This window comes from Desmodus rotundus, chromosome 3 (genome assembly GCF_022682495.2).
Source record: "Desmodus rotundus isolate HL8 chromosome 3, HLdesRot8A.1, whole genome shotgun sequence".
NCBI lineage: Eukaryota > Metazoa > Chordata > Mammalia > Chiroptera > Phyllostomidae > Desmodus > Desmodus rotundus.
In genome coordinates this window covers 189,683,848-189,740,294 of record NC_071389.1, presented here as the reverse complement: position 1 = coordinate 189,740,294, position 56,447 = coordinate 189,683,848, and the positions used below count along the sequence as shown (strand labels likewise).

Sequence of the window (56,447 nt, the reverse complement as noted above, 5' to 3'; positions counted from 1 at the left end):
GGATCGCCGTGGGTGCACTAGCGTGTGGACATTGCTGCAAGCTCCCCGGCCGCAGGTGGAACTTCTACAACCCGAGTAACCCGCCATCTAGACGGGGCGATCCGAATTGGGTGTTCACTGTCACACCGTCGACATTTACAGAAACAGCCCGAACGGCAGTGTGGCAAGTGCGTTTCCACGCACGTCAGCCAGCAACTGTGTCACCCACGTTTGTGTCTGCACCTCCACGTAAACACGGGTCCAGATTTGCATACGGCTGGACTAGACGATTAACTCCTGGGCGTCACACCCACTCAGGCTCTCTGAAGAGTAAACTTGTGTGTAAGCAAAAGATAAAGCATCTTACTTCCCCTAAGGGTTCTTGGCAGCAGCTAACTCTCTGTCCGGGAGAAGTTTCGACATTTGTTAAGGTAAATAGGCAGTGCCGGGATGGGCTCGGTGCTGTCAGGCCTAATGCTTCGCCCTTGTGGGCATGCGTCAGGGTGTACAGAAACACCCTTCCCCCAACCTGGCTCATGAAAACCACTCTATCTTCTGCCAGGTGTAAATTGGTGTTACTCAGGAGATAGTTCCATGCAGGAATGTAAGTAAATTTTATATAGGTTGAAGTGTTTTTATTTAGTGTTGAAATCAATCTGGCTTGGGGAGGCAAAATTGGCTCTAGGAAAAAACCAGATAGGCAACATTTTAAAGCAGGGGAGAAAGGCAGTTGTCATAAGTGGAATATTCAGTGTTACAATAGGGATTCATCTTGAGTTCAAACCCTGGCTCTGACATTTACTACCCGTGAGATCTTGGTCATTGGGGAGAGCAGTGATGACCGTCTCATTGGGTTATAGTGAGGATGAAATGAGATAGACTGAATGGTTAGAGCTGTACACACTAAGCAGTCAATTAGTGTTAGTTACTGAAACTCTTTGGCAAACCACTCTAAACAAACTTATCTGATGATCAGTATAAATTTGTGTTTGTGCCTCCTTATGCCATTCTCTCCTCCCTTCTCTAAAAATACACAACTTGATACAGACCAAGAGATTAATGACAAAATACTGTTGCCCCCCAAATTCATTTCCAGATTCTTTCATGCCCTTGTTTGTAGTTTGTTGGAATCAGCAGTAGAATAACAGATGCCTCCAATTTCAACTCTTGTGAAATAACTGCCACCACACAACTGCCATCAACACCTTAAAATCTCCACAATAGAAAGATTAACCAAAAATACCCCTCAAACTTCTGAACACTGTGACAATGACACATTGCAGCTTTGCTTCCTTTGTTAGTTTTGTAGGAGCTTAAGTATTGTTTTTGCTTTATTGAATAACTTGGAGCAGGTGAGCATGAGTCAAGAGAGCTGACCAGTCTACCTGGATGACCAGCTGCTTGACCCCAGGTATAAAGCTCAACTACGTGACTCTCAACACCATAAGGAAGCAATTTTTATCAAAGCAGGTGAATTAAGTTTCAGCGTGCTGAGTTGAGAACCTTTAGGTGGAAGAGGTGGGGTAACATCAGAGACCCAAGCCAGGGAGAAAAAATATCCTGGAAACACAATCTTCTGTTACTTTGACATTAAATAACTTGCTATCTGAAAACTTCTTGGTCCATTATCCGACCAACTGCCCTTAGCCTGACTTGGATATTAAAAGCACTTTGAAAAAAATATAGTGCTGTGAAATATTTCACAGTTCCTTTTAAAAATGAGCCTTGCGTCACGTTCTTGCTCAGATTGCTCAGGCAGTCTTAGAATAAAACCCTCCTGCTCAGATTATGTTCAAGACGTTCTGGGGGGAAAAAAAAACATCTGAAAAGGCAGTCTCTTTAGGGAGTAAAGTAACTAGGCTTTTCTTTGAAGAAGATGTTTTCACACCTAATTTTTCTAGCTTTTTGGGGAGCCCACCTGGGGAACTCATGGTAATGCAGTTTGTTTTTTCCCTACCAACTACACAACAGACTACATTGGCTAACTTGCTTTTGGTAAGTAAGGGCATGTCAAAAATTTTGCTCTGTAAAGAAATGTAAATACTAATTTTCTTTTTACACACCTGAATTTTCAATTACAATGAATCCTTGAGGGAAAAAAATCAGAAAATCCAAAACTTTCTTTTTAATATGTATTTGCAACTCTTCAACCATTTAACTTGTACAATGGAGCTGCATTTTGTGCTGATTTAGCATAATGCAAGTTCAACTATACTACTCAGATGAGACAGGGTGTGGGGAACACAAGAGAATGATTTAAACACCAACAGTGATTTTGCCCCTATTCTCTCTATGGGAGTTTTAAGGCTTCTCTTCCTGAGTTGATCTCAGTTTCCGAGCTTCTCATTTTGTTCCAAGCTTCTTACCCAGCCTGGCTTTATGGATGTGCAGCCCATCCTGTTGCATAAGACCCTCCACTTGGAAGAGCCCCGCAGGTGGTTTAATGCTCTGCTGCTGCCATCTTGACATTTGTCATAATTTTTTTTTAACAAGAAGCCCCACATTTTCATTTTGCACTGGACCTCCAAAATTACATAGCTGGTCCTGATCTCACCGCACAGATTATGAGTCTGATGTTTAAAGGTACTTATTTTCCCTTAACCTGTCCCCAAATATAAAGAAAAAAAAGTGGGCATGTCCCAGTTCTTGGGATCCATTGAAGGAACTTGCAGTGATAACTTTGGTACATAACTATGACCTTATGGTGTCCCTTTAGGACCTAACCTCTCACATAAGATAGGACTGCATTGTAGGTAGAAAAATGGATTAAATGGAACCTCATCTTTCTTTTTCTCCCCTGTTCATCTGACGTTGCTAGGAAAGGGTAAAATTCAGTAAGGTGGGAGAGGGCAATATAAAGTGAAAGGAATAGAAATAATTTGTCTAGTACACAAACTAGAAAATTGGTCCCTGAATGTTCAAAATTTAACCACACCTTCTTGGCAGATTTTGTAATTTTTTTTCTTTTTATCTTGAATAGAAAGCAGGTTTAGATCATTGACCACTTTTGACAGTTAATCAAACTGTTGATGCTTGATCAGGTTTCCCAAGGACCAAAACCAGTTTTTCCTCTGACTCCACTGAACTGAAATGAATTAAGCATAAAATTGGAGGTTATTTCTCATTCCAATTATTTGTGCCCTCACACCTTGGATATAGCCCCAGACCCTGAACCCCCGCATACTAAAAGAAATAACATTCTTAATATCCTCCCTTCACCCTTCCTGGGCCCCCTCCACTTACCTGGAAACTACTGCAGTCCCCTACAAAGCAAAAATGAATGAGCCAGCAGTGAAGGCAACTCTGGGCAGGAAGTGGGAGGGGCCCAGGAGACTGGTGCTCAAGGAAGCACCTAGAGGAAGCTGAAGAGGTGATGATTCAGAGCTGTGGTGGAGACAGCCCTGCTCCTGACCCCATCTCTGGCCACCAGGCAGCCCTTTCCTGAATGCCTTCATAGCTCAATTGTGCTTGAATAGTTCGATCTCCACTTTAAACCTACATTGGAACACCAGTGAGGGAAGAGCTTCTAAAATAAGAGACAAAACTTAGAAGACATAAAGGAAAAGATGTAAAAATGTGTCTTCAGACAGCATGTTCAACATAAAAAAACAAGAACAAAAAAACACGAGTTAAGACGATGATCATGTGGTGATACCATTTATCCCTGACAGAGACCTTGCACTTGAGACATGTATTCTTTATGTATGAAACGCATAGAAGTGGACGAAAAAGTTACTCTCAAAACTGTTTAGGAAGCAAGTTGGGAGGTGTTTCTGATTTAGTCTATAGACATGCAAGTGGCTTATTTCTTTTACAGTGAGAATGTATTCATTCAGGTGTCACCAATATAATTTCACAGTGCGGTACAAGGGTACCACTCTTACCATTGTACTCCCTCCTGATTATGCCTTAGTGGTGGTAGGCTATTGCATAATACATAACTTTTCCATCTCCCTTTTATTCATATTTTCAAGGTCATGAAAACAAATGGAGCTTTCCATATAAATTACAGAAAGGGATAGATTTGCAAAAGGTCCTTATTATTTTTAAAAGATAATTTAAAATTCTATGGCAGGTCAACTTTATTTATGCTGGGTGGGAAGATACTAATCTTTACTTTTTAAGTAGTTCCCTTCTAACCCAATTCTTAGGAAGTCAAAGTGTAGGGCATTTACTTGCATTTTTAAGACATGGTTTGCCCCTACCTGTGATTTCTAAGGCTTTCCTTCCTTTGATGACAAACTGAACAGGCATTCTTTCCCAAAGTGGTATGGGACTTTAGTAAGAACAACTTTTGAGGATAAAAAATTGAGCGCCTCGAACCTTCAGGGCTTTTAGCTGCGCAGTAGCTTTTAGCTGAGTTCCTGAGGGTTCTAGTAGGAGGTGTTGAAGGGAACCAAAGTGTTCCCACCCCGAAGCTACCTTTTTGGAGATATTGATTTTAAGCTCTTCCTTAAGAAATAAGACTCGGAAAGAAACTTCAAACCACCCGCAAGAGATTCAGACAGAAAAACCTGCTTTGGGAAGGAAATCTTAGAATGTTCACCTTAGCCTAATTTGAATTAAATGTGGTAAACAGGAGGGCTTTGGGCAGGAGCAGGCTAGCCAGCTATCCTGAGTGCCATTGTTTCTGAGCTGTCCAGCCAGGAGATCCCTGCCACATGTGTTCTATTCTCCCCCAACCACCTGTGAGCCTCCCTTTCTCACTTCTGAAATCTAATGCCCCTTCCCCGCCTTTTCTCCTTTGTCCAAAGAGTTATATACTCAATGTTGCCTCACTGTTTGGGGAATTTTCATGCTTATGTGAATTTTCCATGCTCATGTATTAAAACTTTGAATTTTTTTCTGTTAACCTGTCTCTGTTAATTTGGTCATTAGCCTGTCTAAAAGAATGTAGAAGGTGGGAGGAAAACCTTTCTCTATTTTAGCCCCCACACTTTACGAGGGCACTGAGGGTTTGGGTAACCGAAGGGTTATTCAGTGACTCACTGAATTGGTGGGTCAAGAATAGAAACCGGAGCTTATTTCATGGCTTCTGTACACGCGCACATGTAGAGTCACATGCGAAGTATTACCTATTGGCATAATTATCTAATTTCCATAACAACATGTCAACAAGCACGCTGTCAACTGAGTGCCCGAAGTATTTGTAGTCACGTTCCACATTCCATTACCCCAGGAGGGTGCTCAGCCCCGGTGCTGGCGTGGCTGTGCCTTTCAGAGAGCAAGAAGAACGAAATGCTGCCAGCTCTGTTAAACTATGAACGTCTGTGTGTCTCTCATGGACGTAGGAAGCAAAGAAAAAAAAGAAGTAAATCCGGCTACAGAAAGTTAGCAGTAAAGAGCAACGGTAAGGCACTTCTGGGAGAGTCCCTGAGAGAGATCTTGGCCGTGACATTGTTCTTGTCACAGGACCACTGCTCACACCTGATCAGCAAGTCCTGAGAAGCTGGGCACCATGTAATCGTGTGCAAGTGAATTTCAGCGCTTAAGCTGAATTCTTTATTTAAGGGCAGGCTACCTTGATTATACTTACAAATTTTAGAAGTTTTTTTTTGAATTTACAAGTATATGTAGATCAAAGTTTTCAAAGAGTGAATCCATTACAGAACAAACCAACTGCAAATGTAGTGCAGCGGGAAGAGGCTGTTCTCTCGATTCAGACAGACCAGAGGGCCCGTGGACAAGTTCCACCGCTCAATAAACATACACCTTTATTTTTACAGGAGTAAAATGGGGGTGTCGTGGGGGCCATTTGTCATTTTGGTGATCCAGCTTCCCAAATAGTAGTGCCATTATTACTACTTAATGTACAAACCACACCGCCTGACAGAAAGTTCAGCAATGATAGAAATGTCGCAGAGAGGGACTGGGCCCTGAGTGGGTCTGCCACCAGCCAGCTGGTCGTGTATGGGTTCTTGACATCATGCAGGAAAGATTTCACAAGTCCAGGTGACTTTAAGGGTGCACTTATTAAAGCTGGGGACAGTGAAACAAGAAGGGGCTTAGCATAGAAGAAGCAGCAGGAGAGATCTAGGTGGGGCTGCTTTGACTCTCCAGAAATGTTATGGGAAAGAAGTGAGCCAAGGTGGGACTGCTGTCAGCTCACTGGGAATTCAGAGGAAGTGGGCCTTGGGGACAGGGCCAGGAGTTGGCCCAGGACCAGCTGCCTCTGCCCATTGCTCCCCTGGTTGCAAGTCTTGTGGGGTCCCTTACAGTTTAGGAGATGCACGGCTGTAGGGGAAAGGAGAGGGGGAAGGGAAAGGCATGGGCGTGCTCCTGGCAGGGAGAGCAAGAGCTGGGTCCTTTGTCTTAAAGGTCTTTTCTCTCTCTTGCAGGCGGGAATCTTAGGGGAGGTCTCAGGGGAGGATTTCAGCAGACTATTCATTAGTTTTCCAGGTGTGCTCTTTCAGGGTCATGGTCTCCGCTGATTGGTCAGTGACAGGGCAGGGGATCATTAGTCTTTGCAGCTGGTCCTGGCGATGCCCACCTGGTTTTGCTGCTTTTCTGGGCCTAAAGCTGAAATATAGCTGAGGCCTAGATGTTGTTGCTGGGGAGGTGACCTGTATCTGGCTGTAAATTACTCAGCCAGCTTGTTTAGCTGTCTGTCTGTTTCCCCATTCCACTTGCTAAGGAATTTTCTTAGCTTCTTACTATCCTGCCTCAGAGGTATTCTATAATCTTAGTATACTCAAGTCACACATGGCTAATAAGAATGTAAAACGTGCCCTGAAATGGGTAGCTCCGTGGGTGGGTGTCATCCTACAAAGCAAAAGTTGGCTGGTTCAACTCCCAGTCAGAGCATGTGCCTGGGTTGTGAGTTCGGTCCGCTTTTGGGGCATGTACCAGTGGCAACCTTCGGTGTTTCTCTCCCTCTCTTTCTCCCTCCCTTCCCCTCTCTCTAAAAGTAAATTTATACAATCTTTTAAGAAATGAATTTAAAATGTAGTTACTGCAACCTAGGAATACAATGTTGAGTTTGATTTCATTTTAATTGATTTAAATTTAAAGAGCCATGGTCTAATGGGAAAGAACAACACACAGAGAGATCATTTCAAGAGAATATTAATTTAAAAACACCCAGGATGGGAAGGGAGCACAGAAGGGGTGCATTTAGGCTAATTTGAGAATTATGAGGGAGCTTCCTGGAAAATCTCCATGTTGCCAAATCCAACCGTGAATTCTGAGGCCTTGGCTACAAGATCTCTGTATGGTATACACCATAGTTTGAACACTCTGCCCATCTTCAAACACAGTTTTTGCTTTGTCCCTGCGTGTCACACTCTCTGACTTCCCTGGCCACTCCTTCTTGGTCTTTGCATGATCTCCTTCCCCTGATGAGCCCTTTGGGTGATGCTGTTCCCTATGGGTGTAATTCGTCACTCTTTTGTCCTCACCGCGCCCACATCTCCTCCGCAGATATCCTCACCCCCTTGAATAACTTCCACAATCCTTTATTTGCTGTGTCCCTCCCGGCTTCTCTAGGTCTAACACTTTCTACCTTTGAGCGGATGAGGAGCCAAGAGCCACACAGCTGGTTTTGACCATCACTTTTGCAAGTCCTACCTGAGGAGTCTGACATCCACTTTCTTGGGGCTGCAGATGAAAGCGGTACCATCGCCACATCGTTTATATGCAGGCATGCCTTGCTTTGTTGCATTTCACTTTATTGCTTCGTAGGCGGTGTGTTTTTACAAATTGAAGGCAAGACCCTCCACTAGAAAAAAAGATTACAACACACTTTATTGCGATACTTCATGGCGGTGGTCCAGAACCGAACCTGCAACATCTCTGAGGGATGCTTGTATCTTGTTACCTCTGTTCCTTCCACGGGACTCTCCACAGGTGCGGGCTGCGTCAGTCTTTTTCACCTTTCTCTTCAGTGCCTGGTGGTGTGTCTGGTGCATTATTTGGTTCCTCATAAGTATTGTGTGAGTGAATGAATGAATGAATGAGCTCTCCTAAAGCTGAGTCTTGAGGGATGAGTTAGCTAGAAGAAGAAAAGGAGTTCAGTGTTCTAGGTTAGGGCCCAGCCTGACGAAAGGCACAGAGGTGAGAAACAGCAGTGTGTACCTCGTGGGGAAAAGCCAGACTTAAAAAGCAAGAGCTAGTGGCTGCATTCCACATTTTATTTAGTTGATTTCCCTTTGTATAAGGCTCACCAACCTACGTTTTCTTAATCCTACGGAAAATGAGGAAAAGGGGAAGACTGGCCTTTGGTCTTACATTTGGGTCTTGAGACAATGGCTTTGTACGTAGTGGCAGATCTCAGCCAGTCCCGCCCCCCACGTTTGTTTTCCATGTTTTCTGGTATTTCCCTAGGAGGTAAGGGAGCTCCACAAAGGTGATGCCTCTGCCTCCCTCCACACCACCTTCCTCAAGGACTTCAGACCTTGTACTCTTCTTCCTCCTTTTTCCACGGACCACAAGCCTTCAAGGAAATGTGAAGTTATCTGCACTAAAATGTTGGGGAACCACGTCATAAGATGTCATTATGCCACATCCCTGCTCAACTACTATTAGTGGCTCCCCAGTACCCCCTCCCCAAGTAAAATCCAAACTTCCTAATTAACATGGATTTCAAGGATTCACTGATGGGGCAGCAACTGACTCTTTCTGCCTTTTCTCTCAGCACATTTTCTCCAGTTACCATGGCTGTGTGACAAATTAACTCCAAAATTTAGTGGCATAAAGCAGCCTTTCACTATACTTGCAGACTCTAGGGTGTCAGAATTTGAATAGGTCCCAGTAGGGAAGGCTTATCTGCCTCCACAACAAGTGGCACCTCAGCTAGAAGACTTGAAGGCAGAGGGTAAGCCTCACTTGCCGGTTTGCACACGTGCACACTCATGTGTCTGGTGGTCGATGCTGGGAAGACTCAAGCAGCTGGGGCTTCTGGGCCATCTCTCTGTCTCACCGTGTGCCCTCTCCATGTGGTCTGTCCAGACTGGTGGCTTTTGGGTAGCTGCACTTCTCACATGTGGGTTCCCAGAGCACATGGCCTGAGTAAGCCAGGTGGATACTGCACCACAGTATCACCTTTTCCAGCCCGGCTTCGGAAGCCACACAGCATCACTTCCACCACATTCTTTTAGTTAAATACCCGCTATATGCAAGGGGAGGGGAATTAGATCCTACCCTTTGTGGCAGGGGCTTCAGAGAGTTTTTGGACATGTTTTAAAACTACCATAAACCACACTCGGGCTTTAGGGACAGTAAAACGCCCACTGGCCCTTGAATCTGTGGCCACACTTTTACTTACACCCTACCCTTTTCTTGCATTGCCGTTGTTCCTACAGACTTGCCTCCCAAATTTCTGCTCATCATTTAAGATTCAGCTTGGATGCCATCTGCAATATAACCTGCGGCAGCCCCACATTTGGAAGTAATTAACCTTCTCTGTTCTGCTCATGGCCCTCTTTCAATTTCCCTTAGGTGACCTGAATGCATATTTGTTGAATGGATAAATAGAATAATAAAATCTCAGGTGTGAAAGTGACCTCAGGTGCTACTGAGAACACCCGTTTGGAATTAGTTGCTATTGATGTTCATTTTCCCCTCTGGATGTTTAGTGTCTTGAAGGTTGGGGCCAAGTTTGACTTACCTTTGTAACTGCCCCCCTTTTATTTCTAGCTCTTCCAGGAAAGCTTCGGCTGTAGTAGGCTTTCAAAAAAGTGTTAAATGATCGAGCCTGCCTCCCCCAACAAACACACACACGCACACACGTGTGCATAGTTTGCTAAGTTGCTATTTTTCCATTAAGTTGTTTTGGGGCAGTTTGGAGCAGTTGGAAGAGAGAATCAAATGTTGAAAGGGAAGGAAATGCTTTTAACCCACCGGGCACCACGGGTCAGAATTAATAGTCTTTATCGTGGCTCCCCTGCAACAGCCACTTGCCTGGAGAAGATGGATGCTGCTGTCCCAAGTGGACCGGGGTCACCCTTCAGCCTGTCCTTTCAAGCCCCTCCCTTCCCCAACTTTCTCCAAAAGGCAGAATTTTTCTGGGTCACAGCAAACAGATGAACCTAGATCATTCCACTCATCGTAAACACTAGTGCTAAAGCAAATTAAAAAAAAAGCAACTCACTGTTGAAAAGTTTCTGATTTATAAACAAGTGATGTTCCAACAATGTCCAGGGGATACTTTGCAAGAACACCTGATTGCTCACAAAGAACTTAAAGTTCCTTAGGTGACTCACTGAACACGACTCCAGCAATAATATCTTCAAAATGCCAATTATTTGCAATGAAAACAATGACACAATTCTAGTAATTAAACACAACTGAAAAAAGTGAATATAGTTTTTGGAACAACTCCAACATGCTGATGTTTGAGGGAAGAGCTAACCTGTGGAAAGGAGAATGAGACAGAAGTTACAAAATTTGGGGTGCGTTTACTAAGGACATCCTGGCTTTCTCCATGACTTTGAAGATTGATTTACCTGGTTCATTTTTATGTTTAACTCTGATTCCCAACTCATGTTCCCCCTGCCCCAGGTATAACCCAATAGTCCCTGCGCTCACAAGCTGATGTGTACCAAAAGAGGTCACGTTTCCATTTCGCACTCAAATTACCATAGGGTGGCTGCCTACCAGCTGTGTTGCTGCAAATGAGTTTCCTTTAAAGCATCTCCCAGTTGCTTCTGAGCAGTCACGTGTGCCTCTGAGCTTGTAAACACTGCACGGCTCAGCCTTGCTTGTCCCTCCTCCTCAGATTCCCGTGTGCCCAGGTCTACTGCTCCCGGAGATGCTTGGACAACTCTGCCACTGTCAGCCACGGGACAGTCCAGGCCCATCCCAAACAGACAACCTCTGGATGCTTCCAAATCTTCCAAACTCCGTGCAGGGCTCCGTGCAGAGGTGGGAGCTGAGCCTCCTCCGTGGCCCTGCTCACACCCTTGGTTGCCCACGCTTGGAGCCTCAGGAGGTCTTTCCCCAGTTCCCACACAGCTTGGCTTCCTGCAGACACTTCCTTCAGTGCACAGCCCAAGAACTTCGGCACTAACCAGATTGCTAATCAGGCATGACTTAAAAAAAAACACAAACCAACTATATATTTTTTATTTAAGAGACTGTAAAGAGAAAATGGAAGCCAGGCTTTTCTAAAGATATAAGTGTCAGAAGAGGGGTGCAGAAGAAGCAGGTTTAAAAGAATGTCTTGGTGTGAATGTCCTATCTTGGCAGTAGAGTGAGGTAGAGTCAGGCAAGTTACCATTCTTACCAGTCAGCAAAGATTTGTTGAGCAGCTACTATGTGCCGGGGACTCTTTGTATCTGGAGGGCCAAGCAGTGAGCAAAGCAGGCAAAGTCCTTGCCCTCAAGGAGCTCACATTTTAGTTAGTGGAAGGCAGGCAGCACAGAAATAAATAAATGGATGCACATAATTTCATGTATGACAAGTGCTGTGCACAGGCTTGGGGTGGTATTTTAGGCAGTTTGGTCAGGCAAGAAATCCTTTAGATTCTTCCAAAAGTTATATTTGAGCAGGAATCTGAAGGAAATGAGGGTCTGGGCCTGCAGGCATGTGGGGAAAGATGTTCTAGGTAGTGGGAATAGCAGGTGCAAAGCCTGAGGTAGATGTGCACTGGCATACTTAAGGGATAGCCAGGGAGCAGGTGTGGCTGAAGTGTGGTGATGAAGGTGATGGGGGGGTGCTGGATGAGGGAGGCCCTGGGGGGTTGGGGACTTGGGGGGACATGTGAGGTTGGAGCTAACCTGGGGCCAGATGGCATGGGCTCTGAAAGGGATGAGAAGCAATTGGAGAGACGTGACAGGAAGTGGCAGATGTTCTAAAACAATCGCCCTGGCTGCTTGTGAGGATAACAGAGTAGGGCGAGAAGAAAACAGAGACCAGTTTGGAGGCTGTGGCGGGAATTCAGGCTAGAGATGGTGCTGGGTGTCCTGGGGTTGTGCCAGGGGCTGCTCCCTGTGGACAGAGCAGGCCTGGGCACAGCGGCTGGGCGTGTCCCCCATAAATCCTGGCCTGGGGCTATATGGCCAGGTGCAGCCTTCTGACTGCCCGTCTGACAGCTAGAAGGAGATGACCTGGCATGGCTGTAGTGGAATGGTACATGAGTAGGAACTCAGTGTCATAAAGCCCCTCAGGAAAACCCCCAAGTGGAACCCGAGACTCCGCTAGCTCCTCGTAATTAATTTTTCCTTGCCAGGGAACAGATGGGACTAGAGGATGAAAAACACTGCTCTTAGGGAAGGGCATGCCAGGAAGACTGCCTCAGTTCAGTCTGCGTGCTTGTAGCTTTGAGGGACAAAGACCATTCAGACTGGTTTGAACAGTGAGGAAGTCATCTCCCACAATAGGGAGTTCAGGGGTCTTCTCTTTGCTTCCACATCTGACACATGTATCTTTATAGGTGCATATGACCTGCTCGACTCTTTCTTTTTTCCCTTCTAGGATGCTACAAAATGTACTTACTGCCCTGACCAGTGTGGCTCAGTGGGCTGGGCACCGACCCGCAAAGTGAAAAGTTGCAGGTTCAATTCCCAGTCAGGGCACAGGCCTAGGTTGCAGGTTTGGTCTCCAGTCAGGGTACACACGAGAGGCAACCAGTCGACATTTCTCTCCTCTTTTCCCCTCCCTTTCTCTCTCTCTAAAAAGAAATAAATTAAAAAAAACCCCAAAACACAAAATGTACTTACTTATACTTATTAGTACTGTCTTTTTTCCTTCATTAGAATTAAGCTCTCTGAGGGCAGGAATCATTGTTTTATTCACTTATGGATCCTGAGTGCCTAACACGGCGTCTGAAATGGTATAAGCACCTAATACATAGTTGTTAAATGACTGAGTAAAAGGGTGAAATATTTTCCTTTGAATCCCAAATGAAGCAAAAGGAAGGTTATGATGGCCCCGTACTTTCTCTCCTGGGGAAGTAAGGAAAAGTTAGGAAACTCTCCATTTGTCAAAACAGTTTCCATGTGGCCCCAAAGGGCCCAGGCTGTAAACTACAAGCCAACCGCAAAAGTCATTCATCAAACAAATCTTTGTTTGCTTCCCAGCCACTGAATGAGGAATGCCGTGTTCAAGAGAGTTCAAACGATCTTCAGACTCGGCCGAGTGGTGGATACCACTTGACAATGTATGTGGTAAAGATTTCAAAATGCATGGTCCCTCCGACTGCTCTCAGCCTCTGGACTCCGTGTCTTGACCGACAGCACCCTAACTTTGGCAGGCCTCGCATGCATGAGAGAAATTAGAAGCAGCTGGCACCGTTTCCATCGAGGCTGCAGATGTGGCTGGCTGATTTTATTTCAGGTCTGCTTATGAAGCTTCAGTTTCCACGTTCTGGGCACTATGGAAGATGCTGGGGGTATAACAATGACCAAGGCTCTTGAGGCCAGTGAGGGGGTTTAGTGAGGCAGCCGGTGTAGTGCAAGAGACTAACATACAAACAGGTAATTATAATGAAGTGTTGTAGGTGTGGTATTGGATATTTATGCCAGGAATGGTAGAAAGAAATTGTTAACTCTGAGTGGGGGTAACAGATAAAACCGCGAAGGAGGCAATTCTTACATGGGGTTTTGAAGGCTGAATAGGAGTTTACCAGGCAAACATGGAATAGGAAAGGGCAGAGTGACACACCAAATGGAGGATACAAATTATGGATGTATGAAGCGGCACTGTCTTTTTAGAGAGCTACAACCCGTTATGTATTTCTGGAGTACGTGTACCTGTAGGGGAATTACTAAAATTGAGGCTGGAGAGCTGGGCAAAGGCCAGAGTATTAATACTTTGCATGCTTTGATAAGGGGACCAGGGCTTATTTTAGGTGATGGGCTTTCATAAGGAGAGTGAGAAGATCACGTTTGTATGTAGAAAGATCACTGGCATCCAGGGGCAAAATGGGTTTGAGAACGGCAAAGTGGAGTCCAGGAGGCACCCCACTCCTATAGGAAAAATAATAAAGCGTAGCAGTTTCCTATACCGCCCAGCAGGTGGAGCAAGTAGGCCAGAACAGCTTGGTTGCTGGTTGGGGCAGTGGGATGTGGAGTGGGGAGGCTATGGAGAAAGAATAAAATAGGAGAAAGCACCAGCAGGAGACTTTTCACGAGCAGGAAGCTTCTAGATCCAGCACTCATAACTCTGGAAATAACTGTATTGATATAAAAAAAATTCTCCACTAAGAACTAGAAGTCACCAAAATGTCCACAAACAGAGTATGCATTAAATACCACGAAACATTCACATACTGGATTACCAGGAAGACCATTAAGGGAATGAGGTAGTTTTGTGAGGACCCACAGAAAAAAACTGTCCAAGTGGAAAAAAGCACGTTGTAGAAGAGTGTGTAATTTGATCCCCCTTCTGCAAATGTCTAGAAAAATGATCACGACATTGATATGAGCGGTCAGAAAGGGTTTGGGGCTATTGCCTTTGTGTGTGTGTGTGTGACAGCTTTTCTGAGGCATAATCGGCCTACAATAAGCCGCATGTATTTAAACTGTACAATTCAATAAGGTTCCCAGTCACAAGAGTGAATGTATCCATCACCCTCACCAGGTTCCTCACATTCCTTTGTAATCCCTTCTACCCTCCTTCCCTGTCCCGGCTGTCCCCAGGCAACCGCTGATCTGCTTTCTGCCACTAAAAGTTTGCATTTTCCAGAATCTTACATAACTGGAACCACATGATATATCTTATTTTTGGCCTTGTTTCATTTAGCAAAATTAATTTGAGATTCATCCATGTTGTAAAGTGTATTAATTATTAATTCCTTTTAATTGCTTAATAGCATTACATTGCATGGGTGTATCATGATTTGCTTATCGCTCATCTGCAGATGGGCATTTGGATGTGTTCATCGTTTTTGGCTATGACAGATAAAGCTGCTAGGTGCCTTCATGTGCCAGTCTCTTCTGTAAATACCCAGGAGCGGAAGGTCTGTATCATCTCGTAGGTGTATGTTTAACTTCTAAGAAACTGCAAAATTGCTTTCCAAAGTGATTGTATCATTCACGTCCCACCAGCCCTATATGAGCGTTCCAGTGTCTCTCAATCCTTGCCAGTTTCTGGCATGATCCAACTTTTTAATTTTAGCTCTTCAAATGGTGGCTTAAATTTTCATTTCTTTAATGATTAATGATGTAGATTTTTCATATACTTATTTACCATCTGCAGATCTCCTTTGGTGAAGTGTCTATTCAAATTTTTGTAGGCTATTAACATTCCTTTTGCTGTATACTTCATAGAGTTTTAAATTTTATAATGACCTTGTATCTCTCTTATTATAATAAAAAAAAATTCAAAACATCTCAGCCCAGAACACAACAACAATTCCAGTTTGAACTTTAAACTTAACAGTAGTGTATTGTGCTAGGGTGAAGGCAGATCCCGATTATATCCTTGAAAGATAAAATGTTTGGTTTCCAGTCTCAAATTACTAGGACAAGACCTCAAACCATTATGATTTGTATTTCCCGAGATTATTGCTTTTGGGAGAGGCTGCGAGTTTAGACTCAAAGGAACCTGACGGCAACCTCCAGCTCTTCTGCTTATCAGCTGGAGGATCTGGGGCAACGTCTCAGAGCTTTAATTTTCTTTGGCTTTTTAAAAAATCTGACAGATCATTTACCTCATAGGTTCATCTTGAGGACAAACTTTGACATTATATTTAGCACAATACCCAGCAGGTAACATGTGTCCCGCAGACATTAGAACTTGTCTGAGTGTCTTGCCAACCAATTGTCCCGGGCTCACAATCCAGGCTGGGGCTCACTAAAGCCCGGTGGCAGTGTGTTGTAAAGGAACTGTTGAAACCCGGGTCAAGACAGGCAACATCCTTTGTGATAACAGAGATCAGCGGCCTTCCCTGCCCCCACTTTCAAAGAATCTAAATGAAGAGCTCTGGTTTGCGTTTGGTTTTGAAAGTGGGGGGGGGGGGGAGTTGGGGAAAGGGGTTGGGGGGAGGTGACCAAAACAGGAAACAGGAAACATTGAAAATGGACTTTATCAGCACAGTAGCACATGTGGACTTTCTTTGCAGAACATTCACTATCCTCTGTTGCTCAACCCCCCAAGTGGTCTTGCAGATGCTCGAGGCGCCCAGATGCAGGGCGGTGCAGAGCTCACCTTCTGGAAGGTTCATTCATATTGGCGTTGTTGTCCAGTTAGGGACCCTGGGGCTAGCGCCAGTCAAAAATGCCCTGCATAGTGCAAGGCAACGGGAAGATCTGTGGCGGCCACGGCCCAAGAGAAGCTTTTGGAGGGGAGGTGTAAGGAACAGCAGCTGAACCCACGGCGAGAGAAAGGAACTCAGAACTCAAGATCTCTGTGTGCCTGGACCTCAAATCTTAAAGGGGCCCAAATGTACGGGCTGCTTCATTCCCTCCAGCCCCATGGCCCTTGGCCCCCCACCTCTGTTACAGCTCCAATGACCGGGTATGGGGGTTAGTTGTTCCATAAGCTGTGAGTTCTTAGAGAACTTAATGATTAAATTCTTAAGGATTGTTGCTTATTTTTCAAATTGTGTATATCTTCATCATCTGGTACAAAGCAGGTTCTCAATTAAATTCATAGACTTTCGTGCAATAGAGGAGGATAAAGTATCTGCCATCCACCAGCACAAGAGTGGATTCCGTTTCAGTGGAAGTTCCTTTAGCTCAGCTGGGCACCTGCAAGGGCCAGTGAGTCTGCAGGTTGGAGCTTGAGTGAGCTGAATAGCTGTGCAGAACAGAGAGGAGTCTGGGTAGGAGTGGGGTGAGGGTAGGGTAGGAAGGCCAAGGGGAGGGAGGGAGAGAGGGAGAGGACCTAGTAAGCTACTCATAGAGCAAAGCAGCCAATAAATAATACATACCCAGGTCCTGGTAGCCAGAGGGCTTTGTTTTGTTTTCCCAGGGTTGTTTAACATTCATGTTGAAGTTGTTTTGAGTTTCAGGAGGGCAAACCTCTCGTTGCCCTCTGGTATCTTTGATAAAAGTCTGTGCCTTTGGACCGCCTTGTAGTGTGGGTCTTCTGTAGAAACCGAGGAAGAGGCTAAGCTTCCATCTGGGGCAGGGAAAGAAACATGAGACCATTTCCGGAACAAACTAGTTCGGTGGAGCAGGACTTGGAGGCAGAAGCAGCCACAGGAAAGCAAATTTAAGAAAGTAAGCAGAAGTCACGGGTAAGGTTTTTTAAACTTCCCTTTGGACACAACTTTGGGAGTCTCTAGCTCACTTTATCTTATGGTGCAGAGAGGTTGCCGCTGACTTTTAGGATGCAAAGGGAAGGAGGGGAAGAAAGGGAGGAAGGAACCAGAGTGAGGAGAAGATATCCTTCCTATCTCCAGGCTTCCTGGCCTATTTGAGAGTGTAAGTCCCGTATATACACAAAGGTAGCCACCAACGAAGGAGCAAACACCAGTGCAGAGTGTAGGGACAAAAAGCAGACGTTGGCTGTGAAAGAGGTAAGGCTGGAACTAGCCTTGAAGAGTGGATCTACTGCTTGTAAGTTTATTATATATATATACACACACATATTTTATACATATCATATATATATTTTATACATAATATTGGATACCCGGGACCTGAATATGTATTATTTATTGGCTGCTTTGCTCTATGAGTAGCTTACTAGGTCCTCTCCCTCTCTCCCTCCCTCCCCTTGGCCTTCCTACCCTACCCTCACCCCATACGACCCCAGACTCCTCCCTATTCTGCAAATATATGTATATATGTAATATATGTATATAACGTAGGCACATACGCTATATAGATAGCTGTATGTTAATTACTTGTCTATTTTCTTCTTTTATTGGGGAAGGTGAGTTGGCTAATGTGTTTTGGCTCTGAAATTGAACAGATCGGGCTGGAAACCCTGAGTTTGGGCAAGTTATGCAAGAACTCTGAGCCTCAGTTTCTTCATTTGTAAATTGGCGGTAATAAAAGGACCCACCCCACAGGATTGCTGGGAGATTTAAACAACATAATCTATGAAAACTGCTCAGCATAGGGCCTGGCACAAGATAAATACTGAGTGATAAAAAAACAGTGTCCATTTCTTATGTAAGTTTATTGAATGCAATTTGGAAAATACAGAGAAAAGTAAAACTAAACACCATCGGTAGTTTCATCCCTCCAAGAAGAAAACTACAGTTAACACTTTGGAGTACACCTTTCCAGTTCCCAGTCAAGGTGTCATTTAGTTTGCCTTTTTCTTTTTGTATTGCCAGTCATTCTGAATATAAAACTTAAATCCCAATTAATGCCTCGTCAACATAGGATTTTTTCCCCCCATCTCAGTCTAATCTCTTCAAAACATTTTTTAATGCCTGGGATACATTAAACTGAATTCATACATAGTGATTTACTTAATCATTCTCCTATTGTCAGACGTTTGTGTGGGTTCCAGAGTCTTCTTTTTCCTATTCTAAACAACGCAGCACTAAGCAAGTCTGTACATAAACCTCCTCCTTGCTTTTGCAGTGTGTCTTCAGAAACCATTCCCAGAAATGAAATCACTGATGTAGAAAGGACCAACAGTGTTAATGTTCCTATTCATCGTCCAAAGAATTCTGAAGACAGCTGGAGGGAAGGGCTGCTATCCCCATACCCTGTCATACCCTTCCCTTTCATCCCTCTTTTTTTGCTTCTTACCCAAGAGGAAGGGAAGTGGTGTGCTGGTAAATGCTTCACAATGGGAAGGGGGGGCGGGAAGCTCTGATTTGCACTGTTTCCCTGGGCTAGAAACTCCCCCGTGGCTGTAGAATCAATACTTCTACCTGGGCTGATATCAAGCTTCAGCTGCTTAACAACCAGTTCGCAAAGCTCTCGAAAGCGTAACAGTAGACTTGCCACCCAGAAGGAGCCCACTCTGGGGTATGCCCAGACATGGGGGTGAGTGACTCACGTCATCCACATGTGGCAAGAGCAGGGACACACAAAATGACCTCAGGAAGGATGGGAAGCAAAGGATCTGATGTCCACAGGATTCTCTCTGCAAACCAACCTATTTTTTCCCCACCACAGATACACTCTCTCCAGATTTCAAGAGATGACTGCTAGCAGTTTCCAGAGTCACATCCTTACCAACTCTTAACAAAGGGGAGGACTTCTCCAGCCAGTGCTGGTTTGGGAAATCCCAGGGAAGGGTGGACCAGCCTTTGCTCATGCACTTTCCTTGGATCAGGGGCAGGGGCACTCACTGCCTGCGGATTGTGGGGGCTGTCAGAAGTGGGGAGGGAGAGCTGCTGGTGAGACGAACCCAGCAGTTCCCATTGCAGTGACCAACCCAATACCATCAGAACCTGGTTCCCATTTCTACTTGTCCCCAAAGCAGCCGAATCGATGACAGCATGAAGGAGTGTTTCATTCTACCCACTTGCCATTGCATTTTACGGTTGTTTCTTTTAAATCTCAGCCAACTTCATAAACAAAAATAATAACTCACTGGTATTTTAATTGTTTCTACTTCTTGTATCACGTGTGAGGTTAGCAAAAAGCTTCTGTGTGTTGAATAACTGTATTTCCTCTTGTGTGAATTATTTTCATGCCTTTTGCTCCCTTATCTCCTGGGGTTTTAAGGTTTAAAAAAAATCTCTCTCCACTTGACAAAAAGCATTTACTGATGTGTTGTTACGGGCTGAGCGACTAACAGGAGGAATGACAGCAAATGAGAGACGGTTTCGACCTTCCAGCAATTCTCTGATTTGCATGGTCTTTCCAGGTGATAATGCACTAATACTTGCTTCTCATATTACAACACGTATTTTTCTATGTTCTTTCCTTCTTCCTCAAAGCAGTTGTTCTATGTTTTCATGTAGTTAAATCTGATAGACTTTCCGCTTTTAATAAAGCCTTTTTCTTCCATGCTTTCCTCCCTTTTGCTTAAAACCTTTATTCCCTGTTTGACAGGGCTTGGAACTCTTGTATTCAACGATTTAATTCATTTGTAACTTGTCATAATGGGTGAGTGAGCTGAGCATCTAAATTGGTCATTTTGCCCAAACTTTTAACACTATGGAAGCCTCCCTTCCTCAGATTTGCAAAGATGAAAGAACTGTGATTGGTGGAGAGGTGAGGCAGGGGTTTGCTGAAGGGCAACTGGAATTGCTCAGTTTAGGAAGCCGGTCTGGGAAATGGAGAGGAAGGGGGGAAATGCAAGCCGTTGCTATTTGTCTGGAGTTTGTCTGGAGTAAAGGGTCCATATATCGTAGTGATTCTTAACTAGGGATGGACGTACCTGTTTATTACCACTCGGTGGCCTGGCCCTGAGTGGGTCGGCCTAGGGCCCGCTGTAGCGTGTGGGTTCTTCATGCAGGAAAGATTTCACAGCACGAGTCCGGGTGACTGTGAGGATCCATTTATTAAAGCAGGGACAGTGAAACAAGGAAGGGCTCAGCACAGAGGAAGCAACAGGAGAGCCGAGGCTGCACTGCCTGAGCTGCCAGGGAAGACAGGTTCAGGGGGTTAGCCTGGGACACACTGCCAGCTGCCCACCAGACGCCGTGCCTGTGAAGAAGGAAGTGGGGGAGGCAGAAGGGAATGCTCCCCAGAAGGAGTGTGTGTGTTGGGTCCTTTGACTTGAGGCTTTTAGCTTTTTCTCACAGGTGAGAATCTTACGGGAGGTCTCAGGGGGAGGTCTCAGTATTCGTCAGTCCTCTAGGTGTGCCTTTTTGGTCTCCACTGATTGGTCAGTAACAGGGCAGGGAGTCTTGGTCACTGCAGTTGGTTCTGATGTGACCCACCTGGTTTTGCTGCCTTTCTGGGCCTGGAGCTGAAACGCAGCTGAAACCTAGATGTTATCTCCAGGGAGGTGACCCTCTGCATCTGGCTGTAAATTGTTCAGCCTGTTGTGTTCACCTTTCTGCCTCAGTTTCCCTATTCCACTTGCCAAGGAATTTTTCTTGCTTCTTACTATCCTGTCTCATGTTGAGTGGGGAGTTTAAAGAACCTCCCACGCCTTGGCTCTGTCATTGGTAGGTCTGATGCAGGGCGAGGCTTTATGTATTTTTTAAAAGGTCCCTGGGCGCTGCCAGTGTAGGAAATGGCGGTGGGCACAGCTAGTCAGATAAATAGGGAGCAGATTGAGAGAGGTGTCAGTGCCCAGACGGATTTCGTTGTAGGTCCAGAAAGCCTCTGAGGGCAGAGTAGAACAAGCATGGGCTTTGGACTCAGGCAGATGAAGGTTTCAACCCCATTTCTGCCACTTGCAAGCTGTGTTACTGGGGCAGATCACCGGTCCTCCTGGAGTCGCATCTTTCTGTCCGAAACAGTCATAGTAACAACTGTCTAATAGGGTGGTGGATTCCCTGGGAAATCAACTGTAAAATGCCTGGCTCAGCACCTGGCACCTTAATTCTCCCTTCTTCCTCTTGAGTGAGGCTTTGGCTCACACCAGGCCTGCTTTAAGCCACCTTTGAGATGAACTAATAATGCAAGACATTTCTAGAGAAAACATGCAAATACACGTCAGGATGAGAAAGGGAAAGAGGTCTAAGGTGTCCTTCAATCCCTGAGGTCTCGGAAACCTTCAGAGCAGCTGCACCTTTTCTGGAAAGGTACCCTTTCTCCTTAGAAAGGCGGAGAGACGCTTTGAACTTTGCAAAGCTCTTGCCTTCATAAACTTGGCAAAGGCAAAATCTGGCTTCGATGCCTGCCACCTGGGCTCAATAGCAAAGATAATCTCAGCCCCTGAGCAGTTTAGCGTGTAAATCAAGGGCAGCTGTTGTGAAAAAACAAAACAAAACAGGGGTAGTCATTTTTATAAAAAAAAAAATCTCATGCAAATCTGTCTACAGAGCGAAGAATCTCCTTACTTGAGGATGGAAAGTGCCATTACTTCTCAGAAGATCCTCGGGCTCTAATTTCATGTCATTGATAGTCACTCGGTGATTGGACAAATATTTACTGGCATCACTCACGTTGGACAACTCCTTTGGAAGTGGCCTCTGCACAGTACTCATTTAAAACCGGTTTTCCATGCCGCCCTGTGTTACATGTGTACACCAAATATTTATTTTAGAATTGCATTCTAATCAGTATTTCTTGGAGGCCACCCATCCAAAAAGCAGTGAGGGCTGGTGAAAAGGGAGAGGGGTTTGGAATCAGACACATGTGGTCTCCAACCCCGACTCTTGATAGGGATGAGCAGTGTGAGTTTAGGCCAATTGCTAAAACACTCCGGGTCCAGCTTTACTTTCCTCTCAATTGAGAATGCCATTCTCACTCTAAAGCTGGTGCTCTCCTCCTGGGAGAGCAGCCTTGGGTTGTGTGGAGAGGAGGAAAGAACTCATTCATTTTGGAAAGCAGGACTTGCGTGGTACTAGAGAGGGGGGAAAAAGGGGGAACGGAGAGAGAGAGGCCTACCTGCCCACGGTGGAGGGTATTTGGGGGAACAATGAGAGAAAACACTGGAACAGGAAAAGAAGGGCCCTTCTGCTCTGTACACTGACCACACACCAAAAGCCCTGGCCTTAGGACAGGTGTTTGGGAAGCCCCTGGAAGACAGATGGAGGGGCTTGAGCTGCAAGGGAAACAAATGCATTTAGAGTCATGTGGTAACTGAATTGAAAGCTTTTTATGAATAGAGTTCTTTTCTGCTTTGCCTTCACTGGACATCAGAGAAACAGATCAAGAGAAGGATGGTATTTTTTTTTTCCCTTGAAGAAAGAACAAGGGGACCTAGCTTTATAGAAACAAGAGGGGCTTAAATTAGACAGTGATACTGACCTCCTGTCTCTGAGAAAAGTGTCCTATGTCATAAGGAGTCTCCTTTCTAAGAGACTTGAAGTCTCCTGGCTGGCAGGGGCTCAGGGAGGAGTTCATCAGTTCATTAGTGACTTTTAATCTCTTCCACATACTGGACAAGTCTCCTTAATTACTGAGACGATCCTTATGTTGGAAAGTTTCCTGGTGAGCTCCTAGTTCCCACACTCCCATCCACTCACTTCTGGGCTGAAACCTTTTCAGAGGCAAATCTGACTTGCAAAGAGCAGGCTCTGAGTTCTGGCGCTGGGTCTCAGGTGACATTCCCCTCGAGGCTGATGAAGATGCTGGGCCCGGAGCCCAGGCACTTGCCATTCCTCTTAAGGGTCCCTATGAAAGGAAGGAGCCCAGAACTGATCGGAAGCCACAGAATTGGAACAGCTAGACTTCCCTCTATCTTTCTGAAGGTTGAGAAATTCAACCGAATTGATCTAATAGCGTGTTCATATAAATAGTTATCACTTAAGGCCTAGGGATTTTCAGAGCAAAGGCCAATGTAAGGAAACAATATGTTTCCAGTGCAGCTAAACTTCACGGGATAGCCAGGCGTTAATGGTCGAGGACACCTGTCTACATGGGACAGTGAGATTCAGTTCACAAAGGAGTTACTGAGTTCTTATTAGATGCCCGGTCTTGGTTTAGGTATTGGGAGGTGGGATGGGGGAAATCCAGACATAATAGTAATAATGACAATGATGATAAAAACAGCAACATGTGACTACATGCTAGGCACTGAGCTCATTTATTCATTCATTCAATAAAAAGTGGGGGCTTCATAAATATTTGTGGAAGTGTTCACTTGCCCCAGCTATGCTGGCTCCTCAAATGTGCCTCAGGGCCTTTGCATTCGCTCTTTTCTCCACCTAGAAGGCTCTTCTTCCAGATATTTGTGTGGCTGTCTTCCTCACTTCCTTCAGTTCTGCACGGAAACGTCACTTTCTCGGAGGTCTCCTTGACCACCCTCCTGCCAGTTCCACAGACTTCCTGTTCCCCTCTCCCCACTTGGTTTTCCCCGAGAACTACCTAGCATACTGTATCTACTAATGTGCTGTTGCCTGGTCTCCCTTGCCGGTATGAGAACTCCGTAAGGGCAGGGATTTTAGGCCATCCACCGCTCTAGCCCGCTTGCTTAAGTTAGATGCTCAAATTTGTTCCCTGTGTGAATGGAATAAAATAATTTCTCAGTGTCAGTTACCCACCCAACAATAAGCTCTAAGGATAGGGCCAGGAACAAGGCAGACAGGTGTTTGCCCTCTGGGGCTCCATGGCCTGGTGGGGATATCACACTAATTACACAGTAATCTCCATGTCACCAAAATAGAGCGTTCTGGATGTTTTACTGATATTATTTCACGGAAACCTCATCACAACCCCAGGCCATTGGTACTTAAGCCAGAGTTTATAGACACTATTTTAGTTTTTTCTATAGCTAAAGCTATCCAGGCAGGCTCTGAATTATATAGGGGCTGGGTTTATTTAGTTGACACATAATAACAACTATGTATATGTAACTTCATTTATAATAGTCTTGTTCATATTCATTACTTTCCACGAATCCTGCACAGTATCCGTCCTACTCTATAAATGTGGATTCAGAGGAATCAGAGAACATTCCAGAACCATACAACCGAGTTAGTTTTCCAGATAGGATCAAACCCAATCTGTATCCTTATTACCCTTCTTCATTCTGAGGAACCCAAATGATGGAGGGACCAGTGGATGGGATGGTTGGGGGATGGGGCAGCCAGTCAGGGACTAGGTTTTCCTAGAGGAGGAGGTGGTTGGGACTTCAGGTTGGAGGGCTGGGGAGAACAGGCTGAACAAAGGCTGGCAGGTGGCCATAGGGCGGGGAAGGTAGGTTGCAGAGACTCCTTGCTGAGAAGGGAGGCACAGTGCCCATACCCCCTTCCCACATACACCCTCCTGGTCATTGTGATTTGACTCTAATAAGGGGTTATGGGAGATTCCTGAGTGAAGTTGGGGCCAGATGAAAATGATCTCTGAGGAATAGGGTTTTTATAGCAACCTCTCCATCCCATTCACTTAGAGACCCATCATATCCACATACCTCGTCTACTTTTTGGTTAAATTAGGAACATACATTTGTAACGTGCTATCGGAACCTATCCCAACACACTGCATTTCCACACAACACCTACTTCTACTAAACTTTCAAACTTTGGCACTTCCCTGATACCCCTACTCCCTAAGGCGTGGGCACTCTGACAGTGTGAATGCTGAGGACGAGAAGCCTACTCTGTAAGTTATGCACTGTTACGTCCATCCATTATGCATTAAGTGCCTCCTGTAATCCAGGCAAATTACCTGGCACGAGGGATAAGGAAAGGAACAGATCAGTATCTGCCCTGACAGCGCTCCTGTGGATGGCAGTTAAGTACTATAAATAGACACTATATCATGTACGTGCCATCACCTCTCTGGGAGCTGGGGGAGCACCCAGGAAGGACACTTATGCAGGTTGGGGCTGGGGGCAGGAAAAGCGTCAAGGAAGCTGAGTTCCTTAAAGAATATGGCAAATTAGGGCCCATGTAGGGACGCCCCATCTGGCTACATGGAGAAGGAAAGGATTTGAGGGAGAAATGAGGCCAGAGAAGAAGGGGCCAAATTATGAAGGGCTTTTTGATGTCATGCTAACAAAGGGATTCTCACTATATATTGCGTGTGTAATAGACGCAGCCGCCTGGTGAGAGGGAGTAGTTGTGCCAGGGAATTACCAGTGTCAGGTTGAGCTATAACCCTGCCCCAGCCTTCCCAGTTTGAGATTCTTCATGCTTATCAAGAGTCTGGATTTCATCAGAAGGCCGACTGGCCCTGGACAAGCTTCCCTTTGCCTTCGTATCCAACTGGTCGAGAGTGCGGGCTCCAGGAGCAGCTGCCTAGATTCCAGCCCGACTCCTACCGTTCTCAAGCAGTGTCACCTTGTACGAGCTGCACGCCCTCTCGGGCGCACTGGATCAGCACCCTGCAGTGCCTACACGGAAGGCTCACTGAGGACGGAAGGAGGTGACACACGGTAAACTCCGGGCACGGTGCTGGCCAACACTGAGTGACTGGCAAATGTCGATGTGCCGTGATGTTGCAGTTCCCCTGCAGCCTAACAGCGTTAGCAACCCCCCCTTCTCTGTCATCACCGGCCCCATCACCGCTGCCATCACCACCATCACCGTCATTCCCATCGTCACACCACGGAAGTCCTAGGAGGTCATCGCTCACTGAGCTCCTCCCTGCATGCTCCTTCCTTGTCTTATGAAAAAGAAGGCTCCACCTACAGGGACTTGAATAATATGAAATTCGTAACGTTTATTTTTGGGCCAGACATTGTTCTAGGTACTCGGGAATAAAAGAGTGAGCTAAATAAAGTTCCCACACATGGAACTGACAATCTAACGAAAAGAGACAGGCAATAAAAACTAAACCAGCAACTACGTAGTAGGTTAGAGAGAAATGAATACTATAGTGAAAAATAAGGCAGGGAAAGAAAGTGTCTCATGTTGGGCACTTGTTATATGAGATGGTCAAGGAAGTGCCCGCCTGAGGTGACATCTGAGGACATGAAGGACACTACAAAGTGGAAGGGGTCGGTGGGGGAGGTAAAGTTCATCAGGCGCAGAGAACAGAATTCTAAAAAGTTCCAGGGAGACACTACCTGGAGCCCTGAGGAGCGATGAGGCGGCCTTTGTGTCCGATGTCGGTGGTCCAGGGGGTGAAGGAGAGGGGATGAGATCAGAGAGGGAAGCAGGGGGTCAGAGCACGGGGGCTGTGGCGGTCATTGTCAAATTTTTGCCTTTCACTCCCAATGACTTGGAAAGTCATTGGAGGGTTTTAGAAAAAGGTGCAACATGATCTGACACATTTCCAGGGATTGTGTGTCATCTGGCCAGTGTGCTGAAAAGAGACCACAGGGCAGCAGGTGCTTAAGCAGAGAGGTCAGTGTGGTGTTATTTCAAGAGTCCAAATGTGAGTTGGTGGTGACTGGGATCAGTGGTAGCAAGTGGTGCAGGTCGTGAGAGGTGGGCAGTGCTGGATATATTTTGAAGGTAAAGACAAGATTTGCTAATGTATTGCATTGGGTGTGGGGGGACTGGGTGAGAGACAGAGAGGAGTCAAGGATCATTCCTGAGCAACTAAATGGATGTTATTGGCACGGGCTGGGGTGAGGAAGGCTATGAGTGAAGCAGATGTGGAGAGAAAATCAATTTAATATTCACATTGCCTCTACAAGGTAGGTCGTATGGTTACCTTAAAAAACTGGGACTCAGTGAGGGGAAGCCTGTGGTCTAGGAGCTACATAGGGTGCTGGGAGCTCCAAGAAATAGTTCCCCTACTGCATGGAGCTACAGGATTTGAAGCTGGGGAGCTGCTGGGAGTGTGAACCATGAGGCTGGTGGGGCAGAGGAGGGGGAGATCATAGCTGAGCCAAACTGTAAGGAAGGCCCCCACCTCTAATACACACCCTGTGTGCAGGGCATTCAGGCTCATGCCTTGGCGCCTGGGTGGAGGGGTGGGGTAGGTCTTATCAACTGGGAACAGAGAAGAGGCAATCAGCAGTAATAGGGGCTTTCTATTTAGGCATTCTAACTGAAATGAAGAAAACCAAGTGGGCTGCAGGCTTACAAAGCTCTACCTTATAATTTATGGTCCATGTAGTCCAGCGGTGTTTTGAAGAGGCTTTGCACAAGCTGGGGAACCATGCAACACATTTGAGGGTGGATGAAGAGGAAAAGGGACAGAGGAGGATAAATCAAGAGGAAAGGAAGGGCAACTTCCTGTAAATGGGTGCTGTGCTGACTCAGAAAATGGGGCAGAAGAATGGGAACCTCCGTGAAGCCCCGTGGGTGCCTTCCTGTCCGAGAAGATGCACTTTCACGACTACTTACCAACCTCCTTCTCTGGGTGCAGCCAAACACCGCAGTGGAACCACGCTGCAGAGGAAAACACTGCCTGCTTTTTCAAGTTGAACACATCAGAGCCTGTGGTCTGTAAGCCTCATATGGTGCTGGAAGCTCTGAGAACTAAGGATGAAAGAAAATCATTGAAACCTAGACACAGAAGGTCTGTGCAGCTACACTTTCCCTCAGTGACTCTGCGAATTGTGTTAGCTACCCTTTATTCAGTGAGCCCTCTCCTGCACCCAGTATTATATGGTGCCTCTCATTTAATCCTCACTACAACCGGGGAAGGAGTTCTTATAACCCCATCTCACAGATGAAGACACAGAGACTCGGAGAGGTCACATTCCCCAGTCTGTCACGACTCTGACTTTGAACCCAGGTCAGTCTATTCCAGACCCTGTGTCTCAACCACTATACTCACTACCTCCCAGAGGGACAGGAGAAAAACTGAAAACAGTAACAGTCCCCTCCTTCTCCCCTCTATCCTTCCAGGGCTCAGGAGAGTCAGAGTTGAAAAATCTCCCATTTTTATATCTGGCCTACAGTCTAAATCAGCTTAAAACGATTTAAATATTTAATTATTTCTGACAAAAATCAGATGACTATTTTCTCTAAGACATAGATTAGTAATAAGAACGGTCTTTAGAGATGCACAAGGGGTGACCTTGAAATCCAGAGAGGAGGTTAAGTACACTTTTCAATGTCACAGTTTGGTGGCAGAACTAAGGCTAACAAAGCTGAGCTCATGCCTCCCAGGCCAGTGCTTGGCTGGGCCCCCAGAGCTGCTCTGCCAGTTATTGCTGTCTCTCCCCTAACACGGATGACTGCATGAAGGATGATAGCTCTTCTGTGTGCCAGAGATTCTAAACACAGTCTGAACTTAACTGGAGTTTCTAAACAAGGGTTTTCTAGCGCCTTCTGATGAGTTAGTGTTCTGTTTTGTTTTGTTTTTTGCCGTCCCCTCCCCACCTCCCAGCCAAGGTCAGAGTTGTGTGCCCTGTTGAATCTGTGTGGAGCAGATGATTATATTTCTAGAACTTACTATAATTTACTCTGGCCTCCCTCACTGTGACTCTTCAGCCTGGCTGGCTGGCTTTTACAGACTTCTGCAATCTGGACCCACTCCACCCAGTTCATATCTTTCTTCCCAATATCGCAGCTCACACCCTTCCTATCAGACAGGTGTCCTGGGCTTACCCCATTTCCGGCCACAGAAATATCCGCTCTGCTCTCCTGCTATGCAAATCCATTCTTCAAGACTTTGCTCAAGACCATTCTGCCAAGAAGACTTCCCCAAGTACAGCCCAGTGGTTTGCTTTCCAAGTTCCCTTGACATTTATGTTCTCAACCATATACTTTAGCCTCAAAATGTTTCTGTACATTTTTCCAAACGTAATGCAGGCCCCTTGAGGGCAGGCATACATGTATTTATTCATTCACTATAGATTTTTTTAAACCCTCACCCAAGGACATACTTACAGATTTTAGAGGCGGGGGAAGGGAGGGAGTGAGACAGGAGAGAAACATCCATCAGTTGCTTCTCCCGCAACCTAAGCATGTGTCCTGACCAGGAAGCGAACCAGCAACCTTTTGGCTTACAAGTCAATGCTCCAACCACCTAAGCCACATTGGTCAGGGCTCATTCACTATAGATTTTAAAAAACACCTTACAAGGAGAGATACAAAGAGAAATATAAGCAAAGGTTGCTTCCTGTCCCCAAAGAGGGGAGACTCTAATAGCTTGCACACATCAGTCTGGCACATAGTGGGACCTAAACAAAGGTTTGCTACATGGAACACATACATACGTTCAATTATTTGCTGTCTCTAAGTCCCACGAGAGGTATCAGGTGGTGTTAGAGGGAAGGTGTCATGAAAGAGGCGGCATTTGAAGTAGGCCTTAAGGACAGGGAATGTTGTTTTAAACCAGAATGGGGAGAACAGGCAGAAGAAACCGTGTTCCTTACAGCACATTGCTAGGTGTACACAGTGCCAGGCACACACCAGATACCAGGTTCAGGAGGTGAGCAGGGGAGTGGAGTTTGGACCCTGCTCCAGCACCAGCTAGCCTTAGTGAGAGTGAGCAAGTTGCTTAATTTCCACGGGGCCACATTTCTTTCCCACTCTGAAGTGATTAAATGGGACAGGCTCTGTTAGAAGTAAATGGTTGAATCTGACCTTGAGCCAGTCATGTGGGGTGGCGGTTCAGCCTCAGTTTCCTTCCTATAAAATGGGTAAAATAATTCCTACTTTACTAAGTTTTTTGAGGTTTTAAGAACACATGTAAGTTGCTAAGCACAATCCTGACATTATTGTATTTCCTTCTACCAAAGTAGGTGCGACAACCCTCTCTGCCTGCCTGTCAGTGCTCCGAGGCTGGTCCCTAGTAGGGGATGTGGGCAGACTGCGGGGGGCAGGGGGGGCGCCCAAAGACAAAACGCAGTTGACAGGGCTTCAGAAAAAAAGACAACAGCGTTGACAGTCGACTGACTGGGCTGAGGGGACGCTCAATATGTGTGTTTCCACGAAGAGACTTCACACAGTCCAAGAATCTTTGCTCACTGTCCCTCCCAATCGTGCCCTTCGGGGTTGACTGGGTTTTATACAGACAGTCCTTTCGGCCTCCGCCTTCAAACCCGAGGGAAGAGACAAGGCCCAGCCCCGTGGCGGGCTTGGAGGATGGTATGGAGTGGGGGGCGGGGATGCCCCAACTCCCAGAGGGAAGGAATGGGGGGTTCTGTTCCCGCCCCCTCACTCCTACTCCCGGCCCGGGCAGGGCTCCTGGGGCTCCCTCCTTCACTTCCTCTCCGCTCGCTGGTCGAGAAGGAAGGAGGGCTCGCGCTTGGCCCACTGCAGCGGGTCATCCCAGGCTCTCCTCCGTCCCCTCCGCCGGGCCACCCCCAGCTCGGCCGCCTACCCCGGAGGCATCTGTAGCCCCCGCCCAGTCGCCCGTCTCGGCCCCCGTCCAGCCAGTCCTCCTCCCCCTCCCTTTGGCCACCTAGGCTGCCGGCCCCCGACTCCGCAGACCCCGCCCGGCGGCCTTCCTCCCTCCGTCACTTCACCCGTGGGTCTCCCCCTGCCCCCCGTGGTCCCGGCTCGACTCCCCCCTCCCCCCTCGGCCCCGCAGACCCCGCTCGGTCACGCCCCCACCCCAAGGCCGCGCCCACCCCCACCTCATTTCCACCACCCCCCGGGCTCCCGTGGACCCCACTGGCCCCTACTCGCCCCGCAGGTCGCGCAGGGCCGCCCCTGTTCCTCGGCCCGCCCTCCGTGGGGTCGTGGCGCAGGGGGAGGGGCCGCCCCCGCCCCCGCGTGCGTGGCAGGCGCTCCCCGCTCTGCGCTCCCGGCCGCCCTTCCCGGGGGGCGGGGTCGGCGCCGCGGCAGCGAAGCCAGCCCCCTCCTCCTTCCTCCCTCGCCCGGCCTCCTTCCCCGCAGCCCGCCCGCCCGCTCCCTCTCGGCCGCTCCGACGCCAGCCGCGCCGCGTGCCGCTCGCCCAGCCCCGGGGGAACCCGAGGAAGTGTCCCGGGCCGCGCGTCCCGCTCGCTCGCCTCGCAGCCCGCGGCCTCCGCCGCCGCGCCCGCCATGCCCTCGGCCAAACAAAGGGGCTCCAAGGGCGGCCACAGCGCCGCGAGCCCCTCGGAGAAGGGCGCCCACCCGTCGGGCGGCGCGGATGACGTGGCGAAGAAGCCGCCGGCGCCCCAGCAGCCGCCGCACCCGCCGCCCGCGCCTCACCCTCCGCAGCACCCGCCGCAGCATCCGCAGAACCAGGCGCACGGCAAGGGCGGCCACCGCGGCGGCAAGTCCTCCTCCTCCTCCTCCGCTGCCGCCTCTTCGTCCGCGGCGTCCTGCTCGCGCAGGCTCGGCCGGGTGCTCAACTTTCTCTTCTACCTCGCCTTGGTGGCGGCGGCCGCCTTCTCCGGGTGGTGCGTGCACCACGTCCTGGAGGAGGTCCAGCAGGTCCGGCGCAGCCACCAGGACTTCTCCCGGCAGCGGGAGGAGCTGGGGCAGGGCTTGCAGGGCGTCGAGCAGAAGGTGGGTACCCCCGGCCCCCGTACCTACAGCGGGGTCCGTGCCCAGGCCCCCCATCCGGCCCCCGAGTCCCTAGGCGGTCCCCAGACCCTCTTTGTAATGGCTGCGGAGGGATCGGCCTCGAGGGATGGACCGCCGCGAGGGTGGGCCGAGGGCCTGTCACAGGGCTCCAGCGGTGACCTGGAAGGAAGCCGGAGGCTTTGGGGAGCCCATTCTTTCTGGGTTAGGAACCGTTGAATGGGCAGAGTTCTCTGGAAAGGGGGTTGGAAGGGAAGCCAGCGCATCCTTGGAAGCCTCTGGCAAGGCCGCAGGTATCTCAGCTCTCCCCGTGGGAGACATCTGAGCCACTTTTTAATAGACCCGGAGCCTGGGGAAGGAAAACCTAAGTAGTCTTACTCATTTGCGAAATTCCAATGAAATAATACATGTCTTTAGGCCCCCTTGTCCTTTATCGGACCAAGGTACCCATGTGGACCTTTGGAAGCAGCGTACTACAGCTTTAGAGGAAAGGAAAGGCCAAGAATAGTTAAGTCATATGGGTGAATAATACCACTTACATGGTGTTTAGGAGGTTTACTCACTTATCTAATTCTCATAGCACTTCTGGGAGAGGGGAGGGTAGTGGCAGTTGTGACTCCATTTTCCAGACCAGAAAACTGAGGGTTAGAGACATTAAGTGAATGGATCAAGACCCCAGCTGGTGAGTGGCAGACTGCATGAGAATGTCTAGGCCCCTGCCAGGTTGGGGTCCACAGGGGCCTATGGCAGGTGTGTGGATGGACCCAACTTGCAACACCGAGTTGCTTAGCGTGCACGGTCTGTTTTTGCACACCGAGTGCGACTCCCTCAAATCTCATTCCTCCGCCTCCGTCCTCCACTTAATGGCATTGCTCAATGAAAGTTGGTTGCCTGATGAAACAAAAAATCCCGCCACCTCTCAGGAGACCGAAACTGCTGCCTCCTTTTCCCAGCATGCTGTTTGCCTTGCCAGGCCCCTTTCTACTTTTGTAGAGTGCTCAGGACTAGGCATTTGCGCTTCAGACAGGCAGAGCAACTGGGATGAGTCAGCCTGCTCGGGCTGCAGGCCGAGGGAGGTGACTTTTGAGTTAAGTAGGCAGTGGTGCCTTGCCTGTCCGGGATGTTAAATCATTCTTAAGCAAATAGACGTGCTGCTGGAGTGGAATCACTAGGCTCCCATTTTTCTCCCTGTCGTCCACCCACTTACTGATCAGTCATAATATTTATTGAAGTCTGATAATCACATGGCTTCGAGTAGGCCCTGTACATGGAAGGAAGCAGAAAAGACACAAATCATGTTTGTGAAGCTGCACATAAGTGCGTTTGCATCAGGGGAAACCGGGGGAGTGTCCAGAAGGGAGAGGGTGTGGAGTTGGCCTAGGTCTGTGTCCTATGCGGGGGTCAGTGGAGATCTCGTGGGTGATCCACAACTTGAGAGAAGGCATGAGGAACACACAGGCAGTGGACAACCTTGAGCATGTTTGAGGGACAGCAGGTGGCTACTCTGCCTGTAATGAGCAACAGGAAGTTGTGGGAGGGGTGATTGAAACTGAGGCCCAAATAGGGGAGGGAGGTCATGAATCCACATTGAAGAAATTGGGCTTTTTTTCTCCACATCCTCCCTGTCCCTCTTATTCCTTCCTTTCTGGTTCCCACCTCTTCTCCATCACACCTCACAATTGCGTACAGATTACTTTCCTCCCTGGGGCGCAGTGTTCCCATCTACACAGGGGAGGGTCCCATCTAGATTTTAGAATCCACCTGACAGTGAAAGTGTCCAACTAGTGATCACTGTTGAAGATAGTGACCTTCCTTCTAATTTAGTACTGTAATCAAGCTGTTACTGAATGCATCATATTTACTGTGCACTCATCTCTTCTACAACAGCCCCCAAAGGATAGTAAGTACGGCTGCCCCTGGAACAACGTGGGTTTGAACTGCACAGGCCCACTTCTGTATGGACTGTTTTTGATATATACATACAGTACTGTAATGTGTTTTCCTATGATTTTCTTAAAACACTTTATTTTCTGTAGTTTATTGTAATAATACAGTACATAATATGGACATGTAACATGCAAAATACGTGTTAATTGACTGTGTTATTGGTAAGGTTTCCAGTCCGCAGGCTATCAGCAGTTAGGTTTTGGGGAGTCAAAAGGTGTATGTGGATTTTTGACTGCCAGGGGATTGGCACCACTAACTCCCGCACTGTTCAGGGGCCAGCTGTGCTATTATCCCCCTTTCACAGATGAGAAAAGTGAGGCACAAAGAGGCTAAGTAACTTTGTGTAGTGACACAGCTGGTAAGTGGCAGGGCTAGGAGTCAAACCACGTTTATCTCCTAGAACACTTTACTCATCTGTTCATTTTTTGTCTTTCCTGTGCCTTGCCCGGTCCGTGGTAGTGCTCAGTGTGTGCTCATCCTGTTGGCTTGGAACTCAGACATGCCCAGGAGAGTACAGGGTTTGCCCCAGCGTGTGGTCACTTGTGCGTGCACCTCTGGGTAGACAGCAAATAAGTTATTTCACACTGAGGAGTGATGGATCCTCCAACAACCTAAGCTTGAACCCTTTTTAAACCTGATATAAAGCTTGGTTGGGGCTGGAGTTTGGTTCTCAGCAGGGACACATACTTAACAGTGTTATTATACATAATTAGTATTCACTATTATTCATAGTATCATACCTACAGTGTTATTCATAGTTCGTATTCACATATTAACGCCAGGCATTCTGTCAAGTGTTTCCCAGCCATCCTCTGAGGCAGGTACCATTTATTCCCAGGTGGGCCAGCTGAGCCTGGAGTTACTAGTTCAGAGTCACACACAGACCCTAAGTGGTGGAGTTAAAGGTCCCAGGTTGCCTTGGTGGTTCCAGGGTGGCCTAAAGTGATTGTAGGAATCAGCCTAGGCCTGGTGGGGGCAGTTTAATGAGACTACTTGTTATTTGTTGAAGAATGAGTTCACTGATCATATTTCTTTGTTTTCCCATTTGGCTCTGGACCAGGAGCTAGGGCTTTGGGTCTAGGCAGCATCTCCAGTGCTCCTAGTGCTCTTTGAACACACCTCTGCCTGAGCTTATCAGACAGAGGTTGAAGCTCAGGTTCTGAAGTCACACATTCTGGGACTTTGGTGCTGGGCTCTGCCACCTCTCGGTCTCCTCACTTGTAAAATGGAGATCAGTGGGAGCCGCCAATGAGATGAGACGATGTCCCTTTTAACTCCACAGCTGTCAGACTTCCATTCAACTTACGGTAATTTCTGACGGTTCTGAGTGATGGCTGTTCTGTGTCTTCGTTGTAATTGTGATGTGGTTGTGTGAGGAGGTGAGTGGTGTACCTGTGCCGCCATCTTGACCGAAAGTCAGAGAGGGTGTCTGAAGTACGGTAAGCGCGCTGTTGAATGACCGCCATCCCCCTTCCCCAGGTTGTGAGCTCCTTGAGGACAGATATCCAGTCTTAGCTGTTGTTTTATCTCTGACATGTTGCCCAGCACCCACCACTTAGTGGCATCCTGCATATATTGGGGGAGCACATGCATCTGTTGCATATTAGTTATAATAAGGGCTTTGCATATAAAAATGAACAACCAACAGCATCAGTAGGGGGACGCTGTGTTCTTTTTATAGTGTTGGGACTTGGTTGGTTTGGCTTCATCCATAATTTCTGATCTAGTTCCTTTCCCAGCCATTCGTAAAAAGCCAGCCCAGGATGTGGGTGATGGTCAGGGATCAGAGAGGAAATGGACCAGCTTGGTCTTAATTTGTCTTTGCTGTGTTAATTCATTTATTCTTCGATTCATTCGCTGGTGAATGCCTGCCATGTTACAGGTACTGCACTCACCTGCTCATGCCTCTATTCTGAGAGCAGGCAAGTACTGTGATTACATAACCTACTTTCAGAGGTGAGCTCTCTCCAGTGTTCTTTATAACTCAGGTTATATTTGGTTGGGCAGGGAAATTGTCTAATATCCTAGAGTCCCTGAGAACCATAGTCTAATTTGTCTTAAAATCACAGGCTAGTGGAAGCCAGAAGGGACTTCAGAAACCTGTTTGTTAATAGACAAGGAGCTTGGGACTTGGGAAACCAGTGTGCCCTCTTTGTGCTTATAGGGGTGGTTCTTGGTGGGGCTGGAACTCGAACCCGGGTGTCCTGTCCCCATTCCTGTAGCGTGTTCCCTTTGGCATTGGACTGAGGATGGTCTAGGAATCCCCAGACTTCTGAGCTACTTTAGAAGAAAGATGAAACAATAATGAAGATGATAGTTACCATTTATTGATCATTCTCTATGTGTTAGGCACAATGTAAGCACTTTACGTAGATTAACTCACTTCGCCCTCACAAGACAGTCCTGAGTCGGGGACTTTTGTTCCCATCCTGCAGCTGAGGAAACCAAGGCATGGATAGGTTAAGTAACTTGCCCACGATCACATGGCTGGAAGTGTCCCGGCTAGGCTATGGATGTAATCCCAATTTCAGTAATTATCTTTTTTTTCTAGTTTCATCTGATCACCACCCCTTCCCACCTCTTTTTTAGCGTCTGGAGTCAGAAGCACTCTACTCCACTGCTCTGCTGGGTACCTACCTGGTTTCTCTTGTTCTCCAGAGTTTGCCAGTTTGGGAAAATGGCCCAGGTCTTCCGAGTGGCCGCAGCATGGGCAGAGAGGCCGGCCTGTCCTTAACCAGAAGATTCAGCGGGCTGAAGTGGGTGCAGGGCTTCAGATACTGTTGGAGTGTGGTTCCAGGCCTGCTGAAGGGCCCCAGTTGCCCTGGCAGACCCAGCAGACAGTGAACTAGGAGCTGCTGGGTTGGCCGAAAAGTCCGTTACGTTTTTTCTGTAAAATAAAAGGGACAGTTTTCATTTTCACCAATAACTTCATTGATTTAGATATTTTGAGTATGTCGGCTATCTCCCACCATTGTCCTCTTGCGGGTAGAGGCCAGGGGTGCTGCTAAACATCTTCCAATGCATGACACAGCCCCACAGCAAAGAATTATTTGGCCAAAATGTCAACAGTACCAAGACACTTTGCAAACCACTTTTGACACATTCTATCAGTCACAGCGCCTTCTCCATACACTGCAAAATCATGTTTTGCATTTCAGTTGCATTTTACTTTTCTTGAAATAATAAAGCATACTACACCGAAAATGTTGCATATTTTCTTCCATCTTCAATATAAAAATGGCTGCACAAAAATTCATCAGTTTTGATAATTTTTTTAAAATGAACAGCTGATATGGCAGCTGTCACAACACCATCTAACAAAATTGTTTCAAATGAAGTTAAAGACAACTAAGCACTACTAGAGCCATTGTATGGAAAAAATGAAATGGATTTTTGGCCAACCCAATAATTTTAAAATTAATCTCTGACACACCAGGTCATCCAAAGTATTTTAGGATTTATTTCTAAGAAACAAGAGTTCCTTTCCTCTTCTTTCCTTGTTTTTATTATTATTATTTTGACAAAACGTATATTATCCCTAACAAAATTAACAATTCTTTTTTAAAATTTATTTTTTTATTTAGAGAGAGAAGGGGAGAGGGAGGGAAAGAGAAACATCGATTTGCTGTTCTGCTTATGCATTTGCTGGTTAACAGGAATTCCTGACTGTCTTCTAATACCCAGTCTCTAATGAGGTTTCCCCAATTCTCTAAAATACGTCTCTTTCACAGTTGGTTTGTTTGGGTAAGGATCCATTTAAGTCCACACATTACTTTTCATTGATGAATCTTAAATTTCTTTCAGTCTGTAATAGTCTCCTGTTTTTCTCCTTTTTAAAAAAAAAAAAAGATTTTATTTATTTTTAGAGAGGGGGAAGGGAAGGAGAAAGAGAGGAAGAGAAACATCAGTGTGTGGTTGCCTCTTGCGTACCCCAACCTGGGACCTGGCCCGCAACCCAGGCATGTGCCCTGACCGGGAATTGAACTGGTGACCCATTGGTTCACAGGCCAGCTCTCAGTCCACTGAGACACACCAGCCAGGGCTCTTTATTCCTTTTAAAATGCCATTTACTTGTTGAAGATCCTGGTCACTTGTCCTATAGAACTTTCCACCTTGTGAATTTAGCTGATTGTATCCTCCTGGCATGTTTTGCTCGTGTATGTTTTCTGTGAACTGGTGATTAGAGCTAGAGACTTGATAGATTAAGTTCTTTTTCATCTTCCCCCTGTGTGTGTGTTTGTGTACACACACACGCGCGTGTAAGAAAGCATTCCAGGTGGCCCCATGTACCAGATTAGGATAAAGCCGAGGCCACGAATCATCATCTGTCAGCTTCTCAGTACATTGAACCAGCTCCTTGGGGTCCTTCCCAGGTCAGACCTTGTGCAGGGTAGAATTTATCAGCATCCTAAGGTATTTACTAAGCCAGAGCATGCTGAGGGACCGTGGGGCCTCCTGCCCCCGTTTGCAGGCAAGGACAGTGACTGGTTCAGGGCCGCACAACTACGAGTGGTGAGCAGAGACCTGAGTCCTTGTCTCTTCCCTCAGCCCAGTGTCTCCCATGTGTCTCAGCTTTCTTCCCTGTGAAAACTTGTGAGGCTCTTTCACTTGGAAAAGCTAGAAATGTAGCTCAAAGTGTCTAAAGGGGGGTGGGGAGAACTTATTGGCTCAAACTAGAGAGTAAAGAGTAGATTTCTTCAGGTGTAGCAGTATCCAGGGATTCAAATTGTGTCTTCAGACCTTGATCTTATCATCTTGTTTCTCAGTTCTGCTTCCTTTGTGTTGGCTTGATTCCTAGACCTGCGTTCTTCCTCTGCTAGTCTGCATAGCTCAGCTCCAGGCTGCCCTCGTTCTGTGGCTAGCAGTCCCTTGTAGAGGGAGAGGTTTTCTTTCTAACTAGATTTAACAGGAGTTCTGGAATTGACTTGGCCTGCTTTAGGCCACATACCCATCCCTAGGCTCCACTTTTGGGCAGCAAGGTGGATAGAGTGCTGGTTGGTCAGGCCTGTGTTACAAACCATCCCTGGAGCACTTGGAGGGGGCCCCGAGGTTGGTCCCCCAAACCACAGGGATTGTGTGTGTGGTAGGGTAGTTCTGTAAAGGAAAGCTGTGGAGCCATTTTAGAAGAGGAAGGACCTGGAAGCTGGACAGATGGAAAGAAAGATATCCATAGTTGTGTTGTATAACCCTCATCAGCTCTTCTTAGTTAACATCTGGACTTTGGTTACAGGTGCAGTCTCTGCAAGCCACATTTGGAACTTTTGAGTCCATCTTGAGAAGCTCCCAACATAAACAGGAGCTCACGGAGAAAGTCGTGAAGCAAGGGGAGAGTGAGATCAACCGGATCAGTGAAGTCCTGCAAAAGCTCCAGAATGAGATTCTCAAAGACCTCTCGGACGGGATCCATGTGGTGAAGGATGCCCGGGAGCGAGACTTCACGTCCCTTGAGAACACGGTGGAGGAGCGGCTGACAGAGCTCACCAAGTCCATCAATGACAACATCGCCATCTTCACAGATGTCCAGAAGAGGAGCCAGAAGGAAATCAATGACGTGAAGGCAAAGGTTGCCTCTCTGGAAGACTCCGAGGGCTACAAGCAGGATTTGAAAGCCTTGAAAGAAGCTGTGAAGGAAATACAAGCCTCTGCGAAGTCCAAAGAAAAGGACCTGGAGGCCCTGAGAGGCACCCTGCAGGCCATGGAGTCTGATGTCTACACCGAGGTCAAAGAGCTGGTGAGCCTCAAACAGGAGCAGCAGAAGTTCAAGGAGGCGGCTGATTCGGAGCACCTCACATTGCAGGCCCTCACGGAGAGGATAGTCCAGTCCGAGGAGTCCACTTCTCACCTTCCGGAGGAGATCAAGAGACTCGAGGAGGAGCTGCGCCAGCTGAAGGCCCAGGCCCTGAGGCCGGAAGAAGATGGGGTTTTCAAAAATTCCCACGCCCTAGAAGCGCTCCAGAAAAAGAGCGAGGGCTTGGACTCCCGGTTGCAAAGTGTGGAAGATGGGGTCCAGGCTGTGCAGGCAGCCTCTGCGCGGCACAGCGAGAGCCTGGAGGCCCTGCTGGCCAAGGGTGAGGAGTGTGAGCAGCGCCTGGCTGCCCTGCAGGAGCGCCTGGACGGCCTGGGCTCTTCGGCCGAGGAGGCGGACAAGGGTGGCCTGGCCAGCACCGTGAGGAGCCTGGGGGAGGCCCAGCTCTCGCTCTACAGCGATGTGGAGGAGCTGAAGAGAAGCATGGGCGAGCTCCCCAGCACGGTGGACATGCTCCAGAAGGTTCAAGAGCAAGTCCATGCGCTGCTGGGTCAGGACCAAGCCCAGGCAGCCCGCTTGCCTCCTCAGGACTTCCTGGACAGACTTGCTTCTCTAGATCACCTCAAATCCTCAGTCAGCCAAGTGGAGTCGGACTTGAGAATGCTCAGGACTGCCGTGGACAGTTTGGTGGCATACTCAGTGAAAATAGAAACCAACGAGAACAACCTGGAATCAGCCAAGGGTTTGCTCGACGACCTGAGAAATGACCTGGATAGGTTGTTTGTGCAAGTTGAAAAAATTCATGAAAAAGTCTAAATGGATTGTGTTTTTCAGGGTGCGGATTGAAAGTCCAATTTCTCATGACCAAAAAAAAAAAAAAAAAAAGTGTTGTTTTCTCCCATACGGCCCCCCGGCCCCGCCCCCCGCCCCCCACGTTCTTGTCCCCTCTTAAAGAGCAGTGGACGAAACTTGGAACAGCACAGCATTTTGTATTTCTGTGCCCGGTTAACTTATTTACGATTATTACCACACACCACTGGTTTCTCAAGCGTTCTGCTTCTGCTTTTGGTTGGTGTCCTGAAGGCCCAGCCTGTGTGGACCAGAGGTGCCTGCCTGTTAGCAGGGATGCCTCCCGTGTCAAAGGAGAAGGCTAGTGGCTTCATCCGAGGATTAACAGGAGCAGATTAACCTCAGAAAAAGCCTTGCTGGCTGGCAGATTTCAAGTGGGGGGAAAAAAAAAAGTGAGGGGAGGAGGCATTTTTCTTCCTAATTGTCTTTAAGGAAAATTAATTTTACTTTTTTTATACTTCCGGCCGAAGTCTTCAGGGGATGTCACTCACATTTTGTCTTCCACTTTAAACTGGTTACAATGCATCCGTGCCAGCTCTGAGTAGGGAGGGGGAAGCCCCTCGTGTGTTAGTTGAAAGAAGCAGCTGCTTGACTGGCCTCCCGTGGTGTGGGTGTCTTCTTCCTTTCCCAGTCATCTCATGGTCTCAAAGGTAACTATGCAAAGAATCCAGACGGTTCTGAATGTGAAGGCACAACACCCCCACAGAGTCCCCTGTGGCTGACCTGTGTCACCTCTGGGTAAGGTCCCCAAATAATGCATAGGTTTATAATCCCTGAAAGGAGGGCAGTCCTTGGATTCTTTCAGGAAGCGTATCATGGGGGCTCTTCACAAAGGCACGGGCTTTCTCCCTGGGGAGCGGAGGCCAAGTCTCTTTATTTTGCCCCAGTGGCTGTGCAGAGGTCTGCGGTCAGAGCAGGCCCCTGTCTGGCAGTGAGGAGCGTGTGCATTTTCTGTAGTTGGCTGTTTCCCTTTCCCTTTGAGCTGTACTGTTCTTTAATGGCTGTCTAGCCTTTCAAAAAAAGAAAAAAAAGAAAAAGAAAAGAAAAATTTAAAAAAAGGTTTGTTTAGTTTACTGTGAAATGAACTGTATGGCTTATTTACAGTATTTTTAATTCTTAATAAACACTTGAGCTTTGTTACAACTTTTCCAGAGTGGTTCCTTTCTGAGAATTTAGTAGTTTTGTGTATTTTATTAATGTGTGGTATTGAGGATTGGAAAGACAGGTAAGTTTAAGATTTCCAGACTCTGTTTTTCAATTCTGAAACCAAGATGGCCTCACGCAGGCCTGGGGACATACTTTTGATCGACTATTAGCAGGTTTGTCTCTAGGTTGTTGCTTGACTCCAACTCTTGTTAGCCGCAGCAGAGGGTCTCTACCCTGACTACCCCTGTAACCTTCTGGAGCTTTAAAAAATGCCTGGGCCTGCCGCATGGGTTTGGGAGTACGTGGGTGTAGAGAGGGCTGGCACTGGAATTTTAGAGGCACCCGAGCTGACTCCCGTGCAGCCAGGTTTGTGAGCCTCTGTCTCAGGCCATCTGAGCAGCCTTCAGGCCGTCACAAACGCAGGCACATTGGCTTCCCATGCTGCCGTCCCTACCAGCGAGTACAGGGATGTTGATGGAGCACCTGTGTACCAGCATTGTGCTAAGCGCTGCATAGGCCTCTGTTTATTCTTCCGAATATTTCCGGGCGGCAAGCATCATTGTTTTCCATTTTACAGAGGGGCAGCAGGCTGGGAAGCTTCGCACAAGATCGTTAGCTGGGCCATGGACGTGGCAGGGCTGAGATTTGAACCCAGTGACTTAAAAAAACAAACAAACTTATTTTTAGAGAAGAGAAGGAAGAAAGAGGGAGAGCAAAAAAAATCAATATGTGGTTGCCTCTTGCACACCCCCTACTGGGGACCTGGCCCATAAACTAGGTATGTGCCCTGACTGGGAATCGAACCGGCAATCCTTTAGTTCATAGACTGGTGCTCAGTCCACTGAGCCACACCAACTAGGGCTGAACCAAGGGTCTCTTAACAGCATCCTTCACCTTCTAACACTGCCAGTGCAGGAACTCTTCTCCCACCTGGGCAGTAGAGGGGGAGCAGGAGCTGAACGTCTGTAGCTTCAGGCCCTCTTTTCTGGCCAGAGGGCTTCTCCTCTCTCAACCTCCTCCGTCAATCATTCTGGTCCCTGAGGCAGCATCTCTTCTGAGGTCTCACACGCTGAGCACGTTTTCCCCAAGGCAGGTCGCAAATGAGGACGGGCCCTTCGTAGGTGTTGGAGATCATTTGTATTTTTGTTTGAAAATCTAAGAGTTGGTACAGATGCTACAATAACTAGTTTTGCCCTTGTTTGGGGAGCAGGTGGAGCAACATAAAATGCACGGACAAAGTCAAATTCAGTTCTTTCTCAGGGTGGTTGGTTGCATCAGGCACATTCTTGCTCTTCCACCATTTCTGCACTCTCTAATCTCAGACTGGAGTATTAACAGATTCTTATTTAATAGAGTAGAAAGCACCTACAAGGTCAGGGAGGTAATCAGACATAAATTCAAGTGGTGAAAATGAAAGGGCTGCCTTCTGGATTCACATTCCTGATGCTGGGGCAGCTGCAGCTTGCTCTAACCCCAGAGAACAGTCACAGCTCGGTCTTGTCCACGTGTCTGCTCGTCCAGTGGCCATTTATTGAGCCCATAGCTGTGTGTCAATGAATTCAAGATGTCCCTGATAGGATCCTTGTCCTGCGTGCCCGCATTCCAGTGGGGGGGGGGGGACAGTTGGGGAACCTGGTAGATGTAAGGAATTACAGGTGCTGTAGCCAGGTGTAATAGGGCACTGGAGGGAGCGGCCAGTTCTGCCGGGGTTGGGCTAGGGGTGGTTAGAACAGGTTTGCAAAGCCCTGTGGGAAGTCCCCTGGAATGCTTCCAGGAGTGATGGGAAGCTTCCGGAAGCGAGGTTGCCTCGTGTTTGAATAGGGAATGTGCACAAGTTATTGAAGGTGTTGATTGAATTGCAGAGGCCCCAGCACCCTGATCAGAGGCTGCCGTGACCTTTTCCCACGTGAGGGTATCAGCACACTCAGGAGTCTGCTCTACCCTTCCTGGGTTGGTTAGCGTGGAGGAGATGGGGAGGGGGGCGACGATGCTGGTGATGGTGCCTCACAGGGTGGTGGTTGGTTTGAATGGTTTGAATGAGGTCATGGGTGGGGAGGGTTGAGCTTAGCACCACACCTGGCACACAGTAAGCGTTCCAGCGCTTGTTCCTGTGCAGCCTACCCAAGGTTAAAACACTGAAATAGTCAGTGCTGCCTGGTAAACAGCTGTAGCCCTGAGCCCCCTGAGCGCCTGCCCACCCTGGGACTGCTAGACCTCCTCCCAGTCCAGCAACTTAGAGATGAACTAACACCCCGACACAGCAAGGGCCTCCGGGACCCTGCTCCAGCCCCGTGGCTGGCATTGATTCTAATGGGGGTGGGGTGGGCGCCCATGCTTTACCAGTGGTTAAATAGTTTGAAGTAGCCCCATGTCTTCCTCAAAGCATGTCTCTGCTCCACTGACCTATTTTTCCCCCAGTAACATCTGGACACACACACACCCCCCCTCACCAGATGTCTCTCACTGGGCTCTGAACTGAAACCATGGCTTCCCCCCAGAGTAAGTGAAACCACTGACCCCCTCACTGCTTGAGCCGTTAACTCGGGAGCCAGCAGCCCCTGTCTCTGCCTCTCCACAGCCATCCGCCCCACCTCTCTCGGCCTTCCCTCCACTCCATTGTGAGGTGGTGCCTGGGTTCCTGCAGCAGCCCCCTCGCTGCACGCCCTGCCTGTTGATTGAGACTGGAAATGTGGTCTCTGCACTCAGTATTCATTCAGTAAAGTTCAGAGAGCACCACTCTGTGCCGGGAACAGAGGAGGTGACTGAGAACAAGACAGACACGGTTCCTGTCTTCCTGACACCGTCGGGCTGGGAGGAGGCCAGCAGTAAATATGATCTAAATGTACAGATTGTAGCATGTGTCCTGAGGCACAGGGACAGCCCCCAGTTGGCTTCCCTGTCTCTAGCCCAGCTCTCGTTCAGAGAATTCCCCACAGGTGACCAGCATTGTCTTTCTCAAAAGAGATCTGCCTGTGTCCCTTCCCCGTTAAATCCTTCAGCGCCTCCCCTTTGGCTTCAGGAGAAAACCCCAGCTCCGTGGTGGGGCTGAGAAGGGACTTCCTGGCTGCTCTCTCTCCCTGCCATCGGCTTCATCTTCCATGAACTCTGCCTGGAGCTGCACTGACCACCTGGACCATTCCTCATGTGCTTCTCGCTCGGTCACCGGGTGCCTTTGCACATCCCTCTTCCTCCCACTAGAGTTCCCTGCCTTCCCGTACACACTGGAGCCACAGACCAAACGTGGGCGCTCTTCCCGTGGGATCCCACACTCCAGGCTTCTCGCTGCCTGTCTTCCCAGGGGATGGGGAAGACACTCCACGGACGATAAGGTAGTGTCTTCTTTCTCTGTATCTGCAGAGATCACACTGTGCTTGACCCACATCACCGACAATAGAAATAACTAACATTGATTGCGCACTTACTAGGTGCCAACCACTGTTCCAAGGGTTTTGCAAGGATCAACTCATTCATATTGTTACAGTAGTGAAGGTACTACTATTACCCCCATTTTACAGATGGAGAAACGGAGGCACAGAGAGGTTAATAACTTGCTCCAAGGGCTTACTAGTCCCAGAGAAGGAGGTGGCAGAGCCAGATTCAGAACCCAGTGTTCTGAGTTAAAAACCTGTGCTCTGAGTTAGTCTAGAGCTGGTTTCTTTTCTCCACTTTGGAACACCTCGTACTTTGGGGATTTACTTTTTATCGAAGTGTAGCTTCTGTGCTCTAAGGTGTACTTGTCTGAAGTACTCGGCTGAGTACATTCCCACACACGCCACGCCACGCCACGTACTCACTGCCAGGTGAAGATATTCCCCACTCCCAGCCCTCCGGAGGCTCCCGTGCCCCTCGGGCAATAGCTCCGCAGGCCACCACTCCTCCGACCACGATCACCACGGGCTCCTTTTGCCCAGTCAGGGTTGTCAAACTCATTTTCACCGGGGGCCACATCAGCCTCGCGGTTAACTGCAAAGGGCCAAATGTAACTGTAGGACTGTATAAATGTAACTACTCCTTAACAGTTAAGTGAGAGCTCGGTGTTGCTGTCAGGTAGAAACAAGGTGCCGGGCCGGAAAAAACAAGGTGGAGGGCTGGATTCGGCCTGTGGGCCTTGGGTTTGCCACCTGTGCAGTAGATAGAACCATAGCATGCAAGACCTGTAGTCCTTTAAGAAAAACAACAGCCTGCCTGGTGTGGCTCAGTGGATTGAGTGCTGGCCTGTGAACCAAAGGGTTGCCAGTTCAATTCCCAGTCAGGGCACATGCCTGGGTTGTGGCCAGGTCCCCAGTGGGGGGTGCACAAGAGGCAACCACATATTGATGTTTCTCTCTCTCTCCTTCCTGCCTTCCCCTCTCTCTAAAAGTAAATAAATAAAATCTTTAATAAAATTAAGAAACTATGCAAAAGAATACTAGCTACTGTACTGAAAGTATCAGTAAGTGACTAGGGGACAGAATATCCAAATTCAGATTTTTTGATTTCTTAAGCTACTGTACTGAAAGTATCAGTAAGTGACTAGGGGACAGAATATCCAAATTCAGATTTTTTGATTTCTTAGGCTAAGTCAGGGCTGCTTGGGCATTCATATTATTCTTAATACTTTATTCTCTCCACATTGAATTATGAAAATTCAAACAGAAAAATGGAAAGAATTGTCCAGTGAGCACTCATATCTCTATTTCGATAGCACAATGCTGTATTTACACATATATATATATATCCATCTCCCCATATTCTTGATACCTTTTTACATGTCAGAAATATTTTGTAATTAAAATTTTTTTTAAAAGGGGAAGAAACAACATAGGGAAATACACTTCTAGGACAGAAAACAAACGATGACCTCCATAGACTTCATGGAGTGCCATATTTAAATACGATTAGTTAGTTTTCATAACAATGGTAGCTGAAGAGCCATGTGGCAGGCCTTCGCTAAGGCTGAAAAGGGTTTCCAGTCTAACTCCCTTATTTTACAGATGGGGAGACTGAGTCTCAGAGAGAAGAAGCTGCTCCCAGAAGCTCACATGTTAACTGTTCACGAGACTGAACCTTGTTCCTGCTTATCTCCCCCACTATTTGTTCTGGCTTCACCCAGGGCCTAAGCCAAGATCCTTAATGCCCACAAGGAAGGGAAGGGTCAGGGCAGCTGAGTCCCTGCAGGCAGCAAACTGCATTCTGGGTGGGAAGGGAGCGGCAGCTTGGCCAGCTGAGCGTGTTGGTCACGAACACTCACAAGCAATATTTGTTGGGCAATGGCCTATGGGGAAACCTCGGCCTCTCTGTTTGAATACCTGGTAATGGTCTGTTGAAATGCCTGTTACCAATCGGGGGTAGCTGCCTGGTGTCACAATGCTTGCTGTCCCAAGGAGTCACTCTTAGAAACTCAGGACCACAGGTCTTTCTCTCTCATTCGCTGCCGTGGTTGGTCCTGGTTTGCTCTCCTGGGGCCACTGGAGTTGTAACAGCAGCAGCAGGCAGGGTGGAAAAGACCTGGAAGCTGGTCCTGGTTCTGGTCTCCTTGCCTGTGTTGCCTTGGATAATTCACCTCTGTCTCTGGGCCTTTCTCTCTATCTGTAAAGTGAGGTGGTGATAAGATGACCTCCAAGTTCTCTTCCAGTTCCACCTTTCTTTGACTTTATCATCAAATATGATTCTTTGGGAGTTTCCTGTGGGCAGCAGGAGCCCTGAGGGAAAAGGACGAGAGAGTGGGCAAATCCCTGGAGGGGGGCTGAGGGCAGGGATGACTTCTGTCGTAACCAAGGCTGGATTCCTAGCTTGCATTAGTGTCTGGTATACAGTGGGTGCTCAAATACTTTCTTTTTTACTGAGGTGGGGCCAGTGATTCATTAGATTTGTTATTGGGGATAGTTGCCAGGCTGGGCTGACATCTTGTAAAACTTCACCTGAAGTCTGTTTACTTTCAGAAGATGCCTGAATCACCAGCAGCAAATCTAAAGTAGCTCAAACGTTTGAATGTTCAGCTGGGGAGTATCCCTCCATCAGTAGGACTGGAGCTTTCAAGTACCAGAGATGCCACTTGAAGTGAGAATTTAGCGCCATCTAGTGTTTGAGTTGGAAATCACAGAAGTGGTTTCTTTTTTTTTTTTTTAAGCTATTGTGTTTTATAAGAGGGATAAGTCCAGTTGCACCATTAAAATATACCAAGAAAATCACTATTTAAAAGGCCTATGAGTGCATTTCTATGTGGCATAAACACTTTGTAATATGTTTACTCTCCCCTTAATTAGTTCCTCTGAAAACATATTAATTAATTAAGTGCTCTGTTAATTGGAATCTTTTGTTACTAAAGTTTAGAGTACCGGGGGCTTTTATCCTCCCCATGCCCAGTTGGTTCAGAAGGGCAGGCACCGACCCTTGGAGCAGCTGATGTTTCACGCTTAGTCCTTGACATAAATAGTAGCAGCCGCCCATAACTGTGCATCTGCGCTTTATGTCACGTGTCAGGTCGAACACATTTTTCATCTCACTTAATCCTGACAATTATCCTAGGGAGCAAGAACAGCTGCCTCTGATTTGCTGATCAGTCACTGCAGCTAAGAAGGTTTCACTAATGTGTCCTGGGGTCACGCGGTAAGTGGTGAGGCCACGATTCAGCCTCACACGTGTCTGTCTCTGCGACTGTTTTCTGCCAACTAAAAAAAAAACACCACCACCACTCCCCTTTCCACAGTGATGAAAGTGGCATCCCATCATGTCCAAGGATACAACTCTACATCCTTCTACTGTGTACATAATACTAGTGGTTAAGAAATTGTGTTCTGTCCGCTTCCTATCTGTCTGACAGGGAAAGCTACCGAAGTACTCCGTGACTCACTTTCCCATTACAAGCGGGGTTGATGCTAATGAATTAACATCCACTTCAGAGGGTTGTGTGAAGCTTAAAAGTGTTACTACATCTAAGGTCTTCAGAACAGTGCCCATCACAGAGTAAAGTGCTCAGTACATATTACTTAAAAGTTGACTGTAAGGCAGTGGATTGAAAACGTGAGGCTTGTGAAATGAAGCACTACATGGAGAGATGCAAGAGAGAGATTTGCAAAGTGAGACTCAGTCCAGAGGCTCACCCGGCTGCAGCCACTCTGCAGAGAAAAGTCTGCCCCCAGGAGATGGCAGAGCTTCTAGACAGTCTTGAAAAGTAGAGGCCGACCAAAAAGGCAATTTCCCACCATTGCCAGAAGAGGGCAGTGTGGCGCAGAGGACAGAGGAAGGGCTAGTCCAGGAGCCGCAGGTTCTAGTCCAGAGGGCTGGGACAGAGCTGTGGTCTGTAAAATAAGCGTGGCCCAGTTTTTCCCGGTGGCCCCTTCTAGCTCTGAGGTCCTGCGATTCTGTCAGGCGAGAATTGGAATGAATTAGCCAAGAACTCCAAGTAAGTTTACGTAAATAAGAAACCAGAAGTGGGAGGAGTGGGCGGGGAGGGGAATGAGGGATAAGGGGTGTGGACGCAGCTGGGAAGTTTCTTTTGTGGGGACTCAAATGCCTCTAAGTGAATCCAGCACGGGGAAAACGCCTCAGAACATCTCCCTTAGGGCCACGTGCTCGGGACAGGCAGCATGTCAAACCACCTCAAGTGGTTTGGAATCCACCATTATAGTCCCTGCCCTTGTTGGGACAAATGCTTAATCCCAAAGAAACAATTAAAGTTATAAACACCACACAGCGGTGGTTTTGCTCATCTCTGCATTTTATTACAAAAAAGCCTATCTTTTTTTCCTTGGTGGAAATTCCTTCCCAAAATGGCTTAATGCAGTCTGTGGTGGCCGTGGGGTGCCCCTTGGGAGATAAAAAGTGAAGTCAGCAGGCAAAACCTTTCCTGGCTTATCCCAGCTCCACTGAACTGCCTGGTTGTGCTTTAGAAACCCCTTGGGGGTCCTGGGGTTGCCCAGTAACTTTGGGAAGAGCCTTTTTCCATTGGAGTCATTTGAAGGGGTGCCCCGGGAGTCAGGGACAATGAGATTATGTCTTGTGAGACCACTAAAGGTCTAGCTTGTCACTAAGAGACAAGTGGGTATTTTGGGTGGTTTGTGGGTATATGCATCTCCATTGGGGCCTCCAGTTCTGCCAGACTCACCCAAAAGCCAGCCGCAAAAGGATAAACTCTGGGCAGAGGACCGCTGTTAGGGGCTTCCTGCCACACTTCCCACTTGCCAGCCCGTTCCTGCATCCCTGGGCTGTGGACTCCCTCTCTTACTCGCTGTTACTACTCTTGGATTTCCTGGGGGCAAGAGAGCCGCGTGGCTTGAACACAGGCTCTGGAGCTGGATTGTCCGGGTGTGTGACTCAGGTTAAATTACTTCTCACTGCCTCAGTTCCTCACCTGTAAATGGGGTGAATATCATAGTACCTCACAGAGTTATTTGTGAGGATTGAAGTGCTTAGTGCATTATAAGTAGGCACCTGATAAAGATTTGTTGAAAACATACATTCCTGTCTGTTATGGAGACTAATGTCGGCAAATAAAAAATCCCAGGAAAAAAAATACATTAAAAATCCCTGTTTCTACTACGGTGGAAGACAGGCACTGCATTTGCCCACCTGTCTGAAAGAACTAAATACTAAGCACATAACAAGTGCTCCTTAAAGGTTGGCTGATGTTCTTGTTTTCACACTTTCACTCACTGATCCCTTACAGCAGGTGTGCGAAGTATGTCACGTGATTAGTCTCAATGTACCGCTGAGGCGATTGAGACTCAGAGTTTACATGGCTTGATCAAGGTCAGTTAACAAGTCAGGCAGAATCAGGATCCAGACTTTCTACAGCACAGGTGCAAACGCAAGGCCCGCGGGCCGAATCCGCCCCTCCGCCTTGTTTTATCCGGCCCAGCACCTTGTTTCTACCTGGCGGCAGTGCTGAGCTCCTTGCCCCTAGTTAAGGAGTAGTTACATTTACACAGCCCTAAAATGACATTTGGCCCTTTGAAGGCACCTGTGAGGCTGACGTGGCCCCCAGTGAAAGTGAGTTTGACCCCCCTGCTCCACAGGCTGTGTTCTGGACCCCTGTGCTATTCTGCTTCAGCCTGCAGCTAAGTGTCCAATAACATTTGTTGAAGGAATGACCCGACCACCCAGAATGAGACATGCCCCATCCTCCCCTTCATCCCCTGTGTCTTTGGCCTCATCTCTGCTGGGTCTACCCACTCAGGTCTTGAACGTATTCATCTCTTGCCTGTTCAGGGAAAAAAAACAAAAAACAACAAAAAAACCCCACAAAACAAAAAGCAGCCCTCCTGTGCTTGTTCACCTCACGCTTCCACCCCACAGGCAAACTTCTCAAAGGAGTCACCTACGCTGTTACCTTTTCTTTCCTCTTCAGTCCCCTTTATCCGCATTCCCCTCCATGTGGTCAGAATGGTTCCTGCATAAGCCCCCAGCGGTTCCCAAGACCCAGATCTCTCTGTCCTCAGTGCCTTTGACCCCCACAGCTACAGCCACCCAGCCCCTCCCATGGTGTCCACCTTACTTCATGCTTCTGGTTTTCTTCTCACTTCCTTGGCCAACTCCTTCTTGGGATCTGTGTGGGCTTCTCTCCTTGACTAGACCCAAGGTCTTAGTCATGGGTAGTCCCCTGCCCTTGCCCTTTCTTCCCTTCCCGGATGATGCCATCTGTTCCTGGGCTCAGCACGCCACCTCCACAGGCTGAGAACACCAAGGTTTCATCTCCACTGCAGACCCCTCTTCTGAGTTCTGGGCCCGCTCTGGGTTAATGCATACTTGACATTTCTCCCCGGATGTCTGAAGACCTCACAGCAGACTCTCCGTTATTGGAGCACCCTTTCTACTGGAGGGGAGAGACACAGATATCCTCTCTTCTAGTTCTCAGCCAGTCACAAATTCCCAACCTCAAGTTCTTGCTCTTGAAGGTGCAGAGATAATTGGAGGTTATTTACACTGATACTGAAGACCTTGAGTGTCCAGGGACGAGGTGGCAACTGTCCAGGGCTGGTGATAGCCTTGGCAGCATCACATGGACTGATTTCACATGAACTTTGCTCCCCTTGTGTCTGAATACTTTCAGTGACGGGGCCTCTGGCCCCTGAGGAGCCAGGGAGCCACCAGCTAGCCTTCCGGGCCGGGCTGTTTCGTGTCGATGCAGCCTAGACCTGGGACGGCGACAAGCTTATTAAATTCCTTGTGCCCCAAACGAGCTCATCATCTGTCCCCCTCTCTTCCTCCTTTCCTTCCAGGGTCTCTCTTTCCCAGTCCTCTTTTTCCTTCTTCACTTGCAGCAACCCTCCCTTTCTTCTCCTTACACAGTCTCTCCTGTTCTTTGTTGTCACTATTTCTTGGACTGTGTTTTCAAAGCACATGGTCTTAAAAAGTGCCCAGCTGACTGGAAGGCTCTCCTGCGAGGCAATTTCCAACAGGTGTGCCCCATTGAGCCCAGAGCCCCCTCAGCCCCAGCCCCAGGCCCAGCCTCAGCCCTGGCTCTCATTTCTGCCCAGCTGCCACGGCCCACCCCCAGCCTTTGCTGAGCACAGCAGGGGGCTGCCTTTAGCAGGTGTGTCCCTGGCCACCCATCCGGCTGCCAGAAACCACACTCCTGGTGCCAGGCAAGAGCTCTCCGCATGGCAGAATGTTTATGGGACATTTCCTCAGGAAAATCTGGAGCCTAGTGGTTTTAACTGTAGGGAGGGATCCTGAAAAAAATATTTTTGTGTGCACTTTCTCCAAGAAACTTTATCAATAGCAAAGGCAAATTACACTGTTTATGGAGACAAAAAGAAAAGCACATGGAACCAACAGTGCACGGGGTAATTGCAGAGGGCGGGTGAGACGCGGCAGGAGATGGCTGTTGTTCTTTCCCTCAGCACTCTTCACGTTAGATGCAAAACAGCAAGGCTGTGCTAGATTCCTGTGGATGGTCCTGTTTGTTTGGTTTTTGTTTTTGGCCGGAATGGGGCTGGTTGGGATGAAATCTTTTGGTTCTGAGTAAGGATGGAATGCATAAGTGCTTGTTGGAAGATGATTCCTTGGCCTTCTCCAGGCTCTGGGTATCCTGGGGAGCTGGGATTTGGAAGCTCCCGGTTCTGTTTCTGTGACATCTGGCTCTGGTCTAATGAAGGTGCAGTGACCCTTGGCCCCTGGGTAACAAAGCCCCGTGTTTATGCTTCTCCCCTCTGCCAGAGCTCGAGCCACCTGCTGATCTGCCAAGTCACTCACCTGCAATGCTGGCAGCGTGGGGACCGGAAAGCAAGCAGGCAGAGAGCAGCTCTTCAAGAACTCATGCTAAGGGGTCTTGTGTTGCTTGCCTACGGCTGCCGTAACAAATGGCCACAAACCTAGTGCCTTCAAACAACACACACGTGTTCTCTTACAGTTCTGGAAGTCACAGTCCAGCATTGGTCTCACTAGGCTAAAATCAAGGGCTTGGCAGGGCTGGTTCCTGCTGGAGGCTCTAGAGGAGAAACTGCTTCCTTGACTTTTCCAAGTTCTGGAGGCCACCTGCGTTCCTTGGTTCATGGCCCCTCCCTCCATCTTCAAAGCTGGCACCGTGGCATCTTCCAATATGCATGCCGTCACTCCAACGCCCTGCTTTCTTCACTGCATTCCTTCTCAGACACGTTTCAGGACCCCTGTGATCACACTGGACTCACCTAGATCACCCAGCATGACCTCCCCATCTCGGAGTCTTTCACCTGATCACGTTTGCAAAGTCCCTTTTTTACCATGTAAGGTCACATAGTCATAGGCTCCAGGGATTAGGATGTAGACATCTTTGGGCGCCCCTTACTCTGTCTACCACAGCCCTTGTTGAGAAGCAGTTCCTTAAGTCATGCAATGAGACCCAGAGGAAAAAAGGGACTTGCTTTAAGTAGGAAGGCCAGTCACTGGTTGAGATGGGATTTGAATCCTCGTTAGGGACCCCCTGTCTTTTCATGACGCTGGGATTGGAGGCTGAACTTTTGAGGGTGGCTGGAGATCCCTGCAATGGAAATCTCAGCCTACTTACAGAGAAAGTGACGGGGTGGCCACGCCCAGACGGCATTGGAAGGATTGGCTGAAAAAGTGCTAGAAACTATATATTGAGCTCTAATTTGTTCAAAGACTATGGTGAGTGAATAAATGCCTTACTTCACAAAATCATTCCCCAAACACTATGCAGTAGGGACAATTATTAGCTCCATTCTGCAACTAAGAAGTCCAAGACTAAGGGAGATTAAATAATTTGCTCGAGAAAGCAATAAAGACAAGACGCAACACTAGGTCTGTCTGACTTCAACACCCATGTTCTTAATGGCTGGGCTATAAAGGAAGCCTCATAAAACACTCTGCTGGTGGGAGAAAAATTTTGCTACTTCTCCTATTTTACCTGCAAGGCTGAGTTAATTCAATATCACTCAGAGGACAGAGCAGACATTTATGGAAAAATTCTAGGCAGAGAGAGGTTAAATAACTTGTCTAATGTCACACAGCCAGGCAGAGGCAAGGCCAAGAATAGATGCCTGGAGCCATCCGAACGTGGGGACCTCCGTGTCAGGGGTTACTAGTACAAAGACAAGGATACTAGTACAGGTGCTGCTTCATCGGTGACCTTCTCTAGTAGACAGAGAAGAACACACAGGGAGGCAGAGGCACTGAAGATGGTAGGGTAAAGTCTAGCGCCCCCTGTGGCCAACGAAGCCCTCCGTGAGGACTCGGCCCCTGCCTTCTAAACACATGTCCCGCCTTTCTCCCTGGGCTTGCTGTGTCCCACCACACTGACCTTCCTTCAGTAACGCCCATACTCTAAGTTCCTTCCTGCCTCAGGGCCTTTGCACTTACTATCCTCCTGCTTCAAATCTTACTTGTCTAACAACTTCTTGCCATTCAGACTAGTCACCTCAATTGTCACCTCCTCAGGACCCTCCCTGACCACCCAGTCAAAATTCTCCCGACACTTCCCACCTAATCACCACTGTCTGCCACGTCACACTGTAATTTTTTGCTTTACTGCATTTACTGCTATTTGATTTTCTTACTCATTTACTTTTTTTATTATTAGTCTCTCCCCTCTTTACCCCAATCATCTTCATTGAGGGCAAGAGGGCTGGGCCTGATTATTTACAGCTGTGTCCTGGTGCCCTGTGCGTGGTGCACCCTGGATACACATTTGTTGAATGAAGGAACGAGAGCTGGTTAGGTGCACAAAAATGAAGGGGAGACGTAGGAGGACTCTGGGCGGAGGGAAGAGCGTTAGCAGAGGCACAGGGCTTTGAGAGAACAGGCGGCGGTGGGGCGTGGTCAGCCATGTGCTGAGGTGGGTGGTGGAGGAGGGGAGCTGTCGCAGTGGGTGGGGCCAGCTCACGTGCACTGGGTCGCGTCTGCCAACCCAAAGAGCCTGCAGCTTCCCCTGACAGAGATGGAAACCACCGCGGGAGTCCGGGCAGGGACGTGCATTGTCAGATTCTCAGGTTTTATAGGCCACTTTGGCTGCGTATGGAGAATGGACCGGCCCAGGGTGAGTGAGGCCGGAGGCAGGATAACAGGTGGGAGCGGGCTGCACCGCCCTGGTGAGCGCTAAGCCTGGATCATTTGTTTAGTCTGAAGATGTTGCCAGTGGCTTTTGGGTGGTTCCTGTAATTGATACTTTTATACATATACAGGGACCGGCACAAATAACGCCCCTCTTTATTACAAAATCTTTTATTACAAAATCATAAGCATGTAACTCTATAACATAACAGTATCACACTGAAGCACACCATGTAACATTTTAGGTGAAATGTTCAAATTGCACCCCATCTCCTGCAAGATGTTCACGTGCCCCACCAACCACACTCAGGCCTTACTTCTGCCAGACCCTGTATATTGGTTCTTCGGCCCCACTGGCTCCTTGCTGCTTGCAGTGGACGTCAGTGTCCTGCCCATGGCCCCTGTCCATCCCCATCCTACTTCAGGCCTGAGGCACCTGGCAGGGACAGGTACTGGCAGCTCTGCCTGCTGGCTTGCCTGCGAGTTAACACCTGGGGAGCAGCCTCAGCCAAGAGAGCCAGTGTGGGCAGGTAAACAGCCCAGCTCCTCACACCCCAGGGGAACAGCCTGGAGACCTATTCTATGCCATCTCCCAGATGCCCCCAGGGTTACTGCTCCTGAGAGAACCACCTTACAATGGCTTCCTCCCCTTCCCTGTCTCACGTCCTCACTCCCTTCTCAGTGTTTCTGGGACCCACTGCCAAATAAATTCCTTACCTTCAAATCTTTGTCTCAGGGTCTGCTTCTGGGGGCTTTCCCCTTAAGACCCTGGTCCTCACACCTCATACACACTCCAGTTTAGGGGGCTTGGAATGTGCTGTCCCTGGCTTCTTCTCCCTGAAGTTTCACTCCTTTAACTCCTCAGCTTTCTCCTGAGATATAACCTTCATTATCAGTCAGGATGGGTTAGTTATGCTGAGGTAACAAACAGGCCCTCATCTCAGTGGCTTAACCAACAAAGATTTATTTGTTCTCCTGCCACTTGCCCATGGATGTTAGCAGGTTGGGGGGGGGAGGGGCGAGAAGCAGGGGGGCTTTGCTCATTAGAGTCCCTGGGGACCCAGGCTGATGGGTGCTCCATGACAACGTGGATCCCACCATCCGCACAGCATAAGGGCCGTGGAGAAGCGGTACTCCTCACTTTGGCTCCTGGGCCAGGGCAAATGAATGGCTGGACTTAACAGGGCCCAGAGAGCTGGGAGCATTTGGTCAACAGCCCCAGGGACTCCCACATCTCAGGGAAGTCGGCTGTGACAACTGGAGCCCCACAGATGCCGGTCACACTCTGTGTCTGGAGCCAGGTGCTCGTTACATGGCCATGTGACTCTGAGAAACTTTGTGGAGCTGAACACATGATTTGTTCACTTTTCCTTATGTGTATGATATTTCACTAAAAAGCTCAAAAAATTGCACTCCTGTATTGGCTCTGCCTTTGCTACACTTCCTCCACAGCATCTATCCCATCTCACCGACTGCAGAGTAAGGGACGTTCTTTTATTTGTCTGTCCCTTGGGAATGTCAGCTCCTGGAGAGAGGGCATTTTCAATTTCTTTTTTCATCCAGTCTTTCACTACGGTTTGACCAGGTCCTGGCTTATAGTGGACACTCAATGTATACATATTAAGTAAATGAATATCTGGAACCAGATAC

At 48.0% G+C, this 56,447-nt stretch overlaps 1 protein-coding gene and 2 long non-coding RNA genes across 4 annotated transcripts; 2 read left to right on the top strand and 1 right to left on the bottom strand.

Moving 5' to 3' along the window:
* Nucleotides 1–5,167: 5,167 nt before the first annotated feature.
* Nucleotides 5,168–20,153, top strand: LOC123478608 (uncharacterized). The gene is made up of 4 exons (XR_008426566.1): nucleotides 5,168–5,329; nucleotides 7,465–7,824; nucleotides 12,996–13,251; nucleotides 18,945–20,153. It is a non-coding gene; the product is annotated as an uncharacterized lncRNA (long non-coding RNA).
* Nucleotides 20,154–21,559: 1,406 nt separating this feature from the next.
* On the bottom strand, nucleotides 21,560–30,540 carry LOC123478607 (uncharacterized). 2 transcript variants are annotated; one of them, XR_006653865.2, is made up of 5 exons: nucleotides 28,793–30,540; nucleotides 27,581–27,715; nucleotides 22,647–23,012; nucleotides 21,734–21,904; nucleotides 21,560–21,639 (listed from the first exon to the last, which is right to left on the bottom strand). It is a non-coding gene; the product is annotated as an uncharacterized lncRNA (long non-coding RNA). The 2 variants fall into 2 exon arrangements; XR_006653866.2 differs by having other exon boundaries at nucleotides 22,865–23,012.
* A 463-nt stretch (nucleotides 30,541–31,003) lies between these two features.
* Nucleotides 31,004–41,327, top strand: CKAP4 (cytoskeleton associated protein 4). The gene is made up of 2 exons (XM_024579604.4): nucleotides 31,004–31,627; nucleotides 38,820–41,327. Exons 1-2 carry the CDS (start codon nucleotides 31,178–31,180, stop codon nucleotides 40,149–40,151), a joined length of 1,782 nt encoding a protein of 593 aa, XP_024435372.2. The 5' UTR covers nucleotides 31,004–31,177; the 3' UTR covers nucleotides 40,152–41,327.
* Nucleotides 41,328–56,447: the final 15,120 nt, after the last annotated feature.

Coding starts and splice junctions, on each gene's coding strand:
- CKAP4 (XM_024579604.4), top strand. CDS start 31,178: ATGCCCTCGGCCAAACAAAGGGGCTCCAAGGGCGGCCACAGCGCCGCG. Junction 31,628..38,819: donor TGCAGGGCGTCGAGCAGAAG/GTGGGTACCCCC, acceptor CTTTGGTTACAG/GTGCAGTCTCTGCAAGCCAC.